The sequence below is a fragment of the Primulina eburnea genome, chromosome 14 (assembly GCF_022965805.1).
Source record: "Primulina eburnea isolate SZY01 chromosome 14, ASM2296580v1, whole genome shotgun sequence".
In the NCBI taxonomy this organism is placed as follows: domain Eukaryota; kingdom Viridiplantae; phylum Streptophyta; class Magnoliopsida; order Lamiales; family Gesneriaceae; genus Primulina; species Primulina eburnea.
Window position 1 is genome coordinate 25,531,639 of NC_133114.1, and position 72,089 is coordinate 25,603,727.

General features: G+C 33.5%; 5 protein-coding genes and 1 long non-coding RNA gene across 11 annotated transcripts in view; 5 read left to right on the top strand and 1 right to left on the bottom strand.

Moving 5' to 3' along the window:
- The first annotated feature begins 7,571 nt into the window (after nucleotides 1–7,571).
- On the top strand, nucleotides 7,572–11,176 carry LOC140813208 (uncharacterized). 5 transcript variants are annotated; one of them, XM_073171685.1, is made up of 5 exons: nucleotides 7,572–7,633; nucleotides 8,863–8,917; nucleotides 9,085–9,255; nucleotides 9,435–9,597; nucleotides 10,861–11,176. In XM_073171685.1, the coding sequence occupies exons 3-5, from the start codon at nucleotides 9,118–9,120 to the stop codon at nucleotides 11,052–11,054; spliced, it is 495 nt and encodes a 164-aa protein (XP_073027786.1). In that variant the 5' UTR covers nucleotides 7,572–7,633; nucleotides 8,863–8,917; nucleotides 9,085–9,117; the 3' UTR covers nucleotides 11,055–11,176. The 5 variants fall into 5 exon arrangements, with proteins under 5 accessions (XP_073027786.1, XP_073027785.1, XP_073027784.1 ...); XM_073171684.1 differs by lacking the exon at nucleotides 7,572–7,633 and adding an exon at nucleotides 8,612–8,737; XM_073171683.1 differs by lacking the exon at nucleotides 7,572–7,633 and having other exon boundaries at nucleotides 8,726–8,917.
- A 1,760-nt stretch (nucleotides 11,177–12,936) lies between these two features.
- LOC140811490 (phytochrome A-like) lies at nucleotides 12,937–18,163 on the top strand. Of its 2 annotated transcripts, none has more exons than XM_073169400.1 (5): nucleotides 12,937–13,296; nucleotides 14,217–16,278; nucleotides 16,454–17,270; nucleotides 17,373–17,663; nucleotides 17,796–18,163. In XM_073169400.1, the coding sequence occupies exons 2-5, from the start codon at nucleotides 14,229–14,231 to the stop codon at nucleotides 18,004–18,006; spliced, it is 3,369 nt and encodes a 1,122-aa protein (XP_073025501.1). In that variant the 5' UTR covers nucleotides 12,937–13,296; nucleotides 14,217–14,228; the 3' UTR covers nucleotides 18,007–18,163. The 2 variants fall into 2 exon arrangements, with proteins under 2 accessions (XP_073025501.1, XP_073025500.1); XM_073169399.1 differs by having other exon boundaries at nucleotides 12,939–13,299.
- A 7,394-nt stretch (nucleotides 18,164–25,557) lies between these two features.
- LOC140811855 (germin-like protein 5-1) lies at nucleotides 25,558–26,622 on the bottom strand. Its single transcript, XM_073169966.1, has 2 exons — nucleotides 26,350–26,622; nucleotides 25,558–26,252 (listed from the first exon to the last, which is right to left on the bottom strand). Exons 1-2 carry the CDS (start codon nucleotides 26,471–26,473, stop codon nucleotides 25,699–25,701), a joined length of 678 nt encoding a protein of 225 aa, XP_073026067.1. The 5' UTR covers nucleotides 26,474–26,622; the 3' UTR covers nucleotides 25,558–25,698.
- A 2,140-nt stretch (nucleotides 26,623–28,762) lies between these two features.
- On the top strand, nucleotides 28,763–29,160 carry LOC140812323 (uncharacterized). Its single transcript, XR_012113643.1, has 2 exons — nucleotides 28,763–28,885; nucleotides 28,971–29,160. It is a non-coding gene; the product is annotated as an uncharacterized lncRNA (long non-coding RNA).
- A 17,803-nt stretch (nucleotides 29,161–46,963) lies between these two features.
- LOC140812054 (protein NRT1/ PTR FAMILY 4.5-like) lies at nucleotides 46,964–50,304 on the top strand. The gene is made up of 6 exons (XM_073170233.1): nucleotides 46,964–47,231; nucleotides 47,322–47,415; nucleotides 47,527–47,744; nucleotides 48,177–48,608; nucleotides 48,771–48,895; nucleotides 49,138–50,304. Exons 1-6 carry the CDS (start codon nucleotides 47,229–47,231, stop codon nucleotides 50,066–50,068), a joined length of 1,803 nt encoding a protein of 600 aa, XP_073026334.1. The 5' UTR covers nucleotides 46,964–47,228; the 3' UTR covers nucleotides 50,069–50,304.
- A 16,805-nt stretch (nucleotides 50,305–67,109) lies between these two features.
- LOC140812475 (pectin acetylesterase 12-like) overlaps nucleotides 67,110–72,089 on the top strand; it is a 5,054-nt gene continuing 74 nt past the window's right edge. Inside the window, exons 1-12 of the mRNA XM_073170743.1 lie at nucleotides 67,110–67,638; nucleotides 68,942–69,024; nucleotides 69,366–69,495; nucleotides 69,594–69,667; nucleotides 70,064–70,150; nucleotides 70,282–70,406; nucleotides 70,485–70,545; nucleotides 70,798–70,851; nucleotides 70,948–71,025; nucleotides 71,419–71,524; nucleotides 71,618–71,763; nucleotides 72,031–72,089. The exon at nucleotides 72,031–72,089 is cut by the window's right edge and continues 74 nt beyond it. Of these exons, the coding sequence (XP_073026844.1) occupies nucleotides 67,404–67,638; nucleotides 68,942–69,024; nucleotides 69,366–69,495; nucleotides 69,594–69,667; nucleotides 70,064–70,150; nucleotides 70,282–70,406; nucleotides 70,485–70,545; nucleotides 70,798–70,851; nucleotides 70,948–71,025; nucleotides 71,419–71,524; nucleotides 71,618–71,763; nucleotides 72,031–72,089 (1,238 nt within the window). The 5' untranslated portion in view covers nucleotides 67,110–67,403. The remainder of the gene's footprint in view (nucleotides 67,639–68,941; nucleotides 69,025–69,365; nucleotides 69,496–69,593; nucleotides 69,668–70,063; nucleotides 70,151–70,281; nucleotides 70,407–70,484; nucleotides 70,546–70,797; nucleotides 70,852–70,947; nucleotides 71,026–71,418; nucleotides 71,525–71,617; nucleotides 71,764–72,030) is intronic.

Here is a 72,089-nt window from a genome sequence, read left to right on the forward strand (position 1 = left end):
CTGGAAGCCCTTTTCGATTATGTACCTCTTGTCAAGAAAGAGAGGTAGGATTTATGAAGATTTTGTTAAAAAGATATATTATTTCTACAATATATAGCTAGGAATTTGATTTGATATATATTATTTCTAGTCCCAAATTTAAGACTCATTTATATACAGCGATCTGCAATAACTACTGTATCAGTCTTCCAATGTTCCCACACATTGGCATTCACCCCAGATGGAGTTTGAGAGTTACTGCGCCAATTACACAATGTCTTCTTGTATAAATCTGCAACTAGTGCATTCCAAGTTTCCTTAGTGTCTGCGTCCAATCGAGGATCACAACGATATTTTTTCAGCAATTCAAATTTTAAAATTACACGATTGAATTGAAACTATACCAGTATGTTATCTTACCTTGAATTCCTTCCAACGGAAGTCTGTCTTTTCATCCACAAACTTCCAAGCACGCCCCTGCAAGCACAGCAACTCTGCAAATAGGTCGGTGATGTAGGCAGATGCCTTATGGCGAAACCTGTTAATAAATTTTAAAATAATTAACCAAAACTCATAAATTGCTAAATTAACTTATAGTACAAGCATAAATAAACAAACAATTTGTTAACACCAACACAAATTATCATAAACATATCCATGCATATATTATCGGGGAAGTTATTGAAAAATCCCCAATCAAAAAATTTCTTTGGCTTCACTCCCTACCCACAAAATTGTGGTACTATGTCATACAAAATGTGGTACATTTCATGTGAAAATGTGATACACTTCATGTGGAAATGTGGTACTAAAAAAGGACCTAGGTACTGAACACAAAAAAAAATGGCGGCTGGAGACTGAACCCAAATTTCCCGTATATCGAAATATTCATTACGTGACAAATTTATTCATATAACTCTCATCACAGGAGTCAACATAATGGTTTTCATTTTCTTCATCTTTCGACTGCGTAAACATCGTCTTGTTCAACTTCAGCTAACAATTTATTCATCTAACTCTGAGGTGATTAGTAAATCTCATTAAACAACGATTTTCGGTAGGAAATCTGAACCCGTTAGTGTAAGATCCAGAATATGATTTGATCTTATGTAAGCAGGCCTAAGGCAACATCTTTCAAACATTGGTTTTGAACATTAATCTACCTAAACATTGAGACACAATTAATTAAATTTATAATGTTTAAAATATCTACATAAAAGAAAGAAATATTGCATAGTGTTCAAACCATCAGACAAATTCAGTTTGTAGTCTCGTGGTTTCACCTCATCACAATAAAGCAGTACATATGTACGTATTGCATTGTACTCATGTGTCGTCTAACCACCTATACTTAGATGAACCCATAGGCCTTCCAACGGTTTCAAAAATCGAAATCAATTCGTCATTAGTTGGAATCTCATCTTCGTGGTTGCGAGATTATTTCCCTACACATATTTTCACACTATTGTGAAAATAATGAGAACAAAACGTTGATGCTTCCTCAACCAAGTAAGCATTGTAGATAGAGCCCCCAACTCTTGCTTTATTGTGCACATTGCTTTTCAACCGACATAGAAACCTCTCAAATGGATACATCCATCGATATTGAACATGGCTAGCAATGTGAGCCTTATATGCTAGGTGCACATGCATATGCGCCATAGAATCAAAAACTTGGGGGAATATTCTTTGAAGAAGATACCCGACTCTGTGAGAGCTTGACACACATGATCCGGAAGTAATTCTCGAAAAATTATTGGGATTAGCATATGCATAAGCACATGACAATCGTGGCTTTTTATTCCGAACATCTTTAATTTGTTAATATCAACACATCTCGACATTTGTGAGCCATAACCATCATGAAAATTCAAATCTCTAAGCCAATTACACATTGACCCGTCTCACGAATAGAGATCTATGAGATCGTCTCACAAGAGATCTATTGTCATGCCTCAGGGATGAGGTTGGTCGACATCGTCGTTGCTCTCTAATTTACATTCGAAAATAACAAGCCTTAGAAGTACAAAATTCAGAAACCAGTCTTTTTATTCATAATACTGAATATTTCATTGTCTGATACAAACTCAAATAACTAATATTTTACAGCGGAAATGTAAAACCAGACATAACAATCTCTTAACAGATGCAGCGAAAAAACATAAATTAAAACTGAGAGACAACAGTCTTCTTTACCAGCCCCAGAACTGATTCTGCTGTTTTTCTTCTAACGTTTCTTCTTTGTTCTTATCTGAGATGAGTTTGGTGGATAAGTGTCACGCCCCGAGACGGGGGTTGGTTGACACCGGCGTTGCTCTCAAATTTACATTCGAAGACAACAAGCCTCAGAAGTACAGAATTCAGAAAACAGTCTTTTTATTCATAAATACTGAATATTTCAATGTGTGATACAAACTCAATGCCAAATAGTTTTACAGAGGAAATGTAAAAACCAAATATAACAACGTCTTAACAAATGCAGCGGAATAAACATAAACTAGAACTGATAAACAACGGTCTTCTTCACCAGCCCCAGAATTGAATCTGCTCTTTTTCTTCTAACTTTTCTTCCTCGTTCTTATCTGAGATGGGTTTGGTGGGTGAGTGATATGGTTGTCACTCAGTAAGCAGGGACGGGAATAACTCTCAGTTTTCGAAATCGTTTTCAACAGAAACAGTAATATAATAATATACAGAAAACTCTTATTTTCATAACAGAAATCGGAATTCAGAATTACAGGTTTCAGAACAGAAATCAAAATTAGTAAGCACTGAGCACGTTAGTGAATTTCATGGATAAACTGATATCAGTCCCCTATATGTTCTCTCTTATAAGGGGTGAGGCCAGAATCAGAAAAATCAGAATTCAGAATATATATTCCTACCATTAATTTACTAGGAGGTTTCAGTGCTTCAAAAATCAGAAATCAAACATACAGAAACTGTGCTTCAAAACAGAATTATCAACTGATTTCAAGATATTTATATATAAGCCCACTTACTGTAATTTACTAGAAGTTTCGGTTGAAATCTTAAATCTACTTGTTCTTGCTACTGGTTTCTACTGCTCGAAAATCAGCACTTTTTTAGCTCGAAAATTCAAGTGATAACTTAAGCTTTGGGTAACACCAATTCAGAGATTTGAGGGTGTTATTTATAGACAAAAATCTGACTGTTAGCCTCTCAATTAATGACCATAATCTGACATTAACAGCTTTTATTTCACGTTAAATGATTCGTTTACAAGTCCTAAGCTGAATCAGTAACTGTCTGCTGGAATCTCGTGGTACTGAACTCTTCTGCTGCTGGTATCTATCTGCTGGAAAATTACCAGCTTCTAAAATATTAGCTTCTGCTGGAAATTTTGCATTGCTGCTGAATATTCATAACTGCTGCAAAAATGCTAGCTGCTGGAAATTCGGATTCTCATAATAAGTGATTTGGTCGTCACTTAATAAGCGGGGGCGAGAATAAATCCCAGTTTTCAAAAGCATTTTCAGCAGAAACAGTTGTACAATTATATACATAAACTCTTACTTTCATAACAGGAATCAGTATTCTGGAATAACAGGTTTCAGAACAGAAATCATAACTTAAAATTTAGCAAGCAAGCACTGAGCACGTTTGTGAGTTTCATGGCTAAATTGATATCAGTCCCCTATATGTTCTCTCCTCTAAGGGGTGATGCTAGTACATAAGCCAACTTCTCGTAATTTGCTAGAAAGTTTCGGTTGAAGTATGGAATCTGCTTGTTCTCGCTACTGGATTTTTCTGCTCGAAAGAAGGCACTCTCTCTTAGCTCGAATTTCAAGTGATAATTCAAGATTTGTGTAACACCAATTCAGATGTTTGAGGGTGTTATTTATAGGCAAAATTCTGACTGTTAGCCTCTCAATTAATGGACATAATCTGTCATGATATGCCATTAACAGCCTTTATTCCATGTTAAATGTTTCAGTTACAATTCATAAGCTGAATCAGTAGCTGTCTGCTAGAATCTCGCGCTACTGAAGTCTGAACTATTCTGTTGCTGGACTCTATCTGCTGAAAAAATATCAGCTTCTGAAATATTAGTTGCTGCTAAAATTGTTAGCTTTTGCTGTAATTTTTGCATTGCTACTGAGCATAGCTAGCTGCTGCAAAATGCTAGCTACTGCTGGAAATTCGGGTTCTCACATCTATTATTTGTAATGTATGATATATTGTTTTTTTTTTATTTTAAAAAAAATTCTTCTAAATTCCAAAAATTTCACTAATTTTCGAGTAAATTAAAATATAAAAAAATTGAGGCACTTTATTTAAAATAAAAAGAAAAAGAAATTTGAGGCACATTATTTTTAAATGATTATTACCACGTTTCTTCTAATTAATATGGACATAGATTCTACAAAGAACATACGTTTGGGTTTGGCATCTGAAAAAATTCCAAAACTCCTATGGAATCAAGTAAACTTATTAAAAATAATTATTTGGCAAAAAAATAAGTGATTACGAAGATGAACACGTGTCGGAGAAGCCCCCTGATCCATTATCTATCGAAACAAGAAAAAAAAATGCAATAAATTTGGGAGCTGTGTGTGACGCACCACAATCCGACAACTTTCGATTTTCTCCTCGTCCGATTCCGTTTCTCATTCTCGAATTGAGAAATTCGATCCGATTTCTTAACGCCCTTCAAAATTTGTCGCCAAATGTTATATATTTCATCGTAGGCCGCCACATGTGTGGCCATGTTTTGTGCACCAACTTCTCCCTGTGTCATGTGATTCTTGTCAATTTTTTTATCACATACACAGTGATCGCGTAGTGTGTTTTAATTTTTGATGTCTGATAAAGATCGATCAAAGGATGATGATGGAAACGACGGAGGAGGCGGAGGAGTTGGGGGAGGCGGCGGTGGCGACGATGAGGATGGAGAGGAAAGGAAAACTTCCAAAGGGTGTAGTAGGAGGGGCAAAAGGGTCACTTTGTTTCGGCTGAGAAAGGGCAAGAAGATCATGGGAGAGAGGAGGAGGGAGGGTGTTTATGTAAATTCGGGATGTTGGTGGAGGAGGAGGAGGAGGAGGAGGAGGAGGAGGAGGAGGAGCAAGATCCCCGGGTGTTTCTCGTGCTTGAAGGAACCAGGGACACTGGATTCCTCAAGTGAGTCACCTACCAGTGATCCTAACAGTTCCGAGTTTACATTTGATTTGTTGATGGATCTTATTGAGAAGAATGACTTTTACTCTAAAGAATGCAATACCCATTTGGATTGAGGTGTTTATATGAAAGAAAGTTTGGAGGAATATGTAAACAGAGTGATCCATTTTGGTTCTTGGCCGGACGCAATTGAGTGGAACTGTCTTTTTTTCTTTTAATCTAATGTTTCTCCTCTGGTGATTTGTTATCGGTAGAGAAATCAAGTGTGTATACGAAGATTACAAGAATCTAGATTGTTTTATTGACATTTCGGATAAAGAAATCAAGATTAGAGGATCAAAATTCTTTATCAAATTCGATATATGTTTGATGATTATATACAACTTCATTGTGTTTGATGGAATTGGAAAGGATGTTTTAATTTCATATGGTATGATGGATTCTTAGTTATCTCGATGGTATATGTTACTGAATTTGCACCATTTTATGCTCCCTCGTTGGTATCACAAAGAATTGTGGAATGATCAATATTTTCGGGAAGTTGTTCCTTGAAGTATATCAACATTTTATATTTGGGCTTTGCTCTTTGGCCTTATAAACTAAAATAATGGTGGATGGGTTAGAGATTATTCTAGGAATATATATATACAGTGAAGGAAAGAGGCAAATTCAGTGTGAAATGAATTGAGGAAATGACATCTTTTATGTCAAGATGAATTGTAAGGCGCCTGCTTTCTTCAGACATTCTTGGAAAATGGTGAAGGAGGCCATACATTGCTATAAAGATTGCTAATGATGCTCTGAGGGCTCGGATGTGGACCTAATGCTTGTGGAATTGTATTGACTTGCAAGGTGCTTTTTTGCCAATAGGCTTGTGTAATTTCCATTTGATACTATTATACAAGGCACAGTTTATTGTAATGATCATGGGTCATAGCAGAGAATGGGCCTCGGCTCATATCCTCGCACCATTATGCATATGACTTATCCAGCCCAAGTACTGGAGTTTTTACCTTCTCAGGATTAAAACCCAAGACCTTCTGGACTTAAATAGATTCTGGCAGCAATCCTTGTACCATTACGCATAGGACTTATCCCGCTCAGGCACTGGAGTTTTTACCTTCCCAGGATTAGAACCCAAAATAGGGGATGACAATTTCTCAGAACCCGTTGGAGGATCGATACTCGACCCGAATAGAAGAGGGTATGGAGGGATTTTTAGACCTGATTAAATAATTAGTTAATCTGGTATGGGGATTTTCGGGTTTGGGTATATATAATCGACCCACACCCGACCCGAATACCTGTTTAAATTAATATATAAATATATATATATATATATATATGTATATATATAGTAATTATATTTATTTATATTAAAGATTCATCTTCTCAAATCCAAGTAAATCATACATATGTAGTAATTATATTTATTTATATTAAAAATTTATCTTCTCAAATTCAAGTAAATCGATACTTTTTCTTTTCTCTTCCTTTGCTTTCACTTTTACGTTTCAAGATTTTACCGCTCTTTTATTTTTCATTCAATTTTCCATCTTGTCCATTGGTAAGTTTATTCTATGTTTGACTTCAAAAATTGAAAAAATATTTATTTTTGTTGAATTGAGTTGTGTAATTTTATTCAACTAATATAAACCATTTTTTAATATTTTGTTAATTTTTCTATAAAGTTTATTTGCAAATTTTTATCATTAATAATTTTTCATATGGTTCATTTAAATAATTTTTTAAATATTCATAACTTCATTGAAACAATTTAAATTTGAAAAAATTCAATTGTATATTATAATAGGGTATTTGAGTAGGATATGAGTATCCGATAATCCGATGGGTATGTGTATGGGAATGAAATTTCAAAAATGAAATTTAGCTACCATTTTTTATAATGAAATTTGAATTTATCTTCTATTTTTTGGAATGAAATATACACTATGTTTTCTTTTAAAAAAAAACAATATCTATAATGAAATTTAAAATAAATAGAAGAATAACGAAATATAACCTTTTTTTAAAAATAATTATTTTTTTTATTTATCTATTTTTTGTTTTTGTTTGATTTATGAACTCTATCTTTATGTTTTAGGATTTTCGTTTGTTTGATTTCTACTTTTTCATTAATCAATAAATTTAAAAATAAATCGAATGAAAAAGGAATTTATATTTTTGTTCGAAATTTTATAGTTCTCTAATTTTTAAATAGATCTTCTCTAAGACGGTATATCTCCAAAACAGGTCGACATTTTTCAATAATTAATGCTAATGTATTTTAAAATAAATCGAAAGTAGGTATGTCTCTATCACGATTAATGAGATAATGTATTTTTCAAAAACCGTAATTGTATTTTTCAATAATTAATGCTAATGTATTTTTCAAAAACCGTCGCTAAATGTCTATATAATCCACCACTTCTTGCTCATCACTACGATTTCTTGTCTCGCTTCTATATTGCCGCGTTTGTTGTCTTCTCCGACGACCCGTCTTCCCGTTTTTGAGGTATCAAACTCGAGATTTCAGTGCAAGTTGGAAGATCAAGGAGATATCTATTCACCAAATTGAAACTCTCAAACCGATTGGCACGTTTGAAGAAGTTATTGTAAGAATTTCTTATCAAAGATTATTGATGTTACAAGACTAAATTATTAGACATAATTATAATTACATTTATGTGTGTGAAGAAGAGCCACACAGTCGCACAAATTAGGACAGATTGTGAATTTCTCTGACGGGCATAAATGCATGAACTTATCTCACTGCAGTGGTACTTCCATTTCCGCAATACCTACGAAGTAGGTATGTCTCTATCACGATTAATGAGATCCTATTTATGTGGGCACTGTCCTCACTTCATTTAAACGGGTAAGATCTTGTCACACATACAATTTCAAAAAAAAAGTGGGGCCTATATATGCATGGGCAAATCTTGGTCATTTATCCTATCATGGAGACAATGCCCACATAAGTAGAATGAAATAAACCATCTATCACAGAAAGCTACGAATCTCTATTACAGAAAGCTACGAAGTTCCAGCAATTAACAACGGAAATAAAATTTAACACGTCGCTCTTTTGTGACGAATAAAAGAATTTAGGCACGTTGTCAAAATCGAACCGATCGAAAAAATCGAAATTTTTTAATTTAATAAATTTATTTATATATTATATTTTTTATATGATATTTAGCGAATTAAAAATGGTTTTGAATAACTTTTAGTTGATGGTTGTTTATTTGATTCATTTAGATTTTATATTTAAATATTTACTATGAATTCAAATAATTGTAACAAAATCGAATTAATCGACCGAAATAACTGAACTGTTTTGGTAGAAATCGAACCGAACCGAAGCGAAAAAAATGATTCAAATATTAGATTATATATTTATAAATCGAATCAAACCGAACCAATCGATATATGTTTTGGAGTAATGGGCTTATAAAATGAATTGTTCAGCAATAGTATATTCCTCAAGGGATCAGGTCGATTTTCCTATCCGGCTTGAGGCTAGGGATGACACCCTATATATAAAAAAATCACTCTCTCCCTTCATCAAAATCGTGGGGGAGAAAAGGAAATATACTTGTGTCTTTTATTTTACTATGTATGTTTTTTAACTGCAAACATTTTTTTCGTGTAGAATCTATCAAGAAAGATAGAATCTCAATTGTCAACTATTATTCTTATTATTGTTTGAATTTTATACGAATGTGTTTAAATGTTAACTAGATTCTGCTGAATTTGCAAACGCTTGTTCGGAAGAAGAATAAGCGGACTGTAGAAGGTAAAGTAAGCCTCAGATGAGCTGATTTCTTTCTGTAAGTTATTTTGTGTCCGCTAAATGCTCGATGAAGTGCCTCAGATAATGATCTCCTTCCATAATTGAATTGAACCCATCATTATTAATGGGTGCTTAACGTTGAACTTTTCTTGTTGCCTATGATTTTGCAGGGTGGTGTTTCGGGAGCAGAGTGGCGAGCCAGAATGAAGTTCAAAGTTGTGTGCAGGAAAGTTTTCGATTATGTTCGATATGATCTCAAGGAAATAGCATATCCTTCCTCTTTACCTGATCCACCTCACTTCAAGAAACGTCCTGAACTGACATGGAAAGAGCGATACCTCGTTAGTTTCCTCGTCAAATATTCTTCGTAATTTATGCCTTCTTGGACATCTTGGTGTGCTTCTAGTAATCTTTATTTTATGACCTATTATTCTGTTTAATATGTTAAACAGAAATTATGACATGATTATTTATTCGTGCATGAGAAGGTGACTTATTCCATATTCAATTGCTGAAATAGGTGCTGAAGGAAGCATCACGACTATATGCGGCAAGTTGGGTCAGGGATATTGGTCCAGAACTCAGGCCAAATGATTACAAAACTAAAGAAAAGGACGGAGAAACGTTCAATGGTGAAAAGGGTGCTCCAAAAGAGAGGGAACCATCAACTTTGGAGGATCTTGGTAAGGAGCAGTCCAACTCATTGATTGTTTATGAAATGTAAAGATTAGATGCTTTGAGGTCTCATCAGTTCACGATGGAAAACTTGACGCACACCACTAACATGATGGATAACGTTTGAATATAAATTTGCACCTTAGGGTACGAATCAGATAGCTCATCTCTTTTAGCACTATCAGAGCAATATGTGTCTAGACATTTGAGAATCATACTAGTTTAGACAGGGGACATGCAATTTTTCATGTCTATAATCCTTGCTTCATTGGCTTGTCGAGACCCGATATGAATTTTAACGATGTTTTTGTACCAAACTATCATTATTTGTCCTTATGTAACTAGAGAAAATCTAAAACCTTCTCTAAAACATATGTTTTACGTTAAATAGAGATTACTAGGTTTATCACTTGACAAAATATTTAGAAAATCAACGCACGTAACAGTGGCGAATCCCAAATATAATCCAAAATCTTCAATCCGAGTTATAGAAACAATGAATGCGGCAGCCCGTTACTCTCACAGTGTCAGAAAACAAGCCATGGTGCATTGTTCCTCGAACAGAGATGCGGTAGTGCCTTGGATTCTAAGGATTGATCGTTCACAACAGTAACTCAAATTCTCTATTCGACAAGTGGAAATCTCTAAGAACATTTAGGGCGAGGTTATTCAACAAATTTAGCCTAGGAGCACCTCTTTATGTATGTAGATGCTTAAAGTTATGTAAAAGAAATTCAGCAACAACACATCACAAATCCGGGAGTTTAGGTTGATATCTTATTTTCATACCACTCATTGACGAACATATTTAGATGCTACAATCATAAAGTATGTAAAATCACATTCGTGTGGACTATAGAAATCTTTAGATATTTATTTATGTACGTGCATGAGTATCAAGAAAACCTTTTCCATTGAAACCACATATATTCAAAATAAGACATGTTCAAATTTTTTAACATTATCAGTCAATAGTTGGCTTGGTAAACATCTCCTCAGACAAATATTACATATGCTTTCGGAAGAAGGGATACTATCAAGATTCATTCTAGTGGCAAATACACGAGTTGAAGTTTCATCAAACTCTTCTACCAACTGAATTGTCTTGGTGTATCTTGAAGATGTACACTTTTTTTGTCTTCCCATTTTTCCCATTACAAGTTCGTACATTTAATACATAACTGTTATTTTAGTTACAAGTAATGTGATGATGGTCTCCTTTCTTTATGGACATCAAGTATTAATATGTTTACTGTAATTGCAACATACAGCTGTGGCTGCCAGGGGAGGAATGGAGACATTAAAGCCAGCATTGCAGCGTGTTTACATGACAAGAGCTTCTGCTTATAGAGATGCTCTTAGAAGTTTTATTGAAGGTTATCAAGAAGGTATACAACAAGTTATGGAGAAAAAGGAAGAGAGTAAATCTCAACAAGGAGAAGATGCTCCAAAAACACCAACCTGACACCCTTTAACAATCGATGCATGTTACCAAGCTCTTTTCTTCAGATCAAATAAACACAAAAATTCATGGATCTTGAATGTTCTTCGTTTATTAATAAATATTTTAGTTGTTGCTTGAGGTGAGTCTAATGAGTTTTGATTCTTGCCTGAACGAACCACCATCCAAGTGGTCTAAACCATATCACCTACCGAAAAATGTATAACCAGATGAACAATGTGGCTTAATTTACACTTCATGGTCCAGAAAAAAACTAGCTAAACGTCATTGACATTAGAAATTTTAAGTTTTACATTCGGAAGACAAATAAGTTTGTTATGAAGATTTATGTCTATATTGGTTTTATCTCTACCAGATAATGTGCTGATCAATACTTAAGATCCACCTTAGACAACTATGTTACGCTTAGGCCATCTCCAACGCTGGCGCAACGTTCCCTTCTCTAACGGAGCTCTATATTTTGTACTAAAATAGTGCACCCTTTCTTTTGCACCAAATAAATGCCTTGCGTCAAATTTGGTGCAGTCATTTTATTTTATTTTACTTTTCAAATACAAATTTTTTTTATATAATTGTAAGTAATGTATAGATAATGATTTAATACTTATTTTATTTGTTTAATAATTAATATTTAAACATAAAAAATTAATTATAACTATTCAGTTAATTTTATAAATAAATATTAAATTATTGATTTTATTTTAATACTTATTTATATTAATTATAAATAATTAAAGAATGCTTTGAATTATTGATTTATGAATAATATAACAATCTAATACAAATGCAAATAATTAATATAACAATACAATTCATAATTAAATTGAAACACATAATTGAAATACAAATGTAAATTAAAATACATAATTCAAATACAAATACAACAATTGAGAAGAAATCACATTTAGAAGATAAACAAACTAGATACATATCCTCCAAAATCACCCAAATATTTCCCAAATGGTCAACATCTTGTTGTGAATGTCTTCTGTTTTTTTATGTAATTTTTGTTCGTTCAATTCAAACTATTTCATGCATTTCTGGATTATCATTAATCTCAAATCCATGTACAAACTATATTATCCTCTTGAAGGGCAGCCAATAAAACTTCTTGTTGTCCAGTTTCAATTTTTTTTTTTTTTTGCTGATTTTTTGTGTCAGCATTTTAATATCATTATTTTGTTGAAGTTAAGTGGATCTCTTTTTTAGTACATTCATAAGATCGTGATGTCACCTGTATTTTTATCCCTGCTTAAATTAATTGAAAAGAAATGTAATCCAGAAGAACCTGATATTGAAGTCTCTCGTGTCTGAGTTTCTAACTCTGACGAATCCAAGTTTGTGATATGAATTTTAGGCATCAGGCTTAATGGATTGATGTCACGAGTTTTTTTATTTGAAAAAATTAATTATATTTTTCACAACAAATTTGATATATGAATGAATTTTTATTATTACAAGCGCGCTTCCATAAATCAAAAAATAAACACCCCCAAATTTCATTAACGGATTATTATATCCAAATGTAAAACTACTTTTAATTTCTAAAAACTTGTTAATAAATATAGCTTCATAGAATATTTTACGAAGGAGGATCAAGCTTAAGATTAAGATATAATTATTATATTAATTTTTAAAAGATAAAAAAATATCTTCAAGCTACAGTCTTTATCAGCTTTGATTGTTAGTTAATCGGCAGTTAACAACACAGTAATTGTTCGGAGCTTCGCTAACTGTAAATTTACTATTAATGGAAATGTATTTTTCTGACACTGTTAAAAGGTCACTATATATGTATAGTAGATAGAATGTGTGTGTATATATATACGTCAACTGGTACATTTACACACCAAGAGTTCTACTTCGTGCGGTGTATTTGGTGATATATTTACTTCTACTTTCAGAAGTAGGAGTAATTTTTTAAAAGTAGAAGTGATTTTTTTCCGAAGCTTTATCTCTACTTTAGATTCGTTATGATATATAATTTCTTCTTTCCTAGCTTTTAAGCAATCTGGGCTTATTTTTGGCCATCAGGTGAGGAGGCGTCGATCAAGATTTCGAAAGGCGGAATTTTGAGGAATTTGAGCTCAGATACTACACTTTATTGGGATTGAATTTAGTGGGCGCAATGGGTTTTTTGGGATTTTCAATTCGGGGGGCTTGAATTTGTTTTGGGCTTCACCGTTTTTTGATTTCTTCTTATAGCTTGAGCTTTGTTTCTTGGCATCTACGAGCTTCGGATAAAGTTGTACGTCTTTCTGATTCGAGTTATTTATTGCATAATTCTATGTTTAGTAACTTTGATGAATATTTATTGTTATCTGCTTTTTGAATTGATGTTCTGTTCTAGCTTTTCAGAATATTTATTGTGTCTCGCCTTTTGATTCGTGGAATTATTATTAATTTAACTAGCACATGGAAGGTAAGTGTCTAATAAGCAGGCAGAACCAGTATATTTTACTGAGGAAATTCAAGATACTAGGCTTGAAGTTCGAATATATTTTCAGTTGAAAATGAAATCCTTCTCCGGGCATGTATTTCCTGTAGTTTGCTCTTAAACTTATATTTTATTGTTAGTGACGACTCTGATTTTAATGAATAAGGATAAAAGACTGCTATGTCGTAGTTTGAACTGTGTAGTGAAGCTGGGACGGATCCGGAAATTCGGAACAGGATGTAACACCCAACAAGAGAATGGGTGGTAATTGTATATATTTTTGGGACGAAACTTATAATTCTGGAAATAAAATTTCCAAAAAAAGATATGTTTGAGGGGTTTGCTCTATTGGATTGGCCCTTGTGGTGAAAACTGCTCCAACTGGTAATCCTGGAAAAAGAAAGTCTCAGTGGTTCGCACTTCGCCCTCTGCAGTGGTGTAGTAATAACTAATAAGATTGATTGTTCTTGTTCCTTGATTATCATATTATTGTAATGGTATTTTATATTTTGTACTAACTCCCTCAATCATCTGTTATTTGATGGAGGTTTTGGGAAAATGCAACCTTTATGGTCTTTCTTAGAACGGTATCGTAGAAAACTCTATTGGGGACCTGATCTAAATGCCGCATACCCTGCTGTTGTTTTTGACGCAAAATATTAATCGTGTGTTTTTTGCATCAAAGCACAATTGATTAGTCTTCTCACAATTTTTTCGCACTTTATTAGATTTGAGATAGAATGTCATCTTCAAAACATGGCCAATCTTCAATAAATTCTGCACGACCAAGGGATGGTGCAAGGATAATTGCACAGACATCTATAGATGCAAAGCTCCAAGCAAACTTTGAGGAATCTGGCAGTTCATTTGACTACTCGAGCTCTGTGCTTGTTAAAAATTCTGGCAATGAAGAGCAAACATCTAAGTCTGGCAAAGTGACTACCGATTATCTCCATCAAATACAGAAAAGTAAGCGAATCCAGCCGGTTGGATGCCTATTGGCCTTGGATGAGAAAACGTTCCAAGTGATTGCCTATAGTGAGAATGCTCCCGAAATGCTAACAATGGGCAGCCATGCAGTTCCAAATGTCGGTGATCACCCGGTTCTTGAAATGGGGATTGATATCAGAACAATTTTTACAGGTCCTAGTGCTTCGGCCTTGCAGAAGGCATTAGGATTTGGAGAGGTTTCTTTATTAAACCCAGTTTTGGTTCATTGTAAAACATCGGGAAAGCCTTTTTATGCCATAATCCATAGAGTTACAGGCAGTTTAGTTATCGACTTTGAGCCTGTGAAGCCTCATGACGTTCCTATGACTGCCGCTGGAGCTTTACAATCGTATAAGCTTGCAGCCAAAGCCATTACTCGCTTGCAGTCCTTACCGAGTGGGAGCTTGGATAGGCTATGCGATACCATGGCACAAGAAGTATTTGAACTCACTGGTTATGACAGGGTAATGATATATAAGTTTCATGATGATGATCATGGAGAAGTGATCACTGAGGTAAAAAACCCGGGCCTTGAACCATATCTCGGCTTGCATTATCCGGCAACTGATATCCCACAAGCTGCCCGTTTCTTGTTCATGAAGAACAAGATGAGAATGATCTGCGATTGTCGAGCAAATTCTGTAAATGTGATTCAAGATGAGAAACTTTCTTTTGATCTTACTTTGTGCGGCTCGACCCTTAGAGCCCCTCATGGTTGCCATTCACAATACATGGAAAACATGAACTCAATTGCATCCCTAGTAATGTCGGTTGTAGTAAATGAGGGAGATGAAGAAGGCCCAGATTCTTCTTTGCCGCAAAAGAGAAAAAGGCTTTGGGGATTGGTGGTTTGCCACAATACTACTCCAAGGTTTGTTCCCTTCCCTCTCCGATACGCATGTGAATTTCTCGCTCAGGTCTTTGCTATACATGTTAACAAGGAATTAGAATTGGAAAATCAAATGGTCGAGAAGAATATTTTGAGGACTCAGACGCTATTGTGTGACATGCTGTTGCGAGATGCGCCCTTAGGTATTGTGTCCCAAAGTCCTAATGTAATGGATCTTGTGAAATGTGATGGGGCCGTGTTACTATACAAGGATAAAAACCATAAATTAGGATCGACTCCAACTGACTTTCAGCTTCGAGATATAGTTTCATGGCTCGAAGAATACCACAGGGACTCAACAGGTTTGAGTACGGATAGCTTGTATGATGCTGGTTTTGCTAGAGCTCTAGCTCTTGGGAACGCTATCTGTGGAATGGCAGCTGTAAAGTTAAATGACAAGGATTGGCTTTTCTGGTTCAGAGCGCACACTGCTGCCGAAATTCGGTGGGGTGGAGCGAAGCACGAATCTGGTGACAAAGACGATGGGTCAAAGTTGCATCCTAGGTCGTCATTTAATGCGTTCTTGGAAGTTGTGAAGATGCGGAGTTTACCTTGGAAAGACTATGAGATGGATGCAATCCACTCGTTGCAGCTTATTATAAGAAATTCGTGTAAAGATTCCGAGGCAATTGATACAGACTCAAAGGCAATTCATACAAGGCTCACTGACCTGAGAATCGATGGAATACAGGAGCTTGAAGCAGTGACTTCTGAGATGGTACGACTCATTGAAACTGCCTCCGTTCCTATCTTGGCGGTTAATATAGATGGGCAGGTGACTGGATGGAATAGGAAAATTGCCGATTTAACTCGTCTACCTGTCGATAAAGCAATTGGTCGGCATTTGCTCGAACTTGTTGAAGAAGGTTCTGCAGATACAGTGAGTAAGATGTTGGGATTGGCACTTGAAGGTATGAATTCAAGAAACTGATACATGATTCTTTCCATATGATATGTAAACACACGATAAATCATGATAAATGCCGGCTTTGTCATATTTTTTCTCCATCTTTCCCTGATATAGACCCTTTTATGTGTCTGCAATTGGTAACTGGTAAAATTTAAACTATTTTCCTTTTCTACCAGGAAGAGAAGAACGTAACGTGCAATTCGAGATTAAGTCATATGGATCAAATAGTGAATCCTACCCAATCACCTTAGTTGTCAATGCTTGCTCGAGCAGGGATGTCCGGGAGAATGTCGTGGGAGTGTGTTTTATTGCTCAGGATATAACCGCACAGAAGGATATAACAGACAAGTTTACGAGAATAGAAGGAGATTATAGATCCATCGTGCAAAACCCAAATCCATTGATCCCGCCAATATTTGGTACTGACGAATTCGGGTGGTGTTCGGAATGGAATCCTGCTATGGTAAAAGTATCGGGATGGACTAGAGACGATGTGATCAATAAAATGCTCATGGGAGAGGTCTTCGGGACACAAAACTCTTGTTGCCGTGTCAAGAATCAAGAAACCTATGTAAATCTGGGTATTGTACTCAACAGTGCTGTGAGTGGTCAAGACATTGAAAAATTACCGTTTGGTTTTTTCTCTAAGAGTGGAAAGTACGTGGATTGCCTTTTATGTGTGAGCAAAAAGTTGGATCGAGAGGGTGCCGTTACCGGAGTGTTTTGCTTCCTGCAGCTTGCTAGTCAAGAGCTCCAACAAGCGCTTCATGTTCAACGGTTATCAGAGCAAACTGCATTGAAAAGATCGAGAGACTTGGCTTATATTCGAAGAGAGGCGAAAAATCCTCTTTCTGGGATTATATTTTCACAGAAGTTGATGGAAGGAACCGAACTAGATGAAGAGCAGAAAAAACTTTTGCAGACAAGTGTTTTCTGTCAAAGTCAGCTTGACAAAGTTCTTGACGACACGGATCTTGATCAGATGATTGGAGGGTATATTAAAATAATTATTTAATCTTCATATGCGTTGTTTTACTTGGGGGATTCCTTGTTCGATAGACGCATTTCACGGAGTTTTTTTCCATCACTTGTTAGGTACTTGGATCTTGAAATGGTGGAGTTTAAGCTACACGAGGTCTTGATGGCTTCTATAAGTCAAGTTATGTTAAAGAGCCACGAAAAGGGCGTCACAATTGTCGATAATTTGACTCCAGATATCTCGAATGAAACACTATTTGGGGACAGTGTAAGGCTTCAACAAATCTTGACTTCTTTCTTGCTGACATCTATTACTTTTACACCGAGCCATGGCCAGCTTGGCGTTGCCGCCACTTTGTCAAAAGATTCTATCGGAGAATCTGTACAGCTCGGCCATTTGGAATTCAGGTATATGCTCACAACAAGCTAGAATCTGATATAATGAAAGTCAAAACTTTTGTTTCTCAGAGTCATTGTGATGATTTGCATTTGCCTCATTGAATGATAAGACTACATGTTGGGATTGACCTTGTGGTGTAGGATAACGCATAGTGGCGAAGGAGTGCCTCAAGAATTACTGAGCCAAATGTTCGGTGACGATGCAGATGCAACTGAAGAGGGGATTAGCCTTTTTATCAGTAGAAAACTGTTGAAGCTTATGAATGGGGATGTTCAGTATCTTAGGGAGGCGCGGCGAGCCACTTTCATCATCTCTGTTGAGCTTGCAATCTCGAATACATCTCGCTTCTGACGAAATTTAGTTATCCTTTGACGTTGTAGAGTTAAATCTAATCGCGCTGTTTTTTAAAAATTTATTCAAACCTATGTTGTAAATATGTAACATACGTTTGAAGCCAACCTGCTGACTCTTTGTTTTTTAAAGTAGATGAGAAGTGCTGGTTTATTTTTCTGCTGTTCTAACCTTAAAACATTTAGGTAAATAATTTTGCTCTCTTTATCAATATAATTATTTTATATTGAGGTAAAGGTAATATTGCAATTTTGATTCTACGTTTTGTTTTTTTTCTACTATTTTGATTGTCTATGATGTCAAATTTAATTTTAATTTCGTATATATCTATTTTTGACAGTTTTAATAAGTGTTAGTAAAAAAACTAAAATCAAAAGAAAAGATAAGCAAACAAATTAAGTGTGAGAACTCGACTTTTCAGCAGCTAGCAATTTCAGTAGCAAATGAAAATTCCAGCAGAAGCTAGCAATTCCAGCATCAAGCTAATATTTCAGAAGTTGATATTTTCCAACAGAGCAGACATGTAATTTCCAGCAGACAGAATCCAGTAGCAGAAGAGCGAGAAAGCAGCAGCAGCAGAAGAGCGAAGAAGCAGCAGACGGTTACTGATTCAGCTTAGACTTGTAATTGAAGCATTAACATGGAATAAAGGCTGTTAATGGCAGATTATGGCCATTTATTTGGGAGGCTAACAGTCAGATTTTGGCCTACAAATAGCACACTCAACTCCTGAATTGGTGTTACACAAATCTTGAGATTACAACTTGAAATTAGAGCTAAGAGAGTGCATTTTCGAAGCTGTAAAATCCAGTAGCGAGTCAAGAAGATTTCCAGACTTCAACCGAAAACACTTTTAGCAAATTACTGTAAGTGGGCTTATGTATAAATATCTTGAAATCCGTTTGATAATTCTGTTTTAAAGCTCAGTTTCTGCATGATTTCTGATATATGATTTTGAAGCACTGAAACTCCCTAGTGAACTAATGGTAGGAATATATATTCTGAACATTTCTGAATTCTGATTCTGATTCTGGCCTCACCCCTTAGAGGAGAGAACATATAGGGGACTGATATCAGTTTAGCCATGAAATTCACTAACATGTTCAGTGCTTACTAATTCTGAATTCTGTTCTGAAACCTGTAAATTCTGAATTCTGATTTCCGTTATGAAATACGAGTTTTCAGTATATTATTGTATTTCTGTTTCTGTTGAAAACGATTTCGAAAACTGGGAGTTATTCCCGCCCCTGCTTACTGAGTGACAATCATATCACTCACCCACCAAACCCATCTCAGATAAGAACGAGGAAGAGTTGATAGAAGAAGAGGAGCAACGTCAGTTTTGGGCTGGTGATGAAGATCGTTGTTCTTAATTCTGATTTATGTTTTATTTTCTGCTGCATCTGTTCAGACAATGTAATTTTATGGTTTTACATTTCCGCTGTAAAACATTTGTCATTGAGTTGTAACAGACAATGATTATTATGAATAAAAGACGGGTTTCTGAAATTCTGTACTTCTGAGGCTTGTTGTTTTCGAATGAATATTTGAGAGCAACACAGGTATCAACCAACCCCGTCCCGGGGCGTGACATTAAGATAGTCAGGTAAAGAACCATATTGGCGTGTCCTATTTTGTATCTCTCGGCGTTTTTAATGATGTTTGTGACAAAGCTGACAACTCGCAAAACTTGAAGTCGGTCAAACGATAAACATGACATTATTTTAGCGAAAACTAGAGGCACATTTTGCATGCAAAATTAGAAGAATATAGTAAAATCGATATTATTTTTGTTGGAGGAAGGGATGAGTGAGCTACAAACAAAGAAAATACACATAAACTCGATATCATATCACGAATCAATTTTATAAGATGGATCTTAAATTCGAACCGACACATTAAAATTATTATTTTTATGTTAAAAACATTACTTTCCATTTTAGATGTAGATTGAATTAACTCATCTTATGTAAAGCTCGAGATTATTAGTTTTCATTGAAGTACGACTCGGAGGATATGAGAATGCATGTCATAAGATGAAAGTACAAAATATTTCATGTGTGAGAGGCCGCACCCGCGCTTAGAACAAGAGTGCACCCGCGGTCATAAATTATGGAATTTTGAATGTGCTGCCGAAGCCACACCGCACATGCGGTGCTAGGAGACACCGCACCCGCGGTGCATGGACAGTAAGTTGGCCAAAATTTCCGTAGCATCACCGCACCCGCGGTGTAGAAGGACTGCACCCGCGGTCTTGCAGGGACCGCGCCCGCGGTCGTCACTTTTGAAAAATAAAAATCATGCCGAAGCATGAGCGCACCCGCGGTCTAGACATGAGCGCACCTGCGGTGCTGCATGCGAGAAGTCCACCCCTTCTTCTTAACGTGACACATGGCATGGTATATATATGGAATGGTGCTGATTCGTGTTTTCTTCACTTCCAGCACAGAGAACCGAGACTTTCTCTAAGAATCCTCAAGTTTTCTTCAAGGTTTGAGGTAAGATATCTCAAGATTTAGCTACCCGAATTTAGTTCCGATATCGGTTTTGAACTCCTTGCATCACAGGCTAGAAAAGGGTGTAAGTTTCCTTCAATTACAACATGTTTTGATTCATATGTGTTGGGAGAATTGGGATTTGAGTTAAGAAATATGTTCTTATGATTATAAGGATTGTAGATTTGAAACCGGAACGAAGAAATGATATCGAACTCAATTGTTATAAGTTTTAGCATATATTGACATGAGATTATGCAGATTTTGAGATCTTGACATAGATATTATGATGATTATAAGTTGAGAATTGTACAATGTTGATATATGTTGAATTGGGTTAAACGGTATCGAAGAATTATGTCGTTATGCCGTCGATTTATACCGAGATTGATTAAGAATTGTATAAGACTTGTTGTGAGTTGTTTGATGATATGGTATCTATCAACCATTGTCATTTCAGATTTGGAGTGACAGAGGTTGTACCCCGACTTCGAGACTTCGACTTATTTCACAACAAGAAAGGTATAAGCCATGTTTTGTTTGGGGAAGATACAACTCAAATCAGATATTATTTGAGTTTCCCAACCAAAATCACATACTAGATTTATTGTTTATCTTGAATTATGATTGTGATTTGTTTATAGAATTTGTATTCAAATCTTTGAATTGATTATGCATTGTTTACAGACTGTTATGCATTACATTTAAGATAGGGAGTCTTGACAGAAACAGTCAAACTTCTAGATGTTCGGTGATATCACAGCTTAGGAGAAGATTCGTCTCCTATTGTAGATGTGGATACAGATCAGGCCGAAGTCTAGGAATAAGACGTACCGTCACCCCGATTGGGAGGGTAGGTGATAGATCGTCTTATTCACACCGGGATCCCTAGAGTTCTAGTCGAGTCGAGTCCAGACATGGTTTGATTCGCATTGCATTGCATGTTTATATGGATGACATTCATTATAGCATGTTTCATGTTTAGTTTGATTATATGCATGTATACATGTTTATACTGGGATTTGTTCTCACCGGAGTTTCCGGCTGTTGTTATGTCTGTATGTGTGCATAACAACAGGTGGGGCAGGATCTGGGTCAAGACAGAGACGAGATTGATATAGCGTGGAGACTACGGGCGCAGCAGAGGACTAGTGGTTTTTAGTAGACTTGGACTATTTGTATTTGCTCTTTTGTATTAAACACTAGTTGGATGAATGTACTAGAACAAGATATGTTTGTATGTTGTAATATAAATAAGACTTGTGCTTGTATACATACATTAGAAGTAATGTTGTAAAGCAAAAAATTTGACACACTTTTTATATTAATGATCTATTTAATCCCAAAGAAAAGATTTAGAGCCCGGGTCCGCACATCTTATGTGTCATTCCCCGAGCCCGTGCCTGCGTAAGTCGTAACGCACAATAAGCTCCTATAGCAACTACTTCATATTCGTTCTCGCTTAACGAAAATGATTAACCCAAGTTACTATAGAAGTCCATTGTAGCGCGTTATAAACTCATTTTAAATCTTTAATTTTTATCATGTGCAACAAGAGGTATCACAATCACCCCTCCATTAGAACGCGACGTCCTCGTCGTTGCCTAACCCCTCGATCCACCAGTGCCGAGAATCTAGAGGTGTCTCCTACATGTTCAAGAGATGACTCTCGTCATATAGCACTTTGTCCCGCAGGTTCAAGAGGTGGCTCCCATACACGTAACACTTTGCTCCACATATCACTTATTTCCATGTAGACCTAAAACGAGTTGTAACAACCAGTAGAATTATGGTCATTAACCTCATTGGAGGACAATGATGACCATTAAAATCGAGCCATTTAATCAGCATTTTGACCACCTTTGTAAACGATAGAATTATGGTCATTTAACCACATTGAAGGACAAATGGCGTTCAGAAATCACATCACAAATCACTCCAAGTTGATGTCAATTTCCAAACCAATACTTGTCCAAATTCGAAGCCTTGAAGCAGCCAAATTCGAAGCCTTGCAGCAGCTGTTTTCGAAGCAATAATCGAACAGCCTTCCTTCTCGAAGTCTAAATCAAAATTCGGTTCCAACTTGAGTAACCTTCCTTCTCGCAGTCCTAATATTTATACACTGTAAGTGGACTTATATATGTGTTTTAAAATAATAATGTTTCTGCTTTTGAAAACTCGATCGTACACTACATGTTTCATGTCTTTTGATTTCATATATGTTCGTTCTGCATGATTCCTCTATTATTCCATGGAATTTTGAAAATTCATTGTTATGATTCAAATTAAAAGTGGTAAGTAAATTTTCGAAACATGATAAAATAAGATAAGACCTTGATGCGGTGGGTTAAAATAACTGATATATGGCCTTGTCTCTTAGAGGAATAACAATTAAGGACCGATCAATACATCATGAATAACAGTGCCTTGTTTTGATATGTTTTGATGTCTTGTTTCGACTTTTGTTTGTCTCATGTCTTGATTCATGTTGCGATATGTTCTGCGACATTTCACCTTTGAACCCATATTATATGTATATTTCGATATTTTGGCGTACGGTCGGCTCTCACATGCTGAGCGTTTCTCCAAACACCCACCCCCTTATTTCTCTACTCTGATAAGAATGAAAAGGAACTCGAAGAGGAAAAAAATACATAATCTTGGAAGGATGAAAAAGGAGACATTCAGAAGTGCCACTATTATTTGATTTTGTAGTCCCTGTGATAATAAGTTTTAGCTTCTACTGTATTTGGTTATGATTTGTACTTTGAGACGTAAGAACAAATTTCGTCATGAAATAATATATTGATTTTTGGTTAAATTTTGTACTATGAGCTTTTTATTTTTGAATTTTATTCGAAAACAACGCATGCCGCACTCTCAGATTCAAGACGTGACATTATGAATAATTATATATATAAGATCGTTTTATAAAAGAAATACTCAAAAAAATTAAATTATAACAAAAATATAGTAGCCATAAAAAAACAACACAAATAATTTATCGAGATTCGAATATTAAATAATTTTATATTCTCCTTTCTGCAGCCATAGCAGTGCCAGCTAGAGAATCCTATGCCTGCCAAATGACTTTAATGGGTGAGAGCACAAGTACTGGATAAACATTCGACATTGGTCCTCGTATAAAAATATATACTTATATTATAATATATTAATTAGTTATTTAAAAATATTTATTTTTTTGAAGGAAAAAGACTTTTATAGTTAAAATATATCGAATTGACGCATGAACTTCAACTAAAATAAATCCTGCTGAGTCCATACAGGGAGAAGCGGGTATGATATGTTTGTTTACCATTTCTTTGGTCATGTAATAAAATGCTTCTTCTCGTGCTCAACTTGGATTTGCATTGTCTATGAGATATTTGTTTATACAGTATATTTATATATAGATTCCTTATTTATTTTTTTAAAATTTGTTAGTTGTTTCACATCGGTTGGATAATATATTTATGAGTTATATATATGGACTTAGATATCGTTCTTCTTTGAGCTAGCTTTTAGGGTTGCGTTAGTTACAATTTCCAATCTTAACATGGTATCAGAGCTCAGGTTTCACCGTTATGTGTTGCACTAACTATAATTGGACAACTCGTTCTGCTCATAATTAGATCATTTGTAAACTTCACGTTCCAAATATTCATTCCTGGACGTGAGGGGGTCGGTTGGATAATATACATAAGAGTTGTATATATATGAACTTGGATAATCATCCTTCCTTGTGCTAACTTTTAGGATTGAGTGAAGTTCAAATTTCATTTGGGATTGAGTTAAGTTCAAACTCCAATCTTAACAAAATTTAAATAATCAAATTAGATACATTATATAAAGAATGAAATTTATATCTCATGAATTTTTTTTATATATTACACAATTCTTATATTATATATATATGATCCAATCATGAGACATCAACAAAAGCTAGCATGTCTTCGTCCTTTTGCAGTATAATTGCTTTATATACAAGTAACTTTTTTATCCTTAACTTTTATAATTCAAATATTATCAATGCATTTCCACTTTGTCAACTAATTTGCCAATAAATCAGTGTTAGCTAACATGTTCCCACTTTTAAATAAAAATGCACCATTGTCTCCCCTTGAATTGCGTCACTCACTCAGCTAGTTTTTTCTCAATTAAAAACATATAAACAAACATGCATAGTTGAACTTTACTATTTAAACAATAGTTCATATAGTTCGAGAATATGTTCGAAGATTTCAAGTCAAACTCGAGCCAAAAAATTAAGAAAAATTTGAGCTTCGAATCGAACTCGAACTCGAATATATTGAATTTGAACCAAAGTCGAACTTTAAATTTTTACTAATTTTTGATTTGATTTAATTCATTCATTCATCTACACAACCCTGTCTATATATAGATGTTAGACATCAGCGCACGTACATACGAAGTACTATCCTTAAATTGTCATTATTTTCCACGATTATTCCACAATTTTTTTTTAAAAAAATAAAAAATAAAAGCTACACGGAGTTATAATTGTTCAATATAAGCATAACGAAAACTGTTTTTTTTTTTTTCCATTTTATAAACCATTAATATTAATTTTTTTTAATAAAAAAAATAATAAAATCAGAATGTACTCGCGAAAAATAAATTTTAGACGTGACCGACGTAAATTGAAGTATCAGACTATTTAATTTCTATTTTTTGTATTTATTTTAATTTATATTAAAAAATATAAGTGTGTGATATTTAAATCTTATAAAAAATTGTAAATTCTTAGGATGCAATGTTCAAGTTATCACATTGATTTTGGCTTCTTCTTTTCTTTTCTTTTCTGTTACTTTAAAAAAAGTACTACTTCAAATAAATTAGAGTAGGTGTGACGATCTCATAAATCTTTATCTCTGAGACGAGACAACTCTACCGATATTCAGAATAAAAAGTAATACTCTTAGTATAAAAAATAATATTTTTTCATGGATGATCCAAATAATAGATCAATCTCACAAAATACAACTCGTGAGACCGTCTCACACAAATTTTTGCTAATAAATTAAAACACTTTAAATAACTTCTAGAAATTCAAACTTCATTGTACACCTTTATTGAACATGCCAAGTGAAATAAAATTCTTACATCTTAACATTTTTCTTCTTAATATTATTTTTGTTTTCAATCAACTAATTGCGCAAAAAGATTTAATTAATCTCTAATTAATTAATTTAATCATTTCTTGGGCCAATCTGGATTTGATCTTCTTAATCTCCTTCGTCCCCACCTGGAACGTCTTAGTCAGAACATTATCCGGCACCGGCGGAGACGCGGCAAACAGCGTGGCGGCGATGGACTGAGTGCCTGGGAGCTGGCTGTTGAACGCCGCGATCGCCGCCGCAGCAACCTTGCGATTGTTCTTCTGGAAGTGAACCAGGCCTCTGGGGAAGACAAAGACCTCCCCTTTCTTGATGGTCTTGGAGATGAGGACATTGGCGGTGGTGATGAAGCCCACATCGATTTCACCTTCGAGAACGAACACGATCTCGGTGGCACGTGGGTGCGTGTGAGGCGGATTGAGGCCGCCGGGGGCGTAGTCGACGCGTGAGAGTGACACGCCGAGTGTGTTGAGGCCCGGAATCATCAGCACATTGGCGGCGTTGACCAGCGAACCCACGGAGTTGTTGACGACTCCGGGATTAGCCAAACCGGCGAAGAAGAAGTCCTCCGCCGTCACGTCTGACTTACAGGCAAATCCGTTCAATTTTACATCTGTCAGAATTTCCTTTTCGTCAATAAACACACAAATCCCACACCAATATATTGAAGAGAATTCTAGCTGAAATCTAACACGATTTAAACTAAGTACCAGAAGTGAGATCAGCAACACAAATATCTTGAAGCAAATCCGGATCAGCAGAAACTTTTCTGGTTACCATGAGTACGGCCATGATTACAAGCATCCCTCTGCACATAACAGCAGAAGCAGCCATAGCTAGCTTTGTAAAAAGTAAGCCAGGAGAAAGAAAAGAATTGGGAAGAAATTGAATGGATGGATTTTTATTTTATTTTTCTGAATTAAAGAATAAATAATATAGAAGAATCGAGGTTTGAAGATGAAGTGGCGTGAACATAATTCGTAAACTCAAAGTAACTTAAAAAGATTAGATTTTACCATAGAATTTGAACTTTAATTAATTAATTAACATAACCGGCACCTTACGCTGATCCCACACCATTTACATCGGGACTATTTTATTCAAATATGAAATCTTTGTGGGAAATATATGTTTCGACAAATGTTATGATTTATAATTAATAATTAAAATTAATAAGTACGAATATCTTATAAATAATTAAATATAAATAAACTAAATCGATTATACATTGTATAATTAGAAAAAAAAAATATTACAAATTTTGAAAATATAAAATCATCGTTAGACTGTCTCATGGGTTAATTTTATGAGGTATGTCTCCTATTCAATTTAACCCACAAAAAATAGTAATATTTTTGACTCAATATATTGATCGGACCGATCCGTGAGATCGTCTCACAAAAGAGTCGTTGCTTTTTTGAAAAACTTCCTTAAATATAACGTTTGTTGTTGAATTTTTTTGTTGTTACATATATCACATATCAAAATTTTAGAACTCTATGATAATGTTGAGTGCAATAATTGTCCTTACTTGGTAGAGCGATCGAATTGTGGTGCTTGAGCTGCTGTGCGGTTTAAAAGATTTGAGTTGCACCATTACCACCTATAACTTTTGGTAAAGCGCTTGTCTTTTGGTATCAGAGCTAAGGTCATCTGTTCGATTCTCATTTATTGCAAGAAGTGCAATTATTGGGAGGGAGATTGTTGGGTGCAATGATTGTCCCAGCTTGGTAGAACGATCGAACTGTGGTGCTTGGGCTGCTTTGCGGTTTAAAATATTTGAGTTGCACCATTAACACCAGCGATATTTTTGGTAAAGCGACAAACGCTCGATTCTACGGATACGTAACTCTAGATGCAACGAGATACAATTGATCCTGACTGAAAATGGGATTCTTTGAAAGAAATTCCACGTGAGACAATAATTGACCTCGACTTTTGTTGATTTTCATTTATATGATACAATCAATTGATATTATCTTCGTTGGAGTTTAAATATTTCCATGTCAGATATGACAAAAATAATAATTGATATTTAGGTGTAGTTTTATTTAATAAGTAAATGTTTATTTATATTCTAGCCAAATAATATTATACAAATAGACAATTAGCATACCATGAAGTCGTCAAGTACATAAAAACTAAGCCATCTAGGCATAAATTCCAAAAACTCACAGCCCAGCTATACCCACTACACAACCCTTGTTAGCCTCCAAGGACTGTGTGTCACCTTGTATCCCCTCAACAATAAGTGCCTCGAACCGTAACAACTGCCCGGACGACATTGACGGCATCGTTCTCTAATGCCATTGTAGTCAAAGTGATGTTCAAACCCCTTCAAACATCAATTAATTCCGCCAGATATGGAGAAAACATACCGGCGCATCTCGACAGACAACCCCAACTCGGAAGTATTCATTTGACGACGATACTACAGCAGTCGTAATGGAGCACGATGAGAAATTGTTGGCTAAGAAAAGCTCCCCACAGATGAAAATTATTGATGATTATATATGATCACTAACATTTTACATCCTGCATATGATTGGATTATCAAGCAATCTTGATTGAGTTCGAGTTGAGTTCGAGCACAGTCATCCTGAGTCAAACTCGGACTTTGATGTCTTGGGCTCCTGTTATTAAATTCGAGAAATTTGTTTGTTGTTTTTATAATATTCATTAAATTCTTGTTTAGAACTAATTTTATTCTATCCTCAGTTGTATAAAGTAGCATTAATTAAATTAAAAATTTTAAAGTGTTTTTTTTTTTTAAGTTAGGTGAAAAATCTCCAATCAAAACATTTCTTTGGGTTCACTTATTACCCACAAAATTGTGGTACTATGTCATAAAAAATGTGGTACACTTCATGTGAAAATGTGGTATACTTCATGTGGAAACGTGGTACTAAAAATATACCCATGGACTGAACACAAAAAAATATCGACGGCGGAGGATTGAAAATGGCTGTTTCTGTGAGAGCTGATTTCCTCTTGATTGTCCGGCCATGTCGTCGCTGGAAATGGCTGTTTCAGGCCGTTTATAAGCTGTACTCACACCCTAGGAAAATTTCGAGGCAAGTCCAGCCATTTACCAGCTCGTTCCTTGAGTTTTCCGGCGCGATTTCAGCATCTCTGCTGCGCGACCACCACGAGCTGCCACTGTTCCGATCAGCTGGTTTTAGCTTCGACTTTGGGACATTTTCGAGCTCGATTTCCATCTTTTCTCGAGTTACACAGGCTGCCCGAGTGAGGATTTTAGACAGCTTCGATTGAATTCTTTTCGTTGATTTTATCGCAACGTTATTGATTAATATTCAGATTATTGTTGTAGGTATGGTGACAGTGTATCAAGAATTGATATTGATAGCATGTGTTCAACACTTGAAGATAAAAGATATCATACTATTGAACCCTCATATTTGAAGTAAATTAGTGAGGTTGCAATTGATTATATCTTTTGCAAATTATGATTGATTTGTATTATTTAGACCATGATTTAGCTATTGGATCTTGCGTACAAAGGAGATGGTCGTGAAAATATGAAAATAGTACGAGGTAATTCATAAAAACAAAGTCTATATTTTATGTCTTATAAAATATTTTAAAATAATCGACAATGATCATTTGTGATCATATTCAGTATGTCCATGATTTCTTAACGCAATTCACTATCCATAATACTCGATCAAAACAAAGTCAACTGGACCTAATTATCAAGATGGACTTAAGAATTGAAAGGTTGTTCTGATATCGGAAATAGATCGAATAGAAATAGGGCAAGCTATTTATTACATAAATCTTGAGCCATATATTTATTTTTAAACGTGTATTGTTGTTCATTGTTGCTCGGCTCTGATAGTTATCTCAGGTTCATGGTGTGGCTGATAGGCTTTTTATTGATACATTTGAGAATGTAGATACGATTGAGAATTCTCGAATGCAGCCATTCGAGGTGAACGCTAAAATTGTGTCATTCAGTTCTGTTCAGTTTGTGTCATTCTATAGGACCATTGACAGTTGTATGGAGGTCGAGACATGAGTGTTTTTTTAGCATAAGAGATGACATACCTCACATGCTTAAATCAATGCAGTTTAGCTGCATGAGCGTGACGATGTGGCACCTTTGCGTTAGCTCGAGCATTATTTATGTTGTTATCGTATCGTTTATTGACTCATGTGTATTTGAGCTTAGTTACATATATTGCACATTGCCTTCATAAATACGTTTATGCATAATTTATGTGTATCGTTGTTGTTGTTTAACTGATTTATATTGGATTCTGACCCTTTTTCTCAAGGGTTTGTCATGGCGGCTTTGTGGCGCCATGGCAGGCCATTCATAAAATTGGTGTCTGGTTCTTTCAATACGTCACTATAACTGATAAATATTTCATTGTATTTTAATTAAATGGATTAAAGTAACAAGGCCTCACAGACACGCTGAACAAATAGTACAAATTAAATCAATATCTATGATTAATGTTAAAAATTTGTATCCTAGTAAATGAACATTCTTCTTCTTATTAGTATTAATTACTTTAAAAAAAAAAAAAGGAAAGTAGCAAATGATTTAGTATGATACAGAACACCTGTTCGAGGCCCGACCTGTAAAAATGCCTACCTCGGCTTCGAGCCCATAAAGTACTATACTACAATATAAATAATCCAAAGAGAAGAGTATGATAAATGGGCCAAACAAGATGATTTTAAAACTTCAATAAAACTTTATTATTTTTTTTAAAAATAAAAATAAAAGAATATATGGATCGGGTCGTATAGAAATAGCAGGTTTAAAAAACCCAAATTCAACTATAATTACATATATTCATCAACGATTTTCATTGAATTTAATGTCTCAAGTTCCGTATACACTACCAATCCACCAAACGCTCGGCTTTTTCAGACCAAATATCGAGCGCATTTAACAAAAAATACTCAATCCCGTCGTGTTGGGGATGCGAAAAAACGACTAGGATATATGTTATGCGTCGGAATGTAAAGATAGTTGGAAGCGAAAAAGATGTAATTCCATTATTAAGATATTTTTTATTTCTGAACTGATAAAAAAAAGGGGGGAGTCTGGGGAAAAAAAAGATCACATTTGAAAAGAAGTTGGAAAAACAAAATAGAACATGGGTCGTCATCAATTAATGTATGTGCATTTAATTTATCGGTAAAATAAGACTCGCGGAGAAATATTTGCCCCTGTGATTTGCTCAATCCACTCATTTCATCCTAAAATATCCAAACATCCCATACAGCTTTATCGTACCTACCAAATTTGTTGACTTTCGCCTTTCATCCAGCTTTATCACACCAACTTCATTTGTCCAATTGGTCCCCTCCTAGTTCAAAATTAGTATTATTGTTATTATGACAAAAACTTGTGTGAAACGGTCTCACGAATCTTGTTTTGTGAGACAGATCTCTAATTTGGGTCATCCATGAAAAAGTATTATTTTTTATACTAAAAGTGTTAAGAATTGAACTTGGACCCAACTCAACCCCAAAAGCTAGCTCAAGGGGGGAGGGTTGTCCAAGCCCATATATACAACTCTCAAGTTTATTATCCAATCAATGTGGGACATTTATCACACCCCTCTCACGCCCAGGAATGAGCATCTGGAGCGTGGAGTTTACAAATGACCCAATTATGGGCAGAACGAGTGACCTAATTATAGGCAGTCCAAACACATAACGGTGGAACCCGGGCTCTGATACCATGTAAAGATTGGAACTTGGACCTAACTCAACCCCAAAAGCTAGCTCAAGGGAGGAGGGTTGTCCAAGCCCATATATACAACTCCCAAGTTTATTATCCAACCAATGTGGGACATTTAACAAAGAGTATTACTTTTTATTGTGAATATCGGTAGGGTTGGCCCGTCTCATATATAAAAATTCATGAGACCGTCTCACAAGATACCTACTCATTATTATTTCACATCCCAATTCAAAGTTATTAGTAATATCGTCATCGTCAATAATTTTTATCTTTTAAACTATACAACAATCAAGCTGCATTTGCTGATTGCTTATTTTACACATGAATTTTCGAAGATATTATTTTTCATTCAAGATAAATTAAATTTGAGCTTAAAAAATATATTAAAACTAAAAGATTAACGACGAACAATAATTGTTATTTAATAATGGAACTACCCAATTAATTTGTATCATATCACAAGGCTATGGAAAGAGATATAGCACACATATTTATCAAGGAATAATTGTTGGTGGCACCACATGATCTAACCGTATATCTTCATAATACAACACATCACTTCAAATGCCACAATCATAATTAAATTTACACATTCTTTGAATTGATAAATCTATCATCAAGAATCTCTCAAATCAAATAAATCACACACACACATATATAATTTTTAAATGGGAAACTTGGATTTTTATAATGAAATTTACACATTCATTGAATTGACGTGATGTTATAGGAAAACGTCGGCAATATCCATCACTATATCAGTGTTTTCTAGTGTTCTAAAAACAGCACTTAAGCGCTTGAAGCTCGACAAAAATGCCCAACTTCGGAGAAAAGCGGAAAAAACGGTTAAATTGTAGTTTGATCGAATTAAGCGGTTAATTAAGTGTGTTTAATCACAATTAATCGCATCTATTTATTTTTAAGTTTTTTTATTTTGAAAGTATGTCTTTTTATTTTAAAATAATAAATTAGGTTTATAATTTAGATGTTTATTTTTAAACTATGATTAGCATATAAGATAATGATTTGAAAAATATTTAACATTTAATGTGGTCAAATTGCAAAAATAAATAAAGATTATAATTTTTATATTTTTATACTTTTATAAATATAAGAATTAATGCATCAAACTTAAATTTATCATATTCATTTATTATTTTATCTATTTATTGGTTTGAGATAATTACAATTACACTAAAGATAAAAAACGTTTTTTCACGGTTAAACATGTGCTAATCTCGCTTAAGCTCGAAAAGCTTGGAGCTCGACATCCGCGCTTCGGGGCGCTTCACACTGTCATGCCCCGAGCCCGGGCCCGCGCCTGCGTGACTGCATAATGAGCCCCTATAGCAACTATTTCGTATTCGTCTTCGCTTTACAAAAATGATTAACCCAAGTTGCTATAGAAGTCCATTGTAAACCATTATAAACTCATTTTTAATATGTGAGACATCACACACGCTTTTTATAACCTTGGTATTTTCCGATGTTATGTCAGCAATTTTATGAAAAATGAAAAAAAAAAATTGCAAATTAGTGTATTAAAACCATAAATTAACCGAAAACATGACCAAAAATATAATTTTAGTTTCACTCGTGCTTGTCGAAATTCATAATATAAGGTTTTCAAACTTTGAAAAGTTCAACTTTGTGTGAACAAATATATTCTATAAGATTAAATGGCATTGGAGATTGAAAGCGACTAATGATGATATCCCAAGATAGAAAAAGGTGTATGTGGTTCTGTTTTCTGTTCTGTCAATAATTTGTTCATTGGCAGCTGACATCCAATATTCACTCTGCATTGCATATAATATAATTAATGTAAAGTTATAATTGGAATAATATAAGATTGGCCAAAATAAAGCTAGCTGGTACAATTCCTCTTAATTTAATCAAACATTTCATTTGATTTATGGCTCTATTATTGAGAAATAATGATGCCCATGAGTTGATATTCCTCCCAATTCAGTTGGAATTATGTGAAGTTTCCGGATTGATTTGACAATAGTTAGTATGAGTATTAGTTTAAGCATTGAATTTAGCTAGTGGGCTTAATTCTTGTTAGGAAAAGAACAAATCAAAATATAACTTAAGGTTACTTTGATTAATCATGCAACTGTTTTCATTATTTGTATGGTCATATCATTCTCTATCAGAATATATATATATATATATATATATATATATATATATATATATATATATATATATATATATATATATATATTTTTTTATGAGTATGTCTCTTGTGAGAGGTCGGTCTCGAAATTTATATCTGTGAGAAAGGTAGATCAGATCCATATTTATGATGAAAAATAATATTTTAGCATAAAAAGTAATAATTTTTCATAGGACGAGATTTATATCACAAAATTGATCTGTGAGATTGTCTAACAAAAGTTTTTGTGATGTTTTATATGCAAAATAAATTATGGAAACAAATTAATACATGTATGAACAATGAGAAATATTAATCTACTAATTAATAAGTTTATTTAGGAAATTCAAGTTAAATCATTTTCTTTGATGTACAAATGAGAAAGCGAAAATAGTTGATTGCGCATTTCCTGAGGGGTTTCAATGAATTAGGCAGACAGGAGGACTTCAGGCTCACTTTTACTTCGCCTAATTTTTTATTTTTTTTAGCTTAATTCAATTGACATAATACTAGTTTGCTTTAGATTTGAGTTTAATTCATTTATGTTTGTTTACATCTAATTTAATGATTAGTAGACGGTCGAAATTATGGTAATTTGATCGTATTATTGAATATTTGTGATGGATTTGTATATCTCTAATGGCAATAATAGACTTCTCTCTTCTTCTTTTTTAGACTCGTTGTAATTTCTTTATACATGAGAAGATTGTTTTGGACTTTTGGTGGATTATGATTGTACTGATTTTACTTCTAACATCGGAGTTTTCCACCTCAAATAATTTAAAAAAAAAGAATTTTTTTTAAAAATTAAACCTGGATAATAGAGCTTAATAAAAATAATGATGATGATTTGATATATTCCAATAACAATAACAATAACTAGTTGCATATTTAAGTACATATTTTATGAAAATGGGTTTAGTCAAGGAGTAAGTTATTTGTGAGACGGTTTCATGGATCTTTACTCGTAAGACACATCAACTATGTTCATACTTACGATAAAAAGTAATACTTTTTCATGGTTGATACGATAGAATATTTGTCTCACAAAATTGACCTATGAAACCGTCTCACATAATTTTTTTAAAAATAATTTTAATTCAACATTATAATGTTATTATATTTTATTTGCCACTATAAATGGTATCAAATTCTTTTGGGTGTGAACCCAAAACAAGGACTGCCCCGTCCCGTCTGAGATGCATAAGCAGGAAAGGATGGGTTCGATATTTTTTTTAAAATATTATTTTATGTCGCGACTTGTAGATTTAGGATTTTGAAATTGAAAAGGAATTGCATTATTATTTTTCAAATATGTACATAAATAGAAATAGTATATGGAATTTCGGTATTTTTCCTACCCCTAAATGTAATGTCGCTTCGTGTAAAAATCACCAAGCTCGAAAAATCCGTAATCCAAAAAATCAATCGTCTAATTTTCTTGACGAAAATTTATAGAACTTAATTTTGTCATCCAAGCGATCTTTAAAATCAATAAATTTATTGACATTAGTGTTTTTAAGAAAAAATTGTTAACTTATATGTGAATGAATTATTTGTCGTCAAGATGATTGGCCAGAAAGTTGGATTTAAATCATTTGATATTTTTAATTATTCACTTAATCACATGCCCGATTCGATAAAGTGTTTAATGAAGCATTGGGAACGTTAAATTGAATAGAAATGTACCATTGACTCGCACATTTTTTTCTTTTGTGTGTATATATAATTTTTATTTATGATTTGCATTCGATGCAGTTTTGAAAATTGGGATTAACTCAATATGTTGATTTTGAGTGTGCAAAATTTTATGTAATATGTAATATTTGTCCTCTTTTTCGAAGAAGTGTTTTTTTTTAATCCCTCGAGGTGAACGAAGAAGTATTGTGTCACATTGATTGTTCATGCTGGTAGAACAATCAAAATGTGGTGTCTGAGCTGCTATATGGTTTAAAATATTTGAATTACACTGTTATCGGCAACTCTAACTTTTGATAAAATGACAAATATTAGAACAAAAGTTTCAGGTATTTTGGTCAATTCAGATAAATTAAACCTAAAAGGTAGATTTTTTTAGTAATATCTGGAGTTCAATTGAATTATTTGTAGAATTCGAGTCAAATATCATATGAGTCGCAAATATATATATATATATATATATATATATATATATATATTTTACGACTCATATGATATTTGACTCGAATTCTACAAATAATTAAAATTATAAATTATTATATTATCCATCGTATATTGATTTATTATCTCACGAACAAAACATAAAAAAATTATTTGACAGGGAACAGACGGGCAGATGATGCTTTCACTCTATTCACTCACTATCATGATTATTAGTATTTTCATTTACATACACAAATAATGCATGTTTAGAATAAAAAGTAGACATTTTAATTAACCAATCAAAAAATTAGGAAATAACACGTGAAATAATCTTCTGCGATATGAAAATGATTGCAATTTATTTAATCGTAAATATTTGCATCCAAAATAATTTCAATTTAAATGTAATATTTTTACAACTTTAAAAAATTGGATAAATAAAAATTGCACAAAGTTTTTAGATTAAATAATTGGAACAGTGTAGAGCCAAAACGAAATCCCACCTCAGTGTAATTAAAGCCAAAAGGTTACAAAGACAGTAAATTATCACGGCAAAAACTTGTGTGAGACGGTCTCACGGGTCGTATTTGTGAGACGGATCTCTTATTTGGATTATCCATGAAAAGTATTACTTTTTATGCTAAGAGTATTACTTTTTACTGTGAATATGGGTAGGGTTGACCCGTCTCACGATTAAGATCCGTGAGACGGTCTCACATGAGACTCACTCAATTATCACATGGCTTGCAACCTGAATAAAGATCCCACTCACCTTTCGTATGACCATGAAAAGTAGCTTTCTTCATTTATAATTCCCATATTTCTTTTCTTACATATTTAATTATTAATATTAACTAAAGAAATTTCAAAATAAATTCAATGAAAGTATATTATTTTGAAATGAATTTGGAATTATTACTTAAAATGACAGAGACATTTGATTGCAAATTTTCAGGATCGGAGGATTGGTAAGAAGAAGAGTTGAATAAATAATCACACTAGTTTGTCTGAACTTCGATTGGGTTAATAATTTTGAATTTTGTAATTATCGCTAAGTCAATGTCAGTTGGTTAATCATATAAGTTATGTGCGGAAGGAAGACAAACTGACATATTGAACACTAAAAAATGGCTAAGTAAGAAAAACAGTTAGATTATCAAGAATATACCGTATGAAATGTAAATAAAACAAAGATATTTCTACATGTTCGGATAATTCAATAACTCTTATGCCACCCCTTCTTTCTTTTGGGAAGGATGTTCACTAGAAGGCAAAAACTTGTGTGAGACGATCTCACGGCTCATATTTGTGAGATGGAGCTTTTATTTGGGTCACACATGAAAAAATATTACTTTTTATGCTGAGAGTATTACTTTTTATTATGAATATGGGTAGGGTTGACCCGTCTCACAGATTATGATCCGTGAGACGGTCTCATATGAGACTTACTCTCACTAGAAAACTTTGGAAATTCCAAATTTTGTAACAACTCGATTCAGTAAGACTTTATTACTGACTAATTGAAACTCCTAATTCAACTTATTTACTTAAAGTACACTAAACAATACACTAACGGTCAGTTTACAAGTATTTTAAAATGAAAGATATTAATCACAAATTGATTCTTAATGATCTGACATAATACTTAAGTGTGTGATAAGAACTCTTGAAATCAGTTGTGCTATTGAAAGCTTGGATATTTGAACTTATACAATGATTTCAGAGAACCTAACTGATTTACAAGTTCCTCTATTTATAGACTTGGATCTAACGGGCAGTAAACTAAAAAACTATATCCGTTCCAAATAGGATGACCATTAATCCCGTTTTTCACGTCACTGTCTCTTCTGACAATTCGTACACTGTAGGTAGTGCTCGCGGATTTCTGAAAATTTAGAAACTGTTTGTACGAAAGACTTTATCCAATAATTCAGCTTTATAACTTTAAGTAGCCCAACTGGTTCTTCAGAGAATGTTTTTTAATTTAGCTCAATTATCTTTCAGTCCAATTGGTCTTCAGCTATCAGTTTGGTAGACTTAGATATCGGTTAAGTTTCAAAAATCTTACAAAATTTATGTTTAGCTCATATTCAGTTTAACTCATATCAATTCAGCTTATTATCATTTTGACTCATTTTGTTAAATCATAAAAACTTAATTGATCAAACACAAATGATTCATATCCATTGTCTAAAATTAACTAAACAAGTGTGACAATTTACATCTATTTAGAAGTCTAGAAATTTTCACACATTATATGATGCTTTTAAATATATATATTCAACTTGTGAGGGTAGGAGAAAGTTTTGGTAAGGATAGTGAGTAATATTTTATGGTACTACGGCGAAGAATATTGCATGTCGTGTCCGTGATCCATATCGATTTAAGGTACAACATGCTTTTCATAATCGTAACGTAAATTTCATAACATAATAACACTGCGATTTTTCACCTTTCAACGGTTTACTGACGTCAGTCCCTAAGTTTTGATCCTCTAAGGGGGCGAGGCCATAAAACAGTTTTATCCCACTGTTAAGGGCCATATGTTGGAATTCCACCCATTTTCAGGGAATCCACACAGTGTCAAACATAAACGTACCAAAATTTCGTAAAACGTATAGACGGAACGACCGTATTTTTAAACCAAAAACCGAAAATCACATATGCATAAAATCGAATTTAAAACAGCCCACTTACAGTGTTTGAATGCTAGAAAAACAAAGATGCTTGGCTTCGGGATGGATCGCTCCTTGTTCTTCACCCGACGGCACTACGGCTTGATTTTTCTTGGAAGATTTTCGGCAGAGTTTGGCTAGGAAATGCTGCTGAATTTCGAGACTTTCAGCAAGGGGTTTTTCGAAAATATAGTGTAGGCTACGTAATGATTAACTCAAATTGTTCAAAATTAGAATATGAAGATGGGTACGACATTGGAGTATTTTAGTTAGTTTCTTTATTACTACTAATTATTTTTTAATGCAAAGCTTAATAGTAAAGTGTGAAACGGTCCAAAGAATTAGGTGTAACAAATGTGGAACAAGTAATATTTTGATTGTACATACTGTCTGCTCTAATCCTACGCTCACTCGTCCGACGAACAGTGCGAAAACACCAGTGACATTTTCTTGACAATTTTTTTTTTTAAAAATATTGTACAAAATATTATTTATATTCTTCTAAATATATTAAATGTGTGGAATAACTAATATTTTGATATAAAGAAAAATCAAAGACTCTATTTCAGTCGCAGTTGTGAATCTTTGACCCAAAGAAGCAATACAAGTGCATGAATTTAAACTAGATGGGGTCCTTAATAAAGATAATTTTTTACTTAAAACTTCAATTGGAAGTTACGACATATCCAAATGAAAAGAATTGATAAAACAGTAACGAAAATCCAGATTCGACGTTTAAAAGACAAAACGAGTGTGAGTACAAGGGAAAAAAAAAAGATATGGAGGATTTTCACTTGTCACCAACATGCAAATCCCTCTTGGCTGCATGGTTTTACATGGGCCAACGTCGATTGTGCTGGGATCAATTTAAAGATTGTACATAATCTTTTAAAAGCCAAAATCAACTTTAAAAAGTTTTGTATTTTTTTTTAAAAAAAAAGTTGTAAGAAATCTACTCATAATCCTATTCAAGCAATGTTTGTATGTCAAATAATCCATTGGATCTAATTAAAATTTCGATCCTCATGATTTAATTTTGAATTCCAATCACATTGGAATCAAGTGTGCATTCGGTAGGGGTGATATGTTAGAAGCTTCGAACCAAGAAATGAGGAAATTCATATGTGAAATATTACTTTGCACTTGTTGTAAGTACCAAAATGCGATAATGTAATCTATAAGCATTCAAATATAGAAATAATGGAAAATACATAATTAAATTATTTTATTTGCGCTAATTAAATATGATAGACATGTTTAAAATATGTTTTTCTATTAGAATGTATAAAACTGTGTTTTAAAGGTTATTCGAGACGCGGTCGAAAGGGAAAATATTTTTATTATATGATTATTTTTAATTATTTAATATATTGTATTTTCGAAAATGATGTCTTTTGAGGTGTTTTTACGCACCGAGTCGTATTTTAAACCGGCAATCGATTTTTGAAGAAAATTAAGATTTTTTGGAGGCTCGACTAATATTTTCGAAAATTTTCCTAAACGAAACAATTTTCTTACTTTCTAAATGGCCTAATATACGATGGTTATTGGGCCGAAACTTGTACCATATATATTTTATATTAAACTTGAGGTTTTGGTTGAGTTGATTAAATAAGGATAGATTAATAGTCAAATATTTATCGTTAAAATTTTAAGTTGTTTTAATAGTCATTTTGACCCGGTTTAAGATCCAATTTTATGGATAACTATTTGATTAATAAAATTGGATATTAAACCGGGTCAAAATGATTATTAAAACATCTTAAAATTTTAACGATAAATATTTGACTATTAATCTATCCTTATTTAATCAACTCAACCAAACACACCCTAAAATAATTCATATCACACGCCACCAAACTTCAAAAGACTCATAGTTTTCTCTCCACCATCACAAGGCCACACACCTCATGTTTTCAAGAAATTCACATGAGTTTTAAGAGATTAAACACATCAAGCTTCCTCTCCCGTCTCTCTGCCAATGTCCATCACGTCAAGGATTGTTTTTCGTGCGTGAAACACGCAAAAGCACGCCTTAATCTTTCTTCACTCATTTTTTATATCATATTATGTGTATTTAACATGATTGCATGAAAAACATGATCTCCTCTTATATATTTTCGTTTTAATGGCTTGTACATGATAAAAAAAATGAGTTTTCGTGCCTTTAAATTCATGATGTACAAATGAGCTTCCATGGTAGGGTTACTAAAATAGACGTTTTTCAGTATGTTTAAGGGTCTATTGAAGCATGGCTAAGGGCTGGACACGTAAGGAAATAAGCTGAACGAAAATTTGGGTTTTAACAAGCTAGGGTTTCTGTTTTGAGGGCCAGAAAGGAGCAGGCCGTGTGCTGGTGTTGGGTTACATCCAAGGGTCCTAATGGGGTCTAGTCATGGTCCTAGATGGCTTGAGAGAAGGCTGGTGCAATGAGGAAGATCGTAGGTTGAAGCTTGGGTCGCGCGGGTCTTGTGGAGTGACGGGTTGAGGGGTATGCAAGCTAGGTTCGTTAGATCTGGTCCACTAGTTTGTCAAGGGCTCGAGTATAGTCCTAAGAAGGTTGCATATGGTTTGGACATGGTGGTTAGGGTCTAGGCTTGAAGGAATATTTCATTTTTTGTTCAAAGTAGGGTTTTTGAAAAAGGTACAAAAAAATTCAGTAGGTTTTTAGGCTTTTTTTAGGGTTTTAATTGGCTTGATTGGGTTGCAAAATGTATGGTTATGTGTTAATAAGCTATGGTTCAAGTTTGGTAAAGTTTGACTAAAGCTTCGAGTTGATTCAAGTTGAAAACGGGACGCAGGTTCAAGTTTCAAAACAGATTGAGAAATTGGTCGATGAGCTTAAATTTACGCCTAAGAAATATCTATGGGTATATTTTAAGGTGTCATGTTAAGTTTGGATGGATTTGGATCGTCGTTTTACGGTCCAATAGGTAAATTGGGAAGTTAGGGTTTCAGGGGCAAAACATTCATTTTACAACTGAAAAAGGCTAGACGTCATGGCAGTGCCCTGAATGCTGTAATGAATGATTAAATGTTTATTTTGAAAATTCATGAGATTTTATGATGAAAAACGATATATGATAAAAAAATGTATTGCATGTTTGGTTTAAAAGAAAAATGATACTAGCTAACAATTACGAAAATTACGTTTTGTCGCAGAAAAAGAGAAGGACATCTCTCCAAATTTTTCCACATAAATCACATAACTCGTGCTCTCATATTCATTATTATTTATGAAAATTGATTTGTCATCAATTTTTTTTCTCAATAATTTTATAATATTTGTTTGTTATTAAAGAAATCCAATGAATGGAGGGAATGATATGGAGAGCACAAAGAAGATAATAATGGAGATAAAGAGAAGACATGCACACGAGCTTGACCATGTCCTTTAGCTTGGATACCTTTGTACCTAAATAATCACACTCTTTTACTTTAGTTGCCTTGTGGCAATGGACATGCCATGTAGCGTAGGCCAAAAACTTGTCACATCCACTACAAATTATATTGACCCTACAACCCCCTCCCGAAGATAACCCAAGCACTTACTTTTGCAATTTGATTATAATAAAATCATCATATACCAAGCACTTACTTTTGCAATTTGATTATAATAAAATTGTAAGATCGGTCGATTGTCGCTTTACCAAAAGTTATAACCAGTGGTAATCGTGCAACTCGAATCTCTTAAACCGCACAACAGCTCAAGTACCACGGTTCGATCGTTCTACCAAGCAAGGACAATTATTGCACTCAACAATCTCCCTCCCAATAATTGCACTCTTTGCAATCAATAGGAATCGAACCCTGACCTTGGCTCTGATACCAATTGTAGGACCGAGTGCTTGACGTTTTACCAAAAGTTATAGCTGGTGGTAATGGTGCAGCTCAAATCTTTTAAACCGCACATCAGCTCAATCACCACGGTTCGATCGCTCTACCAAAGCATGGATAATTATTGCATCCAACAAAAATCAGCACATATTTATATATATATATATATATATATATATATATATATATATATATATATATATATATACAATATTTTAAATTGTACAATAGTTCGAACGCTGTGTGTTGACAGACTCGTAGCAGAAACAATTATTGTATCTCAATATATATATATATATATATATATATATATATATATATATATATATTGAGATACAATAATTGTTTCTGCTACGAGTCTGTCAACACACAGCGTTCGAACTATTGTACAATTTAAAATATTGAAAATACACTGTAATCATCAGTTATAATTTTGATAGAGCAAAATGAAAAATTACTTTTAATAGAAACTTTTTGCATATAATCAAGGTTGGTCATAATGATGAAGTATAGAAGTTGAATTGATTACAATCAACACATGAAAAATATGTGGACAAAATGTAAATAAATATCACTAAATCACACTTTTTCTGGAAAATGAGTATTGCGAGAATTAAACCGTTTAAATAAATTATATATTAAACTTGAAAATTATTTTAAGAAAATAGTTTCTCTTATCTGCCGTCAGTGCTTCAAAAACTTGTAAAAATTTAAAAAATTTGTTTTTTAGAAAAAATGAAATGGATTGCGACAAGGCCTTCATTATTCTCTACACTTCTCTTTCTTCCATGATCCGAAATCGATACCTTCTTTCAAACAAGAAATGCAAGTGCTCCAAAAATAAATTTCGATCTAATAGATTTAGCTAGGATAAAATTAGCTAACGAAGTCCAAGAACACTAACATAAGAAACATACCAGTTTATTCAGAGAAAGTTTGAACCAGTAAAATTGAGGAGGAGAAAGTTCTATTTTTTTCCATCAATTTTTATATATTTTAATGTTTTATAGATTCTAGCAGTTTATTGTGAAGACAAAAAATATGTTTGGAGTTTATTTCGATCTTAAATTTCGAGATTATTTTTTTAACATTATATTTTCTACTGATGATTAAGTTTGAGATTCATTTTCGTTTGATTAATTGTAAAAGTTATATTTTTTACGTTTTAAACAAATTGGTGCAATTGCACGTCTACAATAAATTGTGCAGTCATATAGGACTTGGGATTTGAGATTAATTGTTTAGAATAAGAAACGTAATCTAAATAGTTTCATATTATTAAATTTATATTTAAAATCAGTAAATAATATATTGTATTGAACCCAGTGACCTATACAGGAAAAAAATCGACATTGGGTTACCTGCAAAAATATGGGGTCTCGCAGTACTATGCAAAATAATTTTTGTTTTTTTGAGAAGAAAAAATTAGTTTTATTCTTTCGCTAAAGCACAAAAAATTATTATAACACGATTTGGTAATAATTCTAGTGTTCGAAAAGTGGTTTGAGTGAACGAAGTTAAGAAAATAACATGTGAAAATTATAATTTACAGATGAATTTTATAGATATAAAATCAAATAACATATTTGACCAAATCTACATCATAAACTGAATATCGATGTTTTATGAATACGAGTGAGTCTCATGTGAGACCGTCTCATAGATCATAATTTGTGAGATGGGTCAACCCTACCTATATTCACAATAAAAAAATAATATTTTTTAATGGATGATCCAAATGAGATATCTGTCTCACAAATACGATCCGTGAAACCGTCTCACACAAGTTTTTGTCTATGAATACTTAGCATTATATTTTCAGGAAATCAACAAAAAACTACGTCGAGTTTTTTAGGACAAAAACACACTTTGATATTTACTTTGTTGGAAAATTCAAAACAAAAAAATTTCGCATTTGTGTTTTATTTTTACAAAATTTCATACCATATATATTAATTTGTTAGATAATTTATTATCATTTACTGAGTTTTATGCAAAAAAAAAACATTTTTTTGAGCAAATTTTTCTGTAATCATATACTTTGATTTATTAATTCAAATAAAGTTATATTTAGTCTACTAATTTTATTTATGGACTACACTAAAAAAAATAAAAACTTATACTTTATAATATTTTTTAGCACCGATTAAGTTAAATAATTTTTATTATACATATAAAAAATTAAATTAAATAAAATGAATATATACATTTTCTAAAAAAAATAACTCGGGGCCTGATTGAACCCTTGAACTCCAAAGATGCCATGATTAATTTGTAAATAAATTTTGTTTTTATTTTATTTTATTTTTTATACCGTGAGAATTTCAATGAGCATTGCGTAAAAATTCGAACTAATGAAATAGCTTGTAATCCACGTTATCCAAGTAAACTATATTGGACAAACCATATATGACATTACAAGCTCGTCTCAGAAAATATTGACAGGAGAATCAAAATTTTGACTATTAATCAAATGATCACCTACTTTACCTACTCAGATATCTTCTTGAGAACATAAATTTTGTTTTAAATTCATGATTGACTTAGTTTTTCAATGTTAACTGAAACTAAGGAGGATGAATTTTATCATCATCGTCATCTGTTGAACCAAATATAAATTATAAAAAAAATTGATAGTTGGACAATTAATTAGTCAAATCTTGATAACATAAAATTTTATTTAGTCATAACGTATTCACCTTTACAAAAAAAAAATTACGATGGGTATTTTATAATAAGAAAATTGGAAATATATAGATTAAATAATTGATGGTTTTCAACAAATCTTCCAATTTATTTAATAGTACAGTCTCCACTCTACTGTTATTCGTACTGACATGATATATTTTTTATTAACATTTTACAGTAAAAAATTTTGACGTTGATTGAAAATATGACATCGAAGTTCTAACAAAGTGAATATAATATTAGAAATAATATTGATAATTACGTTTCCAACGAACAATGTATGGAGATCGAAGAACACAAGCCTCTGTCTCTTTTTTATTTATTATTATTATTATATGACTTTATGCATAAGTTGTAAGGAATTTACATCTTTTCCCATTAGATTCAATTTTTTTAATATACTACATCTATATTTTTTATAATATTTTAAAAAAATCATCTTGAAAAAATGATGAGAGATGATTTGAATAGAAATCTTTAAGTCGGTAAAAGCAATCTTTCTAATTTATTCTTGTAATATAATTGTATATTGTATCATGTGAAATGTGAATCGAAGAATGTGGTCACCAAATTTTTTTTTTTTTTTTTAAAGAAACTTGGAAAATTTCTTAATATGAATAAATTTAATAATAAATTATATAATTTACGTACCATATCTTTTGTCAAACTAGTCATTTAATTCGCGAAAATGTATGTGTTGGTCATAAAAAGTCAAACAAGTACTGGACTTGCAGAGGGATAAACCAAGAAAAAAAAGGAATTAAATTTCAAAGACATTTCATTTGAATTGATTTTTTTTCTTCTTCTCATGTTCATAATGTATTTATTTGCTTCGTTTTTTTGTCTTAATTATTGCAATAAATCTCATATTTCACTTATTAAAATGTATTATTATGCCGTTATTGTACCTGATATGTATGTATCCCACTCAATTTTTTTTTTTTTATTATTGAGAACTCGTAACCCTTAATTTTGATGCAGTATAAGTACATCAAAAAATCAACGCAATAGTCTGTAAATTACGTTGACCAAATAAGTTACATTAGACAAGCGGCCTAGTGTGACAGACTCAAAGAAGTAAGAAAAGACCGAACATCTGACCTCTTGGTAAAACCATACTCTCAATCCAAGCTATCTTTTAGAGCCACTCAATATTATATATATGAGATATATCTTTCACATGAGATAGCATGTATTTTTTATTTTTATTTTTTTGTAATTTTTTGAGCTGATATTTGTATAATGTATTTGACCGTATATATTATTGCAAAATATGTTACAATGTCACACTATAATTATAATATCACACGTAAAAGATATTATTATGTGTACTTTATTTTATATTATATTTTATTTCATGAATAATTCTACTTTCTGAATACGGAATTTTATGAAAAATAAAATAATTACATCCTTCAAATTACAAGTACCGACATATGCCGATACTCATAATTTCTGTATTCGAACTTGAGTATGAATTTTACTTGAATTTGAAAAAAAAAAAATGATTTATTTCAAACTCAAATATGGATTGAATTTGAGTCCGATCATAAAATTTGTTTTTAAAATGACGCTTCATTTTTTAATAATTTTTTCTCACCTATATAAATCATAGTATTTATATACTCCATTACACACACAACACATGTATGATATCCCTCATCCACTAATATATCGGATATTTCGAGAGAAGACTAGCAACTCGAATAAATAGAATAATTTTGGCTCAAATATCACTTTAGAAAAGTAGGATTAACAGATGATATCACATATCTTTATTCATAAGACAAATCAAGTATATTCATATTTACAATGAAAAAGTGATATTTTGACATAAACAATAATATTTTTTCATCGTAGATTTAAATAGAATATCTGTATCATAAAATTTACTAACGAGAAGGAGAACATCTCATAATAGTTTTTATGATAAACTATATATATACACACACACACAAATTGACTGGACTTGGATAATTTTTTTTAATAAAAAAAAGATCAACTTCAAAAACTTGTAAGTTGGATGGATTTGTTTGGATATGTAGCTTAAGACCTCAAGTCATGTTCCCATGGTATAACTTAGCTAGCTTTGTGCCCACACCTCCACACACAAACACCAACTCATACATCACCACTCCACTAGTGTTTCGTGTCCTAATCATGAATTCTTGGAGAGAGAGGGAAGAAAAAGACAGTGAGAACAAGAAAGCGATCAATTACATGTCAATGGAGGTTATATGCACCTTTCTTGATTGCCTATATTTATGATTGAGCCACTCCCCCCATTTCTCTTGCATTTCACACTCTTTTCTCTCGTAACTAGGCGACAACGAATTGGGCTTTTGCCTTACTGAATAAGCGGTCATTTCTTGGCTCCCAACCATGGTGAGTAGTGTTGTAGATATTTTCTTGAAAAGCCCTCTTTTACAAATGGGTTTTGTGTTTTAAGCTGATTGATTTGTTGCCCCATTCAAGCATGGGGAAAACATGGAGACAGGGTACGACATTCTAAGCCCATCGAAAGTCAATGATGGCAGAGGAGGATTCAGAGCAGTTTCTTTCATTTTCGGTACCAAGCTTAATCCTTTTAGTTCTTGATGGGTATTTTCTTGCAGAATTTGTCAGTGAGAAATATGTATTAGTCCAGGATTTGATGTCTTGTTCTTGCGTTTGTATGTAGTTTTGGCGGCATTGGACAACATGGGTTTTGTTGCAAATTTAGTGAGCTTGGTTCTCTACTTCTCGTACAAGATGCACTTTGATCTGTCTAGTGCAGCAAACACTCTTACAAATCTCATGGGATCAGCTTTCTTATTGTCGATTGTTGGTGGTTTGATCTCAGATACTTACATTAACAGATTCAAGACTTGCCTAATCTTCGGCTCTCTTGAAGTGTTGGTAAAACAAATTATATTGAAATGTCCCTGTCTTGAATCTGTTTATGATTTTTTTTTGGATAATTCAAGAATCATGGAATAAATTATGAGGAAATATGTAGTTATCTTGGATATAATTTGGGAACCAAAATTGCCACGCGGTCCTATATCCGCTACACTACTATTTCTAAATCTCGAGGTATACAATGTCACCGGTTATGATTTTGATATTACTAAGTTTGGTCTTACGCACTATTTTATCTTTTTCACATCGAAGGGCTTGTATCAATGTCATGACATTGATATTTGCAATTTGGTTAGAAAACATTCCATCTGGTTTAAAGTTTTTGAAGTGTACGAATTCTTGAACTATTGCTTGATGTGACTCATGAGCTGCTATGCATATGAAATCCTTTATAATTAAAGAACTTATGTCTTGTTCTTTATATGTTAGGCTCTATCAATGATGACAATTCAGGCTCATGAAGATAATTTACTACCAAAACCTTGCGCCAAGTCAAGTTGCATTCGAGGTGGAATTGCTGTCTATTTCTACGCATCGCTGTGTTTATTGGCGTTAGGTATTGGTGGGGTAAAGGGTTCTCTTCCAGCACTTGGTGCAGACCAATTCGATGCCAAAAACCCGAAAGAAGCCAAGGGTCTTGCTAGCTATTTCAACTGGCTGTTGCTTAGTACTGTTGTTGGTTCGTCTGTTGGTGTTACTGTCATTGTGTGGTTTGCTACTAATAAGAACAATCATAATTGGTGGAAGGGATTTCTTACTTGTGCTATTGGTTCATTTATCGGATTTATATTTCTTGGGGTTGGAAAACCGTTCTATCGCCTTCAAGTCCCGCGAGAAAGCCCTCTTGTAAGAATTGTACAGGTACAAATATATACATTGCTTTCACCTTGTTTCTATGCTAAATCAAGTATCTTGTTTTGCGTTACTTAATTGAATACACGTGGTCCACTGTGATTTGACAGAAATTATGTTTGTTATGATATAAGAGTTATGATTCCTAATTCAACTTTTTTTTCAGCGCAGGTTATAGTTGTGGCAATAAAAAACCGTTGGCTGTCACTTCCAGTGGACAATAGTGAGCTATATGAGCTCAACGAGAAAGATTCAAACCCAACAGCTCAAAAAATTGTTCATACCAATCAATTTAGGTAGTCTTGTAATCTGATATGAGCTATACTTCCTATACATGTCTCGTGTCACTTACGTATAGTTCATTCTCTTATCTAAGCTGAATTTGAATCCCTTTTCAAATACAGATTTGCCTCCTTGGTAATTAAAACAAGGAATTTTGAGTTTTGTTTGAAAAACCAAGCTGAGTTAGGAGTATAGTAAGCTACGAACATATACACGCTGATCATGTATACATTCTTGACTGTATCTTTTACTGTAGATGGCTAGACAAAGCAGCGATTCTCCCTAGAAGTGCTCAGCCCTCCCCTTGGAAAGTTTGCACACTGACACAAGTGGAAGAAGTAAAAATCCTTACTAGAATGTTGCCAATTATTGCTAGTACAATCCTACTTAACACATGCATGGCACAGCTTCAAACCTTCTCAGTTCAACAAGGCTATCGAATGGATCCCCATCTTGGTTCTTTCCAAGTCCCGGCCGCTTCAATCCCCATCATCCCATTACTCTTTATGATCATCCTTATTCCAATATATGACCGTCTTTTCATCCCCTTTATTCGTAAGTTCACAAAGCATCCATCTGGAATCACTCAGCTTCAAAGAATAGGTGTTGGCCTAGTTCTCTCAGCTCTGTCCATGGCTGTTGCCGGAGTTATAGAAGTTAAGAGAAGAAGTCATTCTTTGAAGAATCCGTTGAAGCCCATAAGTCTTTTTTGGCTGGCATTTCAATATGGCATATTCGGTATTGCTGATATGTTTACTTTAGTGGGATCACTTGAATTTTTCTACAAAGAAGCTCCTGCTGGCATGAGGTCACTTTCAACCTCTTTTACGTATATTTCACAATCTTTCGGGTATTTCTTGAGCAGTGCTTTCGTGAGTGCTATAAATTCAGTAACGAAAAGAGTCTCACCAAGCAAACAAGGTTGGTTGTATGGACAAGATTTGGACAAGAACAATTTGAATTTGTTCTTCTGGTTCTTGGCAATCTTGAGCGGTCTCAACTTTCTCTGTTTTCTGTATTTCGCAACATGGTACGAATACAAAAACAACGACGAGAATGTCGTCGATAAGAATGCCGTTCCAACTTCTCAGTCTATCAATCCTCTCTTCAAGGCGGTGGAGGAGGAAGATCCCTTGAAGGCTGTAAATGGTGACTCCGCCGTGGAGCACACGAATGTGAAAGACTGATATAGTATATTTACATGAAACAGGAGATGAAACTTGAATGGTATTTCGTAAAGTTATAGACTTGATGGCCTTTTCAATTATTATTATTAATTTTTTTGTGGGTTTTGTGTGCTGTGATTTTTTCTGATCTTTTATTGGCAGTATGGCTTGAATTGATACATAGATGTACCCACTTACAGCAATATTGTAAAAAAGTTTTCGAAGGAATGAAGATTTGTTCTGCAGTATACAGTAAATATGAATGGATTTTTATTATTCTGAGCACCAAATCTTTTGGTTAGTCCCTCTCAAATAGTATTTGTCGCATGTGAGCATATTTTTTCTGCAATATTCGAATGAAGTTGCTTAATTTTACATGGATTCTTTCTAATATCCAAAGTTTAGCATGAACTTTTATTAGTTTCTATTGATAAAGTGATTTTAGAAACTAGAGGGAAATGAAGTTACAACTTACTACACGTAATTTGTTCAACTAAAATTATTTTAGTGATGATTGAGGTTTATTTACTTAAACAATTATAATTATAAATTTGAAAAAAATTGATGTAAAAGTTAAAACATATATTATTATACTAATTACTAGGGGTATTTGCCTATTTGTCTTTGTGAGACGGTCTTACGAATCTTTATATGTGAGACGGGTCAATTCTACCGATATATACTCTTAGCATAAAAGTAATACTTTTTCATGGATGACCCAAATAAGATATTCATCTCACAAAATACGATATATTGGCTTGGACAATCCTCCCCCTCTTGAGCTAGCTTTTGGGATTGAGTTAGGTCCAAGTTACAATCTTAACATGGTATCAGAGCCCGGGTTTCACCGTTATGTGTTGGACTGCCTATAATTAGGCCACCCGTTCTGCCCACAATTAGGTCATTTGTAAACTCCACGCTCCAGATGTTCATTCCTGGGCGTGAGAGGGGTGTGTTAAATGTCCCACATCGGTTAGATAATTAACCTTTGAGTGGCATATATTGGCTTGGACAATCCTCCCCCCTTGAGCTAGCTTTTGGGGTTGAGTTAGGTCCAAGTTCCAATCTTAACACGTCTCACATAAGTTTTTGTCCGAGTTGAGTTAATAAATAATACCAGGTATAGACATTAAAAATGATAGATGAGTCCATTTATTCACAATAATGCGCAGAGAAAAGACTTGTGAACATTGAAAGCGTCATCTCAAGACCCATTTCAAATGATTTCATAGTGCTATCATTTAGCGACTCTTGTCCCTAAGGATTCTTGTAAAAACGGGTTCGGATCGAAATTGGGTAAAGATAAAGATGAATCAGATCCAGAACCGTCTCTGATCCATTTCACAATAAATTGAACCGGTTCAGTAACCGGTACGATAGTTTATGGGATTTGGACTGGAACCAATTTTTTTGTAAAAAAACAAAAATAAACGGCGATTGGGCCAAATTGCAGCAGAGGCCTAAGGCCTTTTTTAAAATTAAAACAGCCCACGGGACAACGGCTGTATCATTTGTATTCAGCTACTGAATACATTAAATTAATTGCAAATTGGCCCTCAATTTTCGGCCAAATTGCAATTATATTTTTTTACCCAAAAATCCAACTATAAATACAAAATTGTTCTAAACATTTTCACACAATAATTTTCTTTCAGTTCTACATTTCTCTGTAATAAATTATGTCTTTGCTATCATTAGGCAACATATATTTAATCAATTTAGTTATAACTTTTTTTACGTTCAGTATTCTCTTTATTATTATTTACTTACTATTTCATAATTTATTCTTATAAATAATTCGAATTTTAATGGCGTCACATTCAAACCGCGGTAGTCAGGAGGTGACTACATTTCAAACTTTGGTTAACTTTTTGGTTATATACCTGAATTTGATGAAGTCGAACCTGGTCACGAAGAAGAAGAAGCCATGAAACTCCCCGACAAAGATGTCGGGAAACCATCGTCCGTCCGAACAAGCAACACGATGGAAACGAGCACGATGATAGTCCGAGCAAAGCGAAACGAAGTTTGAGATCACTTTGTTATTGAAAAAAAGATACGAACAACTCTTTTGCCTTACGTAAAATTTACAAAACCAAATATTCTTATAAAACGAGTGGTGATTGCGGTGGTACCGACATTTTGAAAAAAAATATTTAGTCAAAGTACATAAACTTGACATTGATACTCTACAGCCATTCGGTAGAAACCAACCGAATAACAAATTAATCCTTCAAGTAATAAACGTTTCACAATTACAAAAAAAATTTCTCGAAAAATTGTCGTTAAAAATATTTTCAACCTTTTATAATAGTTGTACAAAAATGTTTTGTTGAATTTATCACTACTATTCAACCGGATTTTCATAATATTTATAGACACATGCTTAAAAAATATTATTTTGATATATCCAAGGAATATTAATAAACACCAAAATCGCATCTTTCAAATATTTCTTATAGAATTAGTTTGACAACTGATATTTAGTGTAATTTGAATATAACATTTTCTTATTGTTATATGTCATTTGATTGATAAAATTTGGACTATGACAAAAGAATTTTAACATTTGATCATTTAGAATCGTCACACAACACATATACTATAACTAGATATGTTTTACATGTTGTTAGGATTTATGACATATTCATTACAACCGATTTTATATGGTAATTTTCTTTATGTTAATTATGCATGTCATATTATCAACTTATGTGTTAAATGTGCATTTGATGAACATATATCTACTGTAATAAAAAAAAAATTCAAAGTATGTGAGAATTATTACGTAAAAGAACACGTGAACATGATTGAAAAATACTACTCAAATCAAATAATATTGCGGTAGAGTCTTTAGTGTTGACTGAAGATATTTCGAATATTTTGAATAATTGTGTTTTTTTTTTTGGAAATTTTTAAAGAAGCAATCGAAAAGTTTTATGACATTAACTACCATACTTCAACCATATTTCCACATTTTTTTTTTCAATATGTTATATATATTTATTGAATATCATGATGATGTTGTTATGCATGATTTTGTTTCAGTTATAGAAACAAAATTTTAAAATATTGGGAGAAAATTCAATTGTGCATGACTTAACAACATTGCTTGATTCTAGTCATTCAAGGTGAGTTAGACATGTTTTTTGAATATTATACTAAATTTATTCCGAAGAATGTTGACGATCAAAAGAAATCAATCACGCATTCTCTTCAAGAATTTTTTATTTGTATGCTAGTGAACAATGTGAACCTTGAGTGTGCAGCCGTAGGAGAAGCCAACAGAGAAAAGCAAAAATAGAGCACTCAAATTCTTTCAAAGTTTGAAACAACACAAGTTCAAAGGAAAATCGGCGTCAACAACAAATTACAATGATATCCAATTTTATGTAAGACAATATATAGAGACTACAAAGGATTTTAATGTTATTTATTGGTGGAAAGTAAATTTCCAACTTCATCTAGTGTTAGTGAAAATCATAAAAGATGTCTTAGTTGTTCAAAGTTCAAGTTTTGCTTCTGAATCAACTATGTGGAAGAATCATGAACAAAGAACTAATTTAATTCCAGAAACACTAATATGCCCACAAGATTGGTTTGTAACCAAAAAAATAACGAGACCTCTGGAGCAATCGAAGAATTTTCAAAGCTCGAGCTCCTGTAAAGATACATAATATCCAAAATATATTTTAATAAATCGTAATGAAGTTTTTATGTTTAATTGTAAAAATCAATGTTGAGGTTAATTTATTTTTATGATCAGTCTCAAAATACTAAATAATAAAGCTCATTAATAAAAGTAATTTTATATTAAAAATAATAAAATACAAAACCCGAAACCGATTCGACCTTATAGAACTAATCTATAGTTTAGATACCTTGGAACCGGAACCAGGAAGCCGTTAAGCATGCCTACTTACCCCTTTTCAGTCCACCTAGGACTTGTGGATTTGTCATGGGTGGACTTTTTTGTTTAATTGAGGTTTCGTCTTCTAGCATGCTTGCTTCGATATACTCGTGTGTGGGCTTGCATTTTTTCGATTTCACAATTTTATTAGATAACGATTTGATGTATGGATTTCAAATTAGAGGAGTTTTATTAGATAACGATTTGATATATGAATTTCAAATTAGAGGATTCCAAATCCTCTTAAAACCCATAAAATTGTTTCGAAAAATTCCAAATGAATATGATGTATTTAGAACATGAATTTAAGATAATTTGATTTCAAATACTTCAATCTAAACGCATTAAATTACTCTAAAAACAATGAGTATGTTTTCACTGAGAAAAAAAAAACAGATTCGAAGTTTTAAATAATGTGGACAAAGAACCAAGCTAGTGAAATCAAATCTAACTTACACTCATAGTGTTGGCGTAGGTGTCCAGCGAGATAACTTATGCCAAAATTTTTATTGATTCTTATATAAAAACAATCTTTATTTTAATAATGTTTTACTATTTTATCCAATTATGATAATTAATTTATTTGTGTATCTATGTAAGATGCATGAATAAAGCTCTTGAATATACAATAGATACCATGATGTTTGTCTCGCAACGTAAGATCATGAAACTCATTAATAAGTATATCATATATTCTAAACATGTTCCTAGTCGAATAAGCCACATATAATAAGGATAAAAGTCACTTGAGCTTGAGACTAACATATGTGATGTAAATGTCATGCTTCAATGATAAGGAAATGAAGATGTCTGTTCATACAAATAAATGATCATTTGGTGATGCAGTGAACAACCCTCATCCGAATTGTCCAAGTGGTTATTACTAATCGAGTGGAATAATAAGGGTTATTGTTGTACACCATTAGTCCTTTGACCCAGGACAACGTAGATGGTCTACATACTAGTATACATTTTGATCCATTTATTGACTCCATTAAGGGTTAATATGTGGCGAGGTTGGATGTAGTTTCAAAATACATATGAGTCAATGAATTGTAGTCGGGGATTCAGTATTATTACTCAAATATATATCACATCGTTATTGAATTCATTTGCAACTCTTGATATACCAATAATTGCATATTCGATCAAGATATATGAGTTGAAGAGACAGTATTGTACGTTAACCATAACTTATCTTGCAGGAACTATCATTGATATCTAGTGGATCACGTGACGATCCTTCTAAACTCTCTTACCATGATTGGATAAGTGGAATCAGACTTAAGTTCTGACATTCTTGATCAAGAGGTTGATGAAAAGAATTATGCTTAAACTCGAATAAGAATAAATGTTATTCTGAATTACAATAAAGTTGTAACACACGGCTAGTTGTATCTTTACACTATTGAGGGTCACACAAATACGAGATTCAGTGTTTATGATGAGATAGTCAAATTCTAGGAGTTGAATTTGTCGACTGTAGTTTGATGCAGATCAAACATATAACATATTTCTTAGAAAAGAGTTTATAAGCGGATTCCATGAAATAGTAATTGTGGAAAATAGCTTAATTTCAAAATTAAGTGAGGAAAGTCAAACTATTTGTTTTAGTGAAAAAGTTCACAAAACTAGCAGTTGTCAAAAAAAGATAAATGAAAGTTTTGTCCTTCAAAATTTTCAATTTTCATCATATGAACAAGAATTGTATCTTTGATACATCGGTTCAGTTTGATCGTTAATCGAAGTTATAATTAGTTTACAATTATTTATTTAGTAATTTAGAATCTAGTAATTAAATAATAATGTTAATAGTGACAACTGTTATATGTAAATAGTTCTCATGGAGTATTCTAAAATGATCTAGAATTGATTAATTATTTAACGGTTAATTAAGAAATTAAATAATAGTTGTTTGGTTTATATATATATATATATATATATGAAAATTATAATTAATGAAAATAAAAGAATTCTAAAGAGATTAGGATTATGAATCTTAGTAGCATTATATTAGTGTATTTTTATTAATATGTTAATCAAATATTGATAACATGTAACATAACTATAAAAGAAAAATACACAAAAACCCCTTCCTCGCCTAGAAGCAAATTTTCGGCCACCCTTCCACCACCGCTCCGCCACCCCAACGCTGTTGCAACTCCATCGGATTTTTGAAATTCCGGTGATCCAATTTCGATGATAAATCATTTAGATCTCTAGTACGATCTATACTAGAAATATCATCTCTGATCGTGAACTTTATTCGACGATCCAAAAAGGAGAAAGTTTAGTTCGTAAATATTTACAAGAAGGACCAACTCCGCTAATCTCGAACTGATTTGCTATCCAGCGTAAAATACACAAAGGTAAATATATCTAAATATCCTATGAATGTTTTAAATCATACTATGTCCAAAGAACATTTTGAACGTCAAAACAAAATTTTTAAACTTCTGATATGCATTGAGTGCGACACATATGAATTCTTATTCTACACGTTCTTTACCCGTTCAGGAATTATAATCTATCTTTTCAAAAACGTGATTTCTTTAGACATCCTTGTGTTTTATGCTCTTCAGTTTTTCTATGTAACGAAAAAATATACCACGATCACTCCAGTTTCTATAATAAATGGATATAGCTGGGGATACCCAGATCTACACTGTTGTTTATGGCCTATGGGCATAATTTAGTTATGGATTTTTTTTTTTTTCAAAATGGAAATTAAAAAACTACAACTACAGGCAGAGACGGAGCCAAAAAAGAGACGATGGATGTGGTCACCCTCTCTTGATTTTTTATTTTATTTTAATAAAGTAGGGTCTTAGATATATTTATTTTACTTCACTTTCTTTTCCTTCAATTTTTTAATATATTTTTGCGTCTGTTTGACTTCATTTTTCTGGTTTCGTCCCTTATTGCAAGATAATAATAAAAAAAAAAAACTTTGTAAAATTGTTCAAAAACAACAATGGAGAAATATTATTTATTCAAAGATTATTTCGTTAGCTTCAAAGTTTCGAGAAACGAAAAACAAGACTAAAAAAATGGTGAATATATATTTTGTTTTCCCTTTTTAAGAGTTGGGCCAGTATACATATTTATATTAAAAATAAAATTATATTTTTGGTAATGTTAATTACACAATTTTTATATTCTTGTTGGTCAATTCACGATGTTCTTAGAATGATTTGTCGGTTTTTCTAATTTTAGTAATTTTTAATCGAATTGTTGACATCAAACATGTCAGTAACGTTCTATGCAACATTAGCAGTTTTTGGTGGTCACGTCAACATTTTAGTAAAAAATAATTAAAATTAATTTTAATTAATTGAAAATTAGTAATTAAAATTGTGAATTCAAGAATAAAAGGTGGAAAATGAAAAACATCCAAACTACAAGATAAAAATTTTAATTTTCCTTCTATTTAATAAATGTATGATACTGCATAAAATAACTTTTTGAAGTGTTCGTGTAAAATATGGATCGATACCAAATAACAAGCAATTTAAATCATAAACACACACAATCAATGCGATGGAGATGTCACAGCTAAGACGTATTCATTATCTTTTGACAAGTCTACGATACAAACCTAATTAAAACTTTTAAAATTTACCAAATTTATTTTTTAGTATACAAATGACAATTAAATTCGTACATCCTAATTAATATTTTCTTAAAAATCATAATATAACTTTTGATTGTGACATCAAAAATTAATTAATCTCAGCTGTTGACTGGTGTGCTCAGCTTAACTACTGATGTAGTTGCTTTATCTAATCATCTCAACCCCATATATATATATATATATATATATATATATATATATATATATATATATATATATATATATATATATATATAGTTTTGATATCCTGCACACCTACCGTGCACACCTTTGTGAGCACCAATGATGTGTCACTCACTCATTGGATGTGATGAAATATAGAAAAATTATGCATCCAATGGGTGAGTGACACCTCATTGGTGCTCACAAAGGTGTGCACGGTAAGTGTGCATGATATCAAAATTGTATATATATATATACATACGGGAAATTTGTGTTCAGTCCCCAGCCGTCGTTTTTTTTTTTTGTGTTAAGTCCCTAGGTACTTTTTTAGTACCACATTTCCACATGAAGTGTACCACATTTTGTATGACATAGTACCACAATTTTGTGGGTAGGGAGTGAAGCCAAAGAAATGTTTTGATTGAGGATTTTTCACCAACTTCCCCTATATATATATATATAATATTTTAAAATCGAAATTCGAATCTATTCTATGTGTGTCATTAATATACGTTGTTCTTAGATAAATTACGATCATAGTCTATACATATTTATAAAAGACGTTGTCGATCAAATCGACCAAGTTTTTTTTTCTTCCACGGAAAATTCCGTCTTTCATATATATAAACAATAAGGTTGTGTTTAATGTCGGCAATAAAGTCAAATAAGGTGGCCAATTGGAGGAGACAACATTTAATGTGAAGTTGTTGCAGCCTTCTTTGAACACGTTTATTTTGGCAGCTAAATTTCAGAAATTGCGGATGTTCATACTGGAATGATGCATCTATAAATAGATGCATCATTCGACATTTCTTGTATCCCGTTCTGAGTTCCTCTCTCAGTATACACATGTTTGAGTGTGTTCTATAATATTTGTGAGGTGTTTTGTTCGCCTGTATTAATAGAGTGTATGTTCTCTTTGGAAACACAGTGAGTGAGTTGTACACCACAAAATATTATAGTGGAAATTCTTTTCATCTTGCCCGTGGTTTTTACCCTAATAATTTTTAGGGGTTTTCCAAGTAAATCTCGGTGTCCAGTTTATTCTTTATTTTCGGCTTTTATTATCTCAAATTCCGCACGTGGGACCAAGAAGTGGTATCAGAGCCTTGGTTTAAAATTTCTTAAGATTCTGAGTATGCTCTGTGGTTGCAGCCTAGACTGATCTTCCACATCAGAAAAGATTTTTTGAGATTTTTTATTTAAGGCGGGATTATTTTGTCCAGTCTATAAAATTGTTGTAGACAAAATGGCGGGAAGGTACGAGATAGCAAAGTTCAATGGAAGCAATTTTATGCTGTGGAAAATAAAGATACAAGCAGTTTTAAGAAAAGAAAATTGCTTGGCGGCTATTGGAGATAGACCGGTGGAAGTTACGGATGATGAAAAGTGGAATGAGATGAATGATAATGATGTTGCCAATTTACACTTGGCTATAGCTGACGAAGTTTTGTCAAGTATCTCTGAGATAAAAACAGCCAAAGTTATCTGGGATACTCTGATAAAGATGTACGAGGTCAAGTCGCTACACAACATGATTTTCCTAAAGAGAAGGCTTTATACTCTTCGGATGGCGGAATCCTCATCGATGACCGACCATATCAATACACTAAATACTCTATTTGCCCAACCCACTTCCATGGGGCATAAAATAGGGGAAAATGAACGTGCGGAGCTTCTACTTCAAAGTCTACCAGATTCATATGATCAACTTATCATCAACATAACCAACAATATTCTTATGGGCTTTCTAAGATTCGATGATGTCTTAACTGCGGTTCTTGGAGAAGAAAGCCGGCGCAAGAATAAGGAAGATAGGTTGGTATCCTCAAAGCAGGCAGAGGCGTTACCGATGATAAGAGGAAGATTTAGGGACCGTGACTCCAGTGGGAGCCAAAGACGAGGTAGATCAAAGTCAAGAAGTAAGAAGAAAAATATTTACTGCTTTAAATGTGGCGGTAAAGGGCACTTCAAGAAAGAGTGTACGAGTATTGATAAAAGCTCTCAAGGAAATGTGGCAAGTACTTCAGGAAGTGGTGAAATATTATTCAGCGAAGCGGCAACTGTTGCAGAAGGCAGACACAAATTTTGTGACACATGGATTATGGATTCAGGAGCGACGTGGCACATGACGTCTCGGAGAGAATGGTTTGATCATTATGAACCAGTCTCAGGAGGATCTGTATTCATGGGAAATGATCATGCCTTGGAAATCGCTGGGGTCGGTACTATCAAAATTAAAATGTTTAATGGCATCATTCGCACCATACAAGAGGTACGACATGTGAAAGGACTGACGAAAAATCTTTTGTCCTTGGGGCAATTGGATGACATCGGGTGTAAAACTCGTATCGAGAACGGGATCATGAAAATTGTGAAGGGCGCGCTTGTGGTTATGAAGGCGGAAAAGGTTGCTGCAAATCTGTATGTTCTTTTGGGAGAAACACACAAAGAGGCAGACCTCGCTGTTGCATCAATTGGTTCAGGAGAAGAATTAACAGTGTTATGGCATAGAAAGCTCGGACATATGTCAGAACGAGGGTTGAAAATTCTCTCAGAACGGAAGCTGCTGCCGGGACTTACAAAAGTGTCACTACCCTTTTGTGAGCATTGTGTTACCAGTAAACAACACAGATTAAAGTTTGGCACTTCTACTGCCAGGAGCAAAAGCATATTGGAGCTGATTCATTCAGATGTTTGGCAAGCACCGGTTGTATCCCTAGGAGGAGCGAGATACTTTGTCTCGTTCATTGATGATTTTTCTAGGAGATGTTGGGTGTATCCAATCAAGAAGAAATCAGATGTTTTCCAGATCTTCAAAGAATTCAAAACGCGGGTTGAACTTGATTCTGAAAAGAAAATAAAGTTTCTGAGGACTGACAATGGAGGAGAATATACCAGTGACGAGTTTGATGCATTTTGTCAACATGAGGGAATCAAGAGACAGTTCACGGTGGCTTACACACCTCAACAGAACGGAGTGGCGGAGCGGATGAACAGGACCTTGTTGGACAGAACAAGAGCTATGTTGAGGACTGCGGGTCTAGAAAAGTCATTTTGGGCAGAAGCAGTCAAAACCGCTTGTTATATTATCAATCGTTCTCTTTCAGTGGCGATTGATCTGAAGACTCCGATGGAGATGTGGACCGGGAAGCCGACAGATTATTCTCATTTTCATACATTTGGAAGTCCTGTGTATGTTCTGTACAATGAGGAAGAAAGATCAAAGTTGGATTCGAAATCCAGAAAATGTATCTTCTTGGGTTATGCTGATGGAGTAAAGGGGTTTCGCTTGTGGGATCCTACTGTTCACAAGCTTGTCATCAGCAGGGATGTTATCTTCGAGGAAGATAAAGTAAAGGGAGACAAAGGCACACTGAATTCAGAAACAACTATATTTCAGGTGGAGAATAAGACAGACGAAGGTCAAGTTTCTTGTGAAGCAGTACCAGAGCACGAAGAACAAAAACATGTTGAGTCTGAGGTTTCCAATGTGAGGCAGTCAACTCGAGACAGAAGACCACCAGGTTGGCTTTCGGATTATGTCACTGAAAGCAACATTGCATATTGTCTATTATCAGAGGATGGTGAGCCATTGAGTTTCCACGAGGCTACTCAAAGCTCGGATGTATCCTTGTGGAAGATAGCAATGCAAGAAGAGTTGGAGGCATTAGACAGAAATAAAACTTGGGATCTTGTTACACTACCACGAGGAAGGAAAACCATTAGAAACAGATGGGTCTATAAGATCAAGCGTGATGGCAATAACCAAGTGGAGCGGTATCGTGCTAGATTGGTGGTAAAAGGATATGCTCAGAAAGAAGGCATTGACTTCAATGAGATATTTTCTCCTGTGGTTCGGCTTACAACAGTCAGAGTAGTATTGGAATTATGTGTGGTGTTTGACCTACATCTAGAACAGCTAGATGTGAAAACGGCGTTTCTTCATGGAGATCTTGAAGAAGAAATCTATATGCTCCAGCCAGAAGGTTTTGCGGAAAAAGGCAAAGAGAACTTGGTTTGCAGGTTGAACAAATCTCTGTACGGTCTCAAACAGGCGCCGAGGTGTTGGTACAAGAGATTTGATTCCTATATCATGAGCCTTGGATACAACAGACTGAGTGCAGACCCTTGTACATATTTCAAGAGGTCTGGTGATAATTATATCATTTTGCTGTTGTATGTGGATGACATGTTGGTAGCAGGCCCCAACAAAGATCATGTCCAAGGATTGAAGGCACAGTTGGCTAGGGAATTTGATATGAAGGAATTGGGACCAGCAAACAAGATTCTAGGGATGCAAGTTCACCGAGACAGAAGTAACAGAAAGATTTGGCTTTCCCAGAAAAATTATTTGAAAAAATTTTTGCAACGCTTCAACATGCAAGACAGTAAGCCAATTTCAACCCCTCTTCCTGTTAACTTCAAGTTATCCTCTGAGATGTGTCTTAGCAGTGAAGCAGAGAGGATGGAGATGTCTCGAGTACCATATGCATCAGCAGTGGGAAGTTTGATGTTCGCTATGATCTGTACAAGACCAGACATTGCTCAAGCAGTGGTAGCAGTTAGTCGGTATATGGCGAATCCTGGACGAGAGCATTGGAGCACTGTTAAGAGGATCCTTAGATACATCAAGGGTACCTCGAATGCTGCATTATGTTATGGAGGATCAGATTATACACTCAGGGGCTATGTCGATTCAGATTATGCAGGTGATCCTGATAAGAGGAAATCTACTACTGGGTATGTGTTTACACTTGCGAGGGGAGCAGTAAGCTGGGTTTCAAAACTGCAGACAGTTGTGGCATTATCTACAACGGAGGCAGAATATATGGCAGCTACTCAAGCTTGCAAGGAGGCAATATAGATTAAAAGGTTATTGGAGGAGATCGGGCACAAACAAGAGAATGTTCCTTTGTTTTGTGACAGTCAGAGTGCCTTGCACATCGCAAGGAATCCAGCCTTTCATTCCAGGACGAAACACATTGGAGTTCAATTTCACTTTGTGCGGGAAGTAGTAGAGGAAGGAAGTGTGGATATGCAGAAGATCCATACAAAGGATAACATAGCTGATTTTCTGACCAAGCCAGTGAACACTGATAAGTTTGAGTGGTGTAGATTCTCAAGTGGCCTAACAGAAACGTAAGCAGCAGGTAATGACAAGATTGAAAGGATGTGTGGAGATATGTTTGATTCTCAATCAAATCTCCAAGTGGGAGAAATGTCGGCAATAAAGTCAAATAAGGTGGCCAATTGGAGGAGACAACATTTAATGTGAAGTTGTTGCAGCCTTCTTTGAACACGTTTATTTTGGCAGCTAAATTTCAGAAATTGCGGATGTTCATACTGGAATGATGCATCTATTTATAGATGCATCATTCGACATTTCTTGTATCCCGTTCTGAGTTCCTCTCTGAGTATACACATATTTGAGTGTGTTCTATAATATTTGTGAGGTGTTTTAATCTCCTGTATTAAGAGAGTGTGTGTTATCTTTGGAAACACAGTGAGTGAGGTTGTACACCACAATATTATAGTAATGGAAATTCTTTTCATCTTGCCCGTGTTTTTTACCTAATAATTTTTAGGGGTATCCACGTACAATCTCGGTGTCCAGTATTCTTTATTTTCGGCTTTATTATCTAAATCCGCACGTGGGACCACATTTAATCCGTTGTTTATTTAAAAAATTGAAAATATTTAAACCGAAAGACATGCTAATAATTGGATTTGAGCATGATTTTTAGACCTTAATTTGTGTAAATATATACTATATTATTAAGTATGAAGACATGATAATAACTGACTAGAGAGGACATCATTTTTTTTCTTCCGATTTTACCCTTATATGATACTAATATTACACTTTTGTTTTTTTTTTTTAAATTTCTACACACAATTTTATTTTTATTTATTTTTATTTCAACAATTCAAATATCAATTTAGTCCCTTCATAATTTGTCAATTTTTACTTTAGTATATCGATAATGATTAAAAGATTGTGTTCACACGTATTACGTGTGCAGAGTAACTAGTATAAATAATTTTCGGCGTGCAGAAATGGAAAACTCATAATCTATCATTCATTCATAACTTTTGGTCTATATAAATGGGGAAAAAAGAAGAAAAAATTATGAATTTTTTATTTAATGAAAATATTAATCGAAATTTTTAATCAATCAAAGTAAATATATTCAAATGCATCAGCGTGCCATTTATTTCTCATCATGTTAGTCACGTTGAAAATATTCCTATCAAATAAATAATATTTGATGAGCTTAATGAACAATATAATTCTGTTGAACTAATTACCAAATCTAAAAAAAAAAAACAATTCAAGTTAATTTGACAATTTCTCGCCAAAATCCAAAATATACTAACTTACAAAACTAAAGTTCAACAGATTATATATAATGATGGATAAATGAGCGGCTAGACTCCTCCTAGCTAGCGCTTGCATAGTAAGTGGTCCAACCGGTAGATTAGATCCTACCTGTGTGGGCACTATCTTAACTTCATTTCAACGGGTAAGATTTTGACACACATAAAATTTCCAAAAAAAAAGTGGGTCATATATATATGCATGGATAAATCTTAGTCATCTATTCTATCATGAGGGCAATGTCCACATGAGTAGGATGAAATAAACCGGTCCAACCCCAATCGAGCTCTTTTTACTGAATAAAATTATTCATTTATTATTAAATTGGGCATCGTTTCGTTTGGATGTGTCTGTTGAAGGCAACTTCTGGGATAAGATTCTATAAATTCCTCCATAAATTCTTCATCAAAACGTAAAAAATAGAGATGAATATCCATACATTGTCTAAATATTCTCTTACCGCCTATAATTTCATTTTCTCAAATATGAATTATTTAGAGTAAACTATGGATGTTTAATAAATTATTGAGAACAATAAAGGAAAAAAAAATATAAAAATTAGCAAATTAGACATTATAAAAAAAACTAACAAAATTTTAAAAACAATGTATCCTTAAATCATTATTCAACAAAAATAACATCAACTCTATACTAATAATTCTCTCAATCACATCCAACTAATATTATTCAAATAAAGCATAGTAGAATTAACATCATAGCCAAAAAAATCATATATATATATATATATATTAATTTAATCAGATATTCAATCATATATCAATAAGATTATTTAAAATTCGCCTCTATCCTCGTATCCCATTAATTTTTATTTAATCATATAAATATCTCCTCTATATCTTCTTTTATTCAAGGTTGAGCGTCGGATTCTCCGTCAAGTTCGAAAGAAACTGTCATCCTTAGTAAAAAAAAATGTCAAACTTAAATATATGAGATATATTGAGTAATAGATTGTTCCATGTGTATAATTCTAAAAATATAATAGTAACTGAAAAAATACATATATAATATATTGCATGATTATAGTAGAAAACACTAAAAAAATATATCACACATTTTTACTTTCCCAAGTGACGATTAATTTTCTGGTTTATTTCATCCTATCCATGTGGACATTGCCCCCATGATAGGATAGATGATCAAGATTTGTCCATGCATATATAGGGCCCACTTTTTTTTTGGAAATTGTATATGTGACAAGATCTTACCCGTTGAAATGAAGTGAAGATAATACCCACATAAGTAGGATCTCATCTACCTAATTTCCTACCGTGAAATTCGTTAGTATGACAAGAGCCCCACCGCACCGAATGACACGGTTCAAAGGCAACGGTAGCGGTAATCTCACGGATCTGTGTTGAAAGAGAAAGAGTCAAAGAGATTCCCGTCGGTTACTTGGACACGTGTTACGTGATGATTCGTGGTGACACAAGAAACTCGATGTGGGCACGTACAGCTTGGCTCGTGGCTCTTAATTCATTGAATCACACTTGTATCAATTTAATTTCACATGAATACATTTATATATTACTAAATCTTGAATTTAATAGTTATTATTATATTAATCACCGAAACTTATAGAAGTCCATATCATAAATTAATTTTATTAAACATATCTCCTACTCGACCCGAACAATGAAACATATTGTCTTTTTAATACCAAAAGTATTACTTTGATATTAGTATGAATTTTAAGTCTACACAAAATATATGATTACATATCTCGACGTTTTTTAATAAAAAAATATACACTTTTTCTTTAATATATAATGTTGAGTGCAATAAATGATTTTGTTGGGTAGAACAATCGAAACGTAGTGTTTGAGCTGTTGTACAGTTTACAAGATTTGAGTTGCACCATGACCATTACCACTAACTATAACTTTTGGTAAAACGACAAATACTCGATCTTATAATTGGTATTAGAAAAAATTTCACGGGTTCGATTTCCATGATTGCAAGAAGTGCAATTTATTGAGAAATAGATTGTTGTATGCAATAATTGTCTCTGTTAAGTAGAGTAATCGAAACGTGATATTTGAGCTGCTGTATAGTTTAAAAGATTTGAATTATACCGTTACCACTAGTTCTAACTTATGGAAAAACAAGAAACGCTCTATCTTAAATAAAATATCAATAATGATTATAATGATTAAAATAGAATAATGACACATATATAATGACCTTGTATTGGTGGATGAAAACGCTTATTCCAACTTTTTCCTCAAAAGAAATCTTGCATTTTGACTTTTAGAGCAAAGAGTGTGCAGAATCGGCATTGTTTGTGTGAGCTTTTCTTAGTAGGGAATTTATCTTTTTTATTTTAAAACTTTAACACAATTTTATAGGAGTGGGTCTCATGTGATACCGTCTCACGGATACTAATATGTGAGACGGGTCAACCTTACTCATAGTCACAATAAAAAATAATACTCTTAGCATAAAAAATTATAATTTTTCATGGATAACCCAAATGAGAGATCCGTCTCACAAATTCGACCCGTGAGACCGTCTCACACAAGTTTCTGTCATTTTATAATGCGTGAATGATAAATCAGAATATACAAATAACATAATTATTTTTTAATTTCAGTTATCATATATTTCGAGCTAAATTAAATACTGAATAAATTAAAAACATACAATCTTATTTTGAGTATGTCTTTTGTGAGACGGTCTCATAAATTTTAATCTGTGAGACGGGTTAACCCTACCGATATTCACAATAAAAAGTAATACTCTTAGCATAAAAAATAATATTTTTTTATAGATGACTCAAATAAGAGATCTGTCTCACAAAATACGACCAGTGAGACCGTTTCACACAAATTTTTGCCTTCTATCTTTCTAACCAATAATTTTTTTTAATATAAATTTGAATTACCAAGAATATTTATACATTAATACGTATATATAGGAAAATATATTATATGCATACAGCCAAACAGGGAAAACGGGAAATATAATAATCTTTAAAATGCCCGGCAAAATTGCACGGGCTGCTTAGATCTGCACACATTATTTCCCTTGAAGAAAACGGTGCCTCTCCCCAAGAAATTCTACAAACATTTCTTGATAAGCAGATTCTTAAATCTCGTTTCATAGATTTGGTCAAATACTTGCACTTTTCCCTGATTTATCTCATTATTTTAATATAATCCCTATACTCTACTGTATAAAAAACATCGAACGTGATTAAATTCCATTGGTGACTTTATTTTATTCTTGGAATATTTGAAAGTGAGTGGCAATGGCGAACTGGATGGGATTTTGGGTTGTGATTTTTGTTGGGTTTGTTTCGAGCAAATGGGCTGTTAGAAGTTTCGAATTTGACGAGGTTTTTAGGAAGAATGGAACAAAGTTTTCGTTCTTGGAGTCCGTTTCTCACTTGGACACCATATATGGAGTGTCTGCTACAGCTCCTCCAGCCAATGCTCTCATGGTGGGTCTCACACTTATTCAAGGAGCTGCTGCTAAAGGGGCTGGTACTTCTCTTTCTTTTTCCAAAGGCTCTCTAAATCTAGAATTTTGGTTCTTTTCTTCTTTCAAGATCCATTTTTTGTAACAAAATTGTTGAGGGGATTGAGTTTCTTCCTTTTTTTTGAGGTTTAATCATAGTTTCCAATGTGTTAAGAAAATTCAAATTTGCACTGAATTTATGTATTGAAATTATGGTTTATGATTTGATTTCTGGGGATTTCTGTTCTTTTCTTTTCCATTTTTATGATATTCCTCTCAAGTGTTTTGTTTGTTTAGTTTAACTTTTAGTTTGATTTACTGTAATGGATCTTCAATCTTGTGTTTTATTTCTAGTTCACTAATTTTTTTTTTAATTTAGACTTTTCTTCTGGAAAAAAATAACTATATTATAGTTGCCTTCTCTACTGTAATAATTTCTTTTCCACTTGTTCAATGCATAATTCATGGAATGAATTAATTGAGAGCCTTTTGTTGTATAGCTACGACGCTACTTTACAACTGTTAGACCATCTCCAGCAGTTCACATAGTTGTGCAAGTTTTGCGCTATTTTTATGTTAAATCTGTTGCTGGTCATAGTGCATCTCCAGCTGCTACTAAATTTTCACACCAAAAAGAAAATTCTTTGTTCTATAATTTAAATATGAAATTATAATTTATAAACTTGTTTTGTTGTATTTTCTTGTTTATGTTTATTATATATATAATATAATTATTTTGATTAAAATTAATATTAATTTGTAGTTATATATTAACTATCTTTTGTTAATTTTTTATGTCATATTGGTTTAAAACTAATTTGTTTTCTAGTAATTCGTATATAAATATTTTTAACACTAATTTTGGGTAATAAAGCTTAATATTACAATAAAAAAATAAAGGGAAAATAAATAAAATAAAAATAAACACCAAAATGCTTACACTGTTCATTTCACACAAAATGCGGCGAATGATGATTGCCGTGTAGCTGGAGTGAAAGTCATTTACAATTTAGTGGAATACACTTTTTTATTGTACTTCTGGAGATGGTCTTAGCTAATGAGTGCATCAATAAGAGTTTGTTAGGTAGTTGATGCTGAGCTATCTTTTCTTTTCTGGTAGTTATTACAGTTGCTATAATTAGAACTCACATGTCAAGAAATATTATATCGTTGATGGCTTTAAACTTTAATACCGACGATGAAAGTTTAGGAGACAAAAGCTCTGCCGGTGTAGCGTGGTATGGACGGTTTTCGGATGATGTAAAGCAACCTTTTGTTACTTTTGAGTTTTGAGTGTAACAGGTTTTCTTTATTCGTAACCCATGTCAGTATGTTTGGATGGTACTCTACCTGGCTATCACTTGCATGGTGGATTTGGAACTGGAGCAAACAGTTGGCTCATCCAGTTGGAGGTTTGTTAACAGAACTTTGAAAATTGTCATTTTCTTGATCGAATTCAATATCTATTAGGTTTTTTTACTTTTTTCTAGTTTGGTGTAAATTTATGAACTTTTCAACCTAAACAAACGACATTTTAGTCTTTTGAATTTAAATTCTTTTGTTTATTTGGGCTTAAATGGGTGGCCATATTCTGTGTCAATGTATGGATCACTCATTTGCCAGGATTGTTGCACTGAGGTTATTTTCCTATGTGTGCTAATGGGTAATTTTGAGTATCCAAACATTCAAGATGTACGTACTCTTCTTGTTTTCTACTATAATACCTTATCTTTGACTTTGAGACTTGTGTTAGGGTGGAGGGTGGTGCAACACCATAAGATCCTGTGTTTTCCGTAAAACCACACGTCGTGGATCATCCAAATATTTTGAGAAAGAACTCCCATTTACAGGGATACTAAGCAACAAGGCTGAGGAAAATCCAGGTTCAATAAAGAGAAACTTGTTTAATTCTGTCAATCACATATTCTTGTCTCATCTTGATTGGTTTATCATTTGTATGATCTTAATATTCGACTTGCAGATTTTTTTAACTGGAATAGAGTAAAGATAAGATATTGCGATGGGGCCTCCTTTGCCGGTGATGGTGAAAACAAGGTCGGTACCATTACCATTCTTGGCCATGACATTTTATCTATTATTTAGTTATAAATCGGTTTCTCCTGCACAATTACTAGCTATTCGTTCTAAGGGTTTTTATGGGCATCTTGCCGATTTCAGCACCCAAAAGCCTATACAAGCAAGACTTTGCCCAATTACCCCAACTGCCTCACTTTATGAAAATAATAATAATCAAAGTTACCCAGAAAATACGTCTCATATAAACTTATAAAACTCCGCAATGTGACGTGAGAGACAGGACAAGGGTTTTACACATTTGGTGCAACATTTTAAGCATTCTATGTTTTGATGGAAATACTTTACCCACTGATCTGGTTGTTTGGTGTTCAAGCTTCCAAATTATGTTTTATCTATTAAAAAAACACGGTGCAGGCTGCAGCATTGCAGTTCAGAGGACAACGTATATGGCAAACAGCAATTGAAGAGCTTATGTCGAAAGGAATGCGCAATGCTGACCATGTAATCAAATAGATATGCCACTTCTTTCAATTAAAAGTCATTTCACGTTTCTAAATTTACTTAAATTCTGATGATGAAATTAAAATTTGACAATTAATTTTTTCGCTTTAATATTTTTTATTAATTTTCAGGCACTTCTTTCCGGTTGCTCTGCGGGTGGTTTAGCTTCTATATTGCATTGTGATGAGTATCGAGAATTTTTTCCAGCAAGTACAAAAGTGAAATGTTTGAGCGATGCTGGATTATTTATGGACGCGTAATTTCCAAATTTTAATACAATATTTCCTTTCAGTAATTTGGTTGTATGCTCTGTTTACATTTCCTTCCCTAGCAGCACTGATGTATCTGGAGGACACACAATGCGAAGTTTCTTTGGTGGTGTTGTTGGCTTACAGGTAATTGGTTCTTTCAAAGTTATAATCTAACAGGTTCATGTATCTTGTAAATTTATTCTGAGTTTTGAGTTAGATGGCGCTGTAAGAATACTTTACTCCTGGATTATTTATCAATTGACACGCTTTTCTGCTGATAAGTGTTTCCTAGCTAGTGTTCTTTGTGATATAACCAACTTCATGTCGAAATGGGATAGGAGTATTTCTATAGTCTTCATTTTGAGAAATCATTACTAGTTCGATACGTTTTTACAGAGTGTTCTAAGCAACCTACCAAGCACTTGTACCAGTCACCTTGATCCAACATCGGTAAGTTTTCAGCGCTCGGTTTTTTCTGTCACTGACTCGTCATATTTTGTAATACACACATCTAATTCTCTCCAATTGTGCCGTTATATATTGCAGTGCTTCTTCCCTCAGAATTTGATTGCGAACATCAAAACCCCTTTGTTCATTCTCAATGCTGCTTATGATTCATGGCAGGTAGGAAACTGTTTTGGTATTTTAGTTTCCTTTCTGAAAGCGCAAAATCATTGTTGGACCACTTTCACGAGTTTCAACTTCTAGAAAAAGTGGTTTCTAAGACAATTCCGGAGTCATGAATCACATATCCTCAAACCACTTATCCACCAAAACCATATATTTCTTTTACTTGGATTTGGGGCTAATTAGCGCGCGACAGATATATTTTCTGGTCTCCATCTTATTGACGGTGACTTGTTAAATATATAAAACTATTGTGAGAATACTTTCTACGAAGTTGAACTTTTGGAAAAAAATGGTTTCGGACACTCATGTTTCAACTGGTTTGAACGACTCTACTTCATATGGAGTGTGATATATCCAAATAAATTCTTCTTCTGATATCGTGTTCAGGTTCAACAAAGCTTGGCTCCTCCATCAGCTGATCCAAGTGGGATGTGGCGTGAATGTAAAATGGACAATGAAAAATGCTCAGCAACACAGCTTCAATTTCTGCAAGGTAATCTGATTAATTCTATTTGTTCAGAGTTTTTTAAGCAGTTTTCTCATGTTTGGAGCATTTCAAGTTCTTAATGGTTCTGCCGTGGTACAGGTTTTAGGAATTCAATGCTGAATGCACTAAAGGGCGTCGAAGGGTTGGATCAAAATGGGTTGTTCATAAATTCTTGTTTTGCTCACTGCCAGTCGGAGAGGCAGGACACTTGGTTCGCAGACAATTCTCCAGTACTTGGGAACAAGGTATGCTTTTCCAAGAAATCATTATGATTCCAATAATTAATTCAAATTAGCTTCTTTTACATGCCTGCTGAAGGTTTTTATTTGTAAGACGCTTTCTCACATTGAATGGAGTTGTCTAAACATTTTAAAAATCGAGTTGCTTTGTTATAGTCTGCCATAATTTTTGGAACAGCGACACACTCATATTCACAACTATTTCCGGATGTTTGATGGTAAATACTAAATTTGATTGAGTTTGTTTAACTTGGTGACAATATTATTTTGCAGGCCATCGCCATTGCCGTTGGAGATTGGTATTTTGATCGAGGAAGTAACAAGGCGATTGA

Coding starts and splice junctions, on each gene's coding strand:
- LOC140811855 (XM_073169966.1), bottom strand. CDS start 26,473: ATGGCTGCTTCTGCTGTTATGTGCAGAGGGATGCTTGTAATCATGGCC. Junction 26,253..26,349: donor TGTTGCTGATCTCACTTCTG/GTACTTAGTTTA, acceptor AAATTCTGACAG/ATGTAAAATTGAACGGATTT.
- LOC140811490 (XM_073169400.1), top strand. CDS start 14,229: ATGTCATCTTCAAAACATGGCCAATCTTCAATAAATTCTGCACGACCA. Junction 17,271..17,372: donor CTTGATCAGATGATTGGAGG/GTATATTAAAAT, acceptor ATCACTTGTTAG/GTACTTGGATCTTGAAATGG. Junction 17,664..17,795: donor CTCGGCCATTTGGAATTCAG/GTATATGCTCAC, acceptor CTTGTGGTGTAG/GATAACGCATAGTGGCGAAG.
- LOC140812054 (XM_073170233.1), top strand. Junction 47,745..48,176: donor TCGGCTCTCTTGAAGTGTTG/GTAAAACAAATT, acceptor TTTATATGTTAG/GCTCTATCAATGATGACAAT. Junction 48,609..48,770: donor CTCTTGTAAGAATTGTACAG/GTACAAATATAT, acceptor TTTTCAGCGCAG/GTTATAGTTGTGGCAATAAA.
- LOC140813208 (XM_073171682.1), top strand. CDS start 9,073: ATGATTTTGCAGGGTGGTGTTTCGGGAGCAGAGTGGCGAGCCAGAATG. Junction 9,256..9,434: donor CATGGAAAGAGCGATACCTC/GTTAGTTTCCTC, acceptor TTGCTGAAATAG/GTGCTGAAGGAAGCATCACG. Junction 9,598..10,860: donor ATCAACTTTGGAGGATCTTG/GTAAGGAGCAGT, acceptor TGCAACATACAG/CTGTGGCTGCCAGGGGAGGA.